Here is a 72,089-nt window from a genome sequence, read left to right as displayed (position 1 = left end):
GCATGACTAGTTTTGTGATCTCGAAAGAATGATGACAGCGATTTGCCAAAGTGGATTCACATATCTAAGGGCTCTCGGACAAGTTTTCACGATGAAGACGAATTTTAGAAATTTTCTTGAACTTTGAATTTGTGAGTATAATGTTCTGAAGCATACATTAATGACTGCTAATGTTTGATTTTCAGGATTGACCTTCAAAGCAAATCAAACTTAAGTCTTCACAAGGAAGTAGTGAAGCAAATGAAGATTGTTCGAGTCTTATACTCTCTGAACAAATAGAGAGCAGACACGATTGTTGAAGATTGTTCAAGTCTCATACTCTCTTAAGCAATAGGGAGCAGACATGAATATTGAAAATTGTTCGAGTCTAATACTCTCTGAAGAAATAGGGAGCAGACACGAATGTTGAAAATTATTCGAGTCTTATACTCTCTGAAGGAATAGGGAGCAGACACATTTGTTGAAGATTGAGTCCTATACTTTCTGAAGGAATAGGGAGAGGACACATTTGTTGAAGGTTGTTTAAGTCATATACTATCTGAAGAAATAGGGAGCAGACACGTTTGATTGAAGATTGAGTCCTATACTCTCTGAAGGAATAGGGAGCGGACACATTTGTTGAAGATTTAGTCCTATACTCTCTGAAGGAATAGAGAACAGACTTGTTTTATGAAGATTGTTTGAGTTTTATACTCCCTGAAGCAAAAAAGAGCAAACCCAATGGTCGAAGATTATTCAAAGAAGAGGGAGCAAATCCCTCATCAAGTTTTAAAGCACGAAGATGGAACTGGTCAAAAACTCATTGTCTTTTTCGTCTTTGTCCTATTCTTGTTAACACAAGAATGCGCAAAGAGGGGCAGCTGTAGACACCCGTTTTTGACCGGGCTTAAAAATATTATAAATATTAATTATATTGTTATTATTATTATTATTATTATTATTATTATTATTAATATTTATTATTTTACATTTGCAGACCCAATTTACAAACTCAAATTACAAGACCCGAATCCAGAATCGACCCGCTAGCCACCAGAGATGCATGTGTGCTTCATTTCTGCTCTTATCCATGCGTATGAGCTACCGCCAATCATGCCATATTCATCTCACGTGGAACCTGTAATCATCCCCTGAACGTTCAAGCAGCCACCAAGTCAATTCCAACTAATCCCAACTAAACCCATCAAAACTTCACCAAACACAAAGAAAATCAACAAAAGGACAAGGGGCTTTCGGTGGAATGAAATGAATAAAAATGAACAATCGGAAGAACAAAAGGGGGGGCAACAACCGAAGGCCATCAAAAAAAATACAGGGAGTTAGCAAAACCACAATCAGAAATCAACTCGAGAAAAAAGAGGAACGATTGGGGAATTCATTGTAAAACAGGGGGGTCTTCTTCCTCTAAAACAAAGACAGTGTAATCCCATTATTGAAAATCAGAAAAATAAGAGAACTACATATCTTTGTTTCAAGGTATCCTTCGTCAATTTCTTGTGTTTTCCATTTTTTTTTGTGCTATTAGTATTTAAATTAAAATTTGAGAGAGATGGTTAATTACCTGGGTTGTGCGAACGTGTATGGGTCTTGTTGAGTCCCTTTAATCGTCTTTCTGGTTCCCTTATTGAAGAAGAGAAATTAAAGTTTAAACATATGAGAAGTAGAGAATGAAAAGATAGGGGAGAGGTAAACATGATAGAACGGTTGAGGGAGATGGTATAATGAGGGTTAGGTTTAGTCTAAAGTAAGTTTATATTAAGTTTTTAGGATTAATTGCTTTAAGGTCACTACACATTTGCCATATATTTTCATTCTAGTCCTAGAATCGAGTCTTTTCTATTTTTTAATTTGGTATTTATATTTCATACGAGTTTGATTTTAGTCCTGAATGCTAGTGTATGTGTTTTCTTTAGTTTGCACATTTAGTTTTCAAGTTTTTGCAGATTATATTTTAGTCCTCAATTAATTTTTTTTAATTTAGTTTTCAATTGTTGCATGCATTTAATTTTTGTCACTAAATTAAAGTTTCCAATTTTATAATTTGATCTTCACATTTGTCATCGTTTCCTTTTTAGTCATTAGTTTATGTTTTTTTTTGTGGTTGTTGGTTTACGTATTTAGCATGTAATTTTGGTTAATTGGTGTTTTGTCCTTTAAATCTAATTTATTGTATTTTAATTTGGTCTTTGTATTTCATGTTTATTTAATTTTAGTCATAAATGTTGATTACTTTATTTTTGTCATTTATACACTAGAGCTCCAAGTTATTGTATGTTATGTTTTGGTCCTGTAGATATTAGGTTTATTCTGGTTTTAATCCATAATGATAATAGTAATTTATTTCAGTTGTTGGTATTCAATATGGTAATATTTTCATGTACACTTTAATTCTTATTATGTTTGTATTTACAGTAGTGAAGTTTGGTTTAATATAATTTAATCCCTATTTTAACAAGAATGGTTATTTTCTGAAGTTTGTATTTTTAACTTGTTATTTATTTATTTATTTATTTTTTTTTTGCATTTTAGTCGTATTGGTTTACATATTAATATAGATATGTTGGGTATAATATGTGGAAATATAATATGCGTGTAATTGTTTGTATTAAAATAATATTGCATGATATTTAATTATATTATTGGTTTAATTAATTTTTACACGACATCATTTTTGTATAATTTGCATAATAGCCTCATGAGCATAACTCGACGTATTTACATAATTTAATTAAGGGTAATATCCTTTTAATTTAAAATTGTTTTAAGTGGGTTGTCTTAACTGATTAGATATCCGCTCTTTGACGATTTTAAATTAAAAGTATATCCCATTATTGACACTTTCAAAAATTAATTCATCATTTTAAAATTCGGGAATGGAAGAAAAAGAAATATTCGACTATTTAAATTTATCGAGAAATGATAGTTAGAACTTATCTAAGATCTCGTCTCGAGATTTGTAAATAATCGAATATTCTTTATCTTTCTAAAGGTTGGGTAATTTTAACTTGACCAATTTTGGAGCTTTTGAATATAATAAAGTTCGTATGTTGTTTTGTCGGGGATCATAAACCAAATTAAGCTCGAATTTATAAAGTTCATTGCAAAGACGTTAATTAATCGACTAGGTACCGATTTAGGGCGTTGTGGGGGTGCTAATCCTTCCCTACACATAACCGACTCCCGAACTCGGATTTTGGTAACGCATACCTCAATTTGTTGTTTTAATTAAAATTAATTTTTATTTAAAATGACAAAGCATTTTTGGGTGCCCAATCACACCCTAATCAAAGATTGGTGGCGACTCTTCAAACCCGTATTTTTATCGTGAATGAATTTTCAAATTTTCGAAACGAGAGGTTTTCTAAAATCACATTGTTTTAAATTAAAATTCAATCATAAAGAGAATAATTAAAAATGACGTGGTTTTCTAAATCTCCCCCACGTTTTAAAAATTGTTTCGACAAATGTGAAGGATATGTAGAATTTTAAGGTTAGGTTGGGAGATATTCCAACTGTTTGAGAGTATTCAGATATGTTTCTAGAAGAGTTACTTGGATTACCTCCAAATTAAGGTATAAAATATGAAATAGAGATGTTACCAGGTACTGCGTTTATTTCTATAGCATCGTATTGAATGGCTCAGATTGCACTCAGAAAATTAAAGGTGTAGTTATTAGAATTGTTAAGAACATGTACTTACATAACCAATCGTGTCATCTGGGATATACTAGTTTTAATTGTGAAAAACAAATATGAGTCTATGCAATTATGAATGGATTATTATCAGTTAAAATAAGGTAAATAATAAGTATATTTTTTTAGGATTAATGATTTTTTGATCAGTTAAAAGGTGTAATGATGTTTTCCAAGATTTAATCTCCGATATGGATATTATCAGCTAAAGATTTATAAAAAAGATCATCCTAAGAAAGCTTTTAAGACTCAATATGAATGCTATAAGTTTATGGTAAAACCGTTTGGTTTAATGAATGTTCCTGCGACATTTATGGTTTCGATAAACTGAGTATTTTACTTATATTAGGACTAATTGATGGTAGTGCTCATCGATGATAATATGGTCTATTTTAAGACTAAAGAAGAATACGATGCACATTTTTGTATGATTCTCCCAACTCTTCGAGAGAAAGAATTGTATGTTAAGTTGATAAAATCTGAGTTATGGTTGTCTAAAATTACATTTCTTAGCCATGTGGTTTTAGTTGAGGGGATAAGAATAGACTTTAGGAAAGTACAAACCATAATCGAATGATAAACTCTAAAGAGTGATTATGAGATTCGAAGTTCTTGGGGCTTGTTGGTTATTATTAAAGGTTCTTTAAAAAAAATTCGACGATTGTCTCCCCTCTGATCAAGCTATAGAGAAAAGATGTGTTATTCAATTAGATTGATAGGTGACACTAGAAAATTTCAAGATATTAAAGAGAATACTGATAGAAGCTCAGTTTAATACAATCTGGAAAAGACTATGTGATCTATAATGATGTGTTTCATAATGATTTGGGTTGTGTTTATGCAAAATGACAAGTTATGGCTTATGCTTTATAGAAATTAAGAATCAGGGAAGAAATTATATGACTCACGATCTTGAGTTAGCATGAGTTGTGTTCATTTCATAGATATACAGTCAATAAGTGATGTTATATTTATATTGATCTCAAAAGACAAAAGTATGTGTTAACTTGAAGGAGTGAAAATAAAGGAAATGGATTGAATTCCTTAAAGAATGATAATGTGTTTACCGTTTACCACCAAGAAAGGCTAATGTGGTCAATGATACGATAAAGTTGAAAGAAATTTATGTTCTGAGAGTTTGAATATGTGATTTTCTTTAAAGAAATATGGTGCTTTGATTGCAGAATTAAAGTTAAAGTCCATGTTGTTAGATTGAGTAAAGGATATTAAAAAAATGGAAAGTGCTTGTCAAATATAGATCAAGTAGGAAAAAAATAAAACCAAAGACCAATCTAATGGATGCTTATATTATTGAGGAAAGAGTCGATATTAGTGGCTGATATGAAAAGAATTAGCATAGCGTATGTTTCTAAATGTCTGTCATGTCAACAAGTTAAAATAGAACATCAAGTGCCTTCTGAATTGTTGTAACCGATTTCCATTATTTCGTGGGAATTGGAACGAATTACAATGGACTTTGTAATAGGTAAATATTATTTAAGATAATTTCAATATAGTTGTCAATCGACAGAAGTCTTATTCAAACTTATAAAGAAAAGAGATCCTTTATCAAGTTGATGGTAAGTGTTTCTTAATATATCGATTAAATCCTTCTCATGTTATCGCACTGAAGGATATTAAGATTCATTCAAAATTTAACTTTTGAAAAACGACATTACTTATTAAAGTACGTTAGAGAAATCAAAGGTTGAGGAAACTGTTTGAAAAAGAGTATAAGATAAAAAAAAGATCTTCATCTTTTTACATCCATTACATATTGAAAATTCAAGGACAATTTTTTCTTAAAGGGGATACTTGTAATATCCCTATTTTGGTTAGTGACCAAAACGTAAACTCTAAAAGTTTAATAGCTAAAGTAGAAAGTTGGAAAAGTTTAGGGACCAAAAGGATATTTTTTAAAAGCTGGGTATTTTGATCCCGTAAATGAATAATTCAACCCCAATAATGAAGTTTTCATGGGAATCAGAATTTTGATCCGAAATTTGTGTTAAAAGTTACAAAGCAGTAAGGCTCGAAAGAAAATCAGATAATCGGATCGAACATTTGAAAAATGATAGATAATGGGTTAGAAATATTATTTCCAAAATTTAGAACAGTGAAATTTAATTTGGATCGGTGGAATTGAAGTTGATTTTACATTTTTAGCTAAAATTGGAAAATTTAGTGATTAAATTACAGTTTTTGAAAATTTGCAAAGGAAAAGGTGGAAAGTGGGTTTTTATTTGTTCATATTTGATTTTTTTAATATTAAAAGGGATGATAATGAAATGGAAAGTTGAAATTATCATGTTTCATTAAGGGTAAAATGTTAATTTGACATTAAATGAATTTTAAATTCATTTATATTAGATTAAGCCAAGTGTATTATGTTTTAATTCAAGAAAAATCAGAAATTTTCAGTTTCTTTCAGTCCCAAAACGTGCACCACCATAGCTACAAGGTAATAATTTTATTTTATTTTTATTTTTTTATTTTTAAGCTTATTCGATTGATTTTTGGATTAAGCTATTAGATAGAAAATTAATCCCTTTGAAATTCTATATCATTTGGTATAAATATTACATGGAGATCGTGCTTATTATATGATGAGTTTGGAAATTAGGGTTTATCTAGGATTTGTTGATTTTGAGGATTTGATGAAAGATTTTTATGTTTTTGATGTTGGAGATTAATTCTAAAGCTTCTATGATGATTAAAACTACTTGAAATTGGGTGAAATTTCATTTGGCCATGACCTAGAGTTTTGAGAAAATTGTGATTTGGTTAAATTATGTTAGGGATTTGATTGTAGAAGCCTTTAAATGTTATTTAGAGGTGGAATCCATGCTTGAATCAAGTGAATATCAAGAACCCTAACCACTATGATATTCAACCCTAAGGAATTAATTGGTATTTTTTTTTGAAAAATTTCCCTAGGCTTAGAATTGATGTTTGAAAGGTTCTACAAGCTTTATAAAGTTATTTGGGCCATTTTTAAATTTTATGAAAGTTGGGAGACATATTCAATAATTATGAAAACTTATGGGGTTTATGTGCAAATGCTAGAAAGATGATGTATTATGTTGGAATTGAAAGTTAGAATATTGAATTTGATGTTAAAATGTGAAATTTGACTATTTTGGAAAGTTGACAAAGTTTGAGAACTAAATGGCAAATATTAAGAAAGTGACTTAAGTGGTAATAGTGAGTTGTTGAGGTATTAAGCTGAAAAATAGATGCTGAAAAATTAATCAAGTTGATTGAAACTTGAATTGAAGCTAAAAGGAAAATGACTATTTTGAATAAAATGGAAAGTTGATATGAATTCTAAAATAATTCATAAATGGTAGTTAAAATGGAAAGTTGAAGAATGTTATGTGAAGTTTGGGTGAATTTGGATAAAAAGAGATTTATTGGTCAATTTAAAGTATTAAAGTCAACATTGATGATGTGATGTGAGTTATGGATGTTACACCCGTTTTCGTATGGGGTTTTAATCAGTCAATTTCAAAATTCTAATTTTTTTTCTTGTCTTAATTTGAATTTTTAGTTAATTTTCTTTATCTACTATTATTATACATATTAAATAAATTAGGTTAATTTGTACACGTATTGATTAGGTGTATAAGTTCATTACTATTATTAATTATGGGTTTTAGTTGTAATTAATATATATTTATTACTAGTATAATTATATTTAACTATATATATATATAAGATAAGGTTATTAGTTGCAGAATTAATTATTGTAGTTTAATTATATTTAAATAAAATGCATATTAAAACATTAAAGTAAATAAATAATAATTTTCATATCATTTTTGTTAAATGACAGGCCCAAAAGCAATATATTCAGCCAGTTACAAGAAAAACAAAGATCAATTACAATACAAAGCAACAAGACCCAGCAATAGAGATGTGTGGAAGCCCAACCAAAACCCGTATACCAGATCCAGCGGACCCTTCTAGCGCCGCCAAAACATAAATCGTTAGACCAAGCCTTCATCCAACGATCTAGATTATGATGTATTTTAGGATGTGTTTGGTTTACAAAATATAAGATATCAAGTGAGCATAAAAGATTACCAGAGAATATGATTACTGGGAATATTGTATTTTGTGTTTGGTTGGTTTAGCAGGAATGTAAGATTACCATGTTTGGTTAAATGAATAAAATATTATTAGAATGCATATTTGATCAAATTTTCCTTATTATATATTTATTTTTTAACAAGTTGAATTCTACTATAATATTACTATAAGATATTTATATATTTTCTTTAAAAAATTTAAATTCATAAAATTTATATATATTTTTTTTACAAAATTGAAAATATAAAAAGGTTTAATGGAAGGGTAAAATTTTATTTTAACCTCTGAACTTCATAAAAAATTTTAATTATATATTTTTTTTGTAAATCTAAAATAGTTTAAGGATAAATTTGTAATTTAACATTCGTAGAATTTTTATTATTCAATGACATAAGAAGGATATTTTTGGGAAAAAAATTAAGGGCATTTTAGTCCAAAACGTCGGTAATCCAACAATACCTAAGGGAAGGGAGGTAATGACATTCCCGGTAATATATCCCAAAAAAATTAACTGTTGGTAATCTTACATTACCGGGAATGAGATTACCAACCAACCAAACGGGGAAACGTGAATTTCATTCCCATGGAAATCCCATATTCCCCGAACTAAACAGTCCCTTAGGGTTTCGTAACCCTAAGAATGGTTGTGGGCAGCCCAACATAGACCATTGGAGTTCCTGTGAGATCTATGGATCAGATCTAACAATACAAATCTAGGGTTTGGGAAACCCTCACTGTCGTCGTTGTAATCGAAGCTCAACTGTCGATTAGATCTTGCCTCTGATGCACACACAATCCTTTGAGCTTCCCACGTGCCGTTTGTGTCATCTCAAGCAGCCAAACGTAGTAGATGTGGTCCCCCCATCGAAGCCACACGCTCACCATCTGATCCTCTCGCCTCTATTGCTACTACGATAGCCCAGGAACCACTGGACCCTTCCACGAATGTTTGTGTGTCCCTTATAATGTCCCCCTCTGTCACAACAGTAAGAGGAATAAGAGAGAATCAGCGAGGAACGAGGAAAATAAGAGGGTTTTGTTCTCCGGATATCATGTGCAAGCAAAAAAAAATCTGGTTAATTTTCATTTTTTTGGTAATTTTGTAACCGTGTTCTATAAAAACCCATACGAAACAATTGTAAAAGTACGATTGGTAATGGGTTTGAAATGATAAATTTTAGTTTTTAGGGTTTTTTTATAATTTTAGTAAAAATTTGGGTTTTTTATAAATAAATTAAGTTTTTAAAAAAATATTTTTATTATTAAAAATTATAAAATTAAAAATAATATAACGGTAGGTACCTAAAAATATAATTGAAAAAATATTAGACACCTATTTTTAATAAAAAAAATTCTTTAGACACCAAAACATTATTTAGGCATAATTTGTATATTAAGTCATTCTAAAAAGTAAAGTTGATAATAATCTAGGATCTTCTTCTCAGTTCAAAAGAAAAGTTTAGTGACTTCTGAGTTATGATAATAGTCTAGGGTTTCTCCCCCCTTAAAAAGAAAAGTTTAGTGGTATACTGATAATAGTTTAGGGTCTTCTTCTCACTTAAACAACAAAAAAATTAGTGGGTGCTGATAATATTTCAGGACGATGCTACGCACTTTTCAAAACCACTTTAAAATAATTTAAATTTCCTAATATTTTCTCTCACGAAAATATAGGTTTTCATTTAATTTAATTTCTTTTGAAAAATTTAGATTAGATGTTCAATATTAGTGAATGATTAAAAGTAAAATTTTAGTCAATAATCTTTAGAGTAGATGGTGAAAGATAAATTATCAATAAAAAACATATAAATTATTTATCTCTCTTTAAAAATTAACTCCCACTAATAAATAGCATCAATGATGAAGTCGTTAATAAATTAGAAGAGATGAAATTGTTATGAGGTTAGAAGAGATGTTACTCTCAAAATTTTCAGTCTAACAATGTTTTAAATATTTTTTTATTTAAATATTAATTAAATATAAAATATATTTTTAATTTGTAGATTTAGATAGTTATTAAATTTTTATTATTTTAACATAAAATAATTTTTATATTTAGTCTTAACTCCACCATTGGATGATATTTTATAATTTATTGTTATTTTTAAAAATTTTCAACAATTTTCAATGGATGCTTTACTGTAAACACCAAAGCTGGGTTTGGTTTTTGGACTAGTGCGAGTGGAAATGGTGAATTTTGGGAATAAATTAAATAAGGGTGGTGGATGCAAGTGAGAGTGAATGATACATATTACCGGATATTGGGAAATGTCAAATACTACCATCTTCTCCGTTGTTTGTGTCTTTGGATATAGAAATTTGATTTTAACCTATTTTCATTTCAACCTATTTTCATTTCAACCTCCATCGCATTTACACAACATTCAAGTGTATTTCATTTCACTTTTTTAAATTTGTATATGATAAGATTTAAATAAAAATAGTATAAATTAAGATATTTCAGTAATTAAGGGATTGTTGTTATCCCTTTATGTTTCGATTTTAAGCATCGCGTATGTATGAATATTAATTATTAAATAGTGAAGAGTCTTTAAACATATATTACCTTATATTCACCTTATATTTATAAAAAAATAATTATCTAATTAGAATCTTATATCTGTATGGTTTATGGACCAGACCATAATACATGAGTTGTTTAAGTTGAGTTTGATTTTATTTTTTTTATTTGTATTTAAGAATTATATTTTTTTTATTTATTATTCTTTGTAAATTAAAGGTTTAATTATAAAATATGTGTATGAACTATAACATTTTTTATGAATAGGAGCTCGAATTGTTTTTGAAGTATCCAGATGCTTAATGTTACAAATATTACTACTTTAGGTGTTCGGACCATAAACGCCGTTAATTTTCTCTGTTAAGTGATACATTTCAAGCTCTGGTAATTTTTACCTTTTTTTATTTAAAATTTAAAACTTAAAAATATATATTTTTTAAAAAACCCAAAACTTTTGAAAATCTTAAAGAAATACCCAAACTTTGAAAACCTTTATTCACATCCCTACACTCACGCCAACCACCCCTGTTTGTCACCTTTATCATCGATGAACCTCCACCCGATAGAATCATCACTGATGACACAATCAATCGATGACACAACTACCCTAAGTCACCCTAATCAACAATTTAACCCAATGATTTAAATCGTGAAATTGAAGCACTTGACAACTCCGACGGCAACCGCGATGACATGTTCAAGGACAACTAACAATAGAGACGACAAGGACGACATCAATGATGGAAATCGTGTTCAAAAATGGAGGTTAGGGTTAGAGATTTGAGATTATTATTTTTGTAATTTTAGATAATAAAAAATAGGACTCTCTTTATAAATATAATACTACTGTTAAAAAATTTGTTTTAAAAAATTTTAAAATTATCAAAATGCGACACACGTTTTACTTAACGATATTTTTTAACGGCCGTTATGTCTTAGGGACCTAGAACGACAACGTTTATAACGTTAAACACTTAAATGATTCAAAAAAAATAGTTTAGACAGCAATTCGTGAAAATAATATAATTTGTACATTTATTTTATAATAAATCCAAAATTAAAAAAATATTTTTGATAAATATAAATGCAAATTTGTAAATTAACTAACATTATTTTTTAATTTCTTACTTTAGATTCAAACTGATATTACAAGTCTAATATTAAAAATTCGTTTCTTAAAGCATGATCAATTTATTAAATTAACAAGCATTATTTAGTTTTACCGTGGGGATTAAAATATTTTTTAATTTTTTATAAAGACAATATTTTAATTGAAGGGGATCTGATAATTTATGTATTTATTTAAAAAATATTTTTATATTAATTATTAATTAAAAATATAATTGGCGGGAGTCAATGAACCCCACACTATCAAAGTTTTGGGAAATTTGTATATATACCAAAAATATTTTTGATATTTTAATTAGACACTTATTAATGAAAGATGTCACACATCCCACATTTATTGGATAATGTATTTTTAATAGAAAACTTAGAAAAGAGAACAAAATAAAATGCTATAAGCTTATTTTAAAATTTTAAGATAATTAAAGTCAATAAAAATATAGTTTAGTTACTTATTTTGTAATTAAACCTATTTTTCAGTGGAAGGACTAAAATATAATTAGATATATAACACAGAGACTGATATGTCATTTTGACCTATTTTATACCTTCCGTCCCAACAGCCGGCTCAAAAGAAAACGAGACATACCTTTGGTTCATTTCCACCGCCCTAAACTGGAAATAGAAAACCACAAAAATAAAAGGAAAAAAAAACACAATTCAACTAAACAAACCCTAACTAGTCCGAATCAAAACTTAAGAAGAGGGAGAGATAATTGCAATTGTGAATAGCGAGATGGAATCACTGAGCTGAATCGATCGGGAGATGATCTGAGTTAGACTTATAGTTTTATAAATGGGCGCAACGGGTTCAAAACTCGAGAAAGCATTGGGCGATCAGTTCCCTGAAGGCGAGCGATATTTTGGCCTTGAGAACTTCGGCAACACTTGCTATTGCAACAGCGTTTTGCAGGTTTTTATTTGATACTCTTCTTCTTTCAGTAGCAATTCAATTTTGAATCTAATTCCATTTGTCACGTTTTGTCCTTTAAAAAAAATATATATTGAATTTGATAGTTTTATGTTAATTATAATATTCCGATTAGATTGATTTTGAATTTTTAGCTTCGAACAATTTCTTTTTAATAATAGTTGTTTATACAAATCTATTCTGGTACATGTTTATTATTTTCTTGTTTGAAAATATTCACGGTTCGTATTTTTTGGATTCTAGTGGTTTTTACTAATAGTTCACTTGCTCCACTGATAGCAGTTGAAAGTAAGTAAATTTGGGAAAGTCCTGAAGGGAATTGATGGCAGTGAAATTTTCCGGTAATTGCATGCTGTGCTTCATTCTGGTGGTGTGGTTGTCACAATTTAGATTGACATTAGAAGGTTTATATTCAAGATATGCATACTGAGATGGTTTTTACCATGATAGATATCAACTAATATTAGGAAAGGAGGAAAATTTTGTCCGGGGTCCATTTTTGTTGGTGACAGCATAAATGATTTTCTAATTCATCAATACTAATAAGGTAACTTACAGTTCATGTTCAACCTTATATTTAGCATATTTTAAATTTCTTCTTTCTTTGTTTATCTAACGTTGGTAATTTTTATTAATTTGAGTTATGTGAAATATTTAAAATTTATTTGGTTGGAAGAGTTTTATGCATGGTATGATGACTGTTGCATTTGAAGTTTCATGTGGTAGATTGGTTGACTTAGATTGCACAACATCTGATTAGCTTGACTGTCATTTCTGAATGTATGCAACCGAATTGGTAAGTGCTATATATGCATTACTGGATTGTTCCGTACCCATGAGCTTTTCCTTTTATCCAATTACATGCTGTTACTCTATTTTTATTCCATGCTTTCTAACTACTTTTACAGAATAGCCTCTTAGACTCAATAATCGCGATAGTCTCATTTCATTGCTATTTTTTTCAGGCACTTTATTTCTGTGTCCCATTTCGTGAACAGCTGCTAGAATATTATGCAAGTCATAAAAATGGTGTTGATGCTGAAGAAAATCTGCTGACTTGCTTGGCAGATCTTTTTACACAGGTAATAACCCCGCCAGAAATGTAGTGATCTTGGGTTGTACTCTATCTTAATGAGCAACCCATATCTCTTTAGAGCAGATTACTTTTTCTGCCTAGTGATAATTTGTCTTCTAGTAAGCAAATGGTGTTACAATGTGCTTAAGTTGCAATGCCTTGTTTTGTTCTTGCCTTAATTTCCATGAATTATTCTCCCATTTGATTCATTTAATTTTTTTTATTTTATTATTAGACATCCTAGAAGCCCATGTGCAATTGGTTAGAAGTATGAAGCCCAGTATCTCATCTTAATGATTTGATGAAAAATGGACCTTATGTAAACTTTTAACAAGATGTGATCGGAAATAAATATAATTATTGTTTTTAAATGGCTTATTACTATGAACTCTTCATTACATTTGCTCAAGGACCCATCTTTGTACAAGAAGGAATGATATTCATGCATTTTAAAAATCTATTTTAACATTAGTCATTTTATTTTCTGCAAATCCTATCCTTTCTATCAGCTGCTTATGTTTTTTTCTGCTTCTTTTTTTAAACTCCTTTTAAATGGTTTGGTTTGATACTTCTGTATTGGAAGTATGGTCCTTTAGGAAATTGCTTAGATGCATACAAAATGTTTTGTTAAGGTTTTCTCTTTGGCCTTTAAGGGGAAGATGTGCAGTTCTGGAATGATGTATGGTTGGGTGATGTTCCCCTGAAATTGTTGTTTCCTAGACTTTATGTTCTATCAATTAATAAATCGGGTAAAGTGAAGGAGTTTAGGGTAAATAATGCTTCGGGTTGGGTGTGGGACATCCAAATGAGAAGGAATTTGGCTGATTGGGAAGTAGAACAGTGGATGCAGTTGATTTCTATGTTGAATAATACCTCTCCTTTTCCTACTGAAGATGATTGTTGGATTTGGTTAGGGAATGGTGAAGGAAATTTTATAGCTAAATCTTGTATAAACGCTTTTTATGAACAACGTGGTTCTGAGCAAAATCAAGTGAATTGGGATAAGAATATTTGGTCTGGTTTAGCTCCTCCAAGGGTGGAATTGTTTGTTTGGCAACTAGTGCAACATAGAGTACCGGTTAAAGAGGAGTTAGCAAAGAGAGGTGTTGCAGAGATTGTTGACCAACGTTGTGTTTTGTGTGGTAGGGAGGTGGAATCAGTTTCCCATCTGTTTCTGCATTGCAGGGTTGTGTGGGGTCTGTGGTCCTCCTTCTTGAAAATGTGGAATGTGTCATTGGTGACTCCAAAGTGTACCATGGAATTTCTAATTTTGTGGGATGATTTTATGACTAACTCTTTGATTTGGAAATTCATTCCTAGGGCAGTGATGTGGTCAGTATGGAAGTGTAGAAATGAGATTATCTTTCAGAAAGGAAAGCTGGATTTGGTCAGATTATCTTTCATTGTTAGATTTAGAGTGGCTTCCTGGTTTAGTGCTCGTTTCAAGGATGTGGGTATTCCTCTAGATTTTCTAGTAGGTGATTTGAAAATTGCTGATTCGATTGGTAGATCAGGAAAGGATTGCTCTCAACCTGCTTGCTGGGTTCCTCCACCGGAGGGGTTTCTAAAGTTAAATGTTGATGGAGCGATGGTTTCGGGTTGGGAAAAAGGAGGTATTGGTGGTCTGTTTCGAGATAGCAGAGGTCTATTACTTCAGTGGTTTTCTGAAGCAGTAGGGGGTGGTCCTCCTATCTTGGCAGAGCTGTTGGCTATCAAAAGAGGGATTTGTCTTATGGAGGAGTTGGATTTTGTCGCAAATCAGAGAGTTATCTTGGAATCAGACTCATCTAACGCTCTGAAGTGGATCCAGAATCCGGGTTTAAGCCCTCCTTTGCATCTATCCTTGGTGAAGGATATAGTTTCGCTTTTGATTGGAAAGGATATTATATTTAGGCATATTTCAAGGGCGGCAAACTGGGAAGCTGATAAACTTGCTAAAGATGGGATAGGGTGATTTTGGTTATTGTTGTGTTGTTTAACAGGAATTGTACCTCCCTGTTTGTTGGATGTTTTGTGTTAAGTTTTATGTTCTTCTGTTGGAAGTGTAGGAGTTTGTTCAATCTTGTAATCTGGTTCTTGTGAATAAAAGTTTTCTTGGCTCTCCTTTCCTCCTTCGTTGTTCCTTCATGTTACTCTCATAACATGGAGGGATTGAAGGAGGATTTTAATGAGGCCTCTTTCTATAAAAAAAAAAGGGTCCTAAGTTTTAGCTGTGGTAGGGAGGATGATTGTCTTCAGTCTAACAAAGGTTATTAATTGCTATGGTATATTTTCCCTCCACCTCTCACCCTCCTGTGGTTGTGTGACATATGTGGCTTATACTTGATTGCTAATGGGGCCAACTGCTAGTTGTTCTTTATGTTCAGATAAATTCACAGAAGAAGAAGACTGGTGTTATTGCTCCAAAGCGTTTTGTACAGAGATTGAAGAAACAAAATGAGCTTTTCCGCAGCTATATGCACCAGGTAGTAGGTGCTTTATATTTATTTGGCTGAAGATCTTCCTCTAAGTTGATGATCTCTTCTATGAAATTCAAGGTTTCCAATTGGTCTAATGTTGTAACTTTTTCCTGGCATGTCACAAAAAAGTTGGCTTTCTTTCTTTATCATCATTAATGAACGATGATTAATGCTGAAGAGAATAAATATTTGTCTCTGTTTTTCTCTCTTTTTGGTTTTTGGCAGGATGCTCACGAGTTCTTGAATTTTTTGCTAAATGAACTTGTTGACATACTGGAGAAAGAGGCCCAAGCTGGAAAAAAGGAGGCAGAAACTTTATCACCATCTGAAAAGAATGCAAATGGGCCAAAGAATCCTCAGGCAAATGGTGTTAAAAAAGAGCCTCTGGTTACCTGGGTTCACAAGAATTTTCAGGTAGTATTCCTACATTCTGATCAATTGCTTTGATTTTGCATTGTATTTGCTTTTACATTTGTTTCTCTCCTCTCTGAGTGTCTCTGTGTATGTGTGTGGGTTTCCTTGTTTTTGCATTCATGTATGTTAACTTTTAGGAAGAATTTCGTTATCTGATTGGGCATTTTGAGACAGGGAATACTTACCAATGAGACAAGATGCTTGCGATGTGAGACAGTGACGGCGAGAGACGAAGCTTTCTTGGATTTGAGCCTTGATATTGAACAAAATAGCTCAATAACTAGCTGTTTGAAAAATTTCAGTTCTACTGAGACATTGAATGCAGAAGACAAGTTTTTCTGTGACAAGTGCTGCAGGTACTTTTCCTTTATACACGTTTTCTTGTAGATATATCTTATTTTGAATGCCTATTCTCTTCTCACTTGGTTTTAGGATTCAGTTTGTAAAAGTAGTTTACAATGAGGATTGATAGTTCTCTTGATTACTATAATGTGTGAGATCTGCAGATAGGCAAGACAAGACCAAACATGTTAAATTGAGGGTGTTTTCCATGTCAATTTTGGTCATGGACTTAAATGAGATGTTCGAAAGAATAAACTCATAATCACGAGTTTTCCCTAATGATTCGAACATCAAACTTGCATGGTGCAATTAACTGTTTCATGTTCGTAAATAGTTAAGTTAAAGGATGCAGAGTTTAAAGTCTAATCTTTCAATGGTTCCAAAGGTGCATATCATAGTCATTTTATTGATGAATATGCATTTATAAATAATTATGGATATTTACTTGCAGTTTGCAAGAGGCCCAGAAGAGAATGAAGATAAAGAAGCCTCCTCTCATCCTGGTTATCCATTTGAAACGGTTCAAGTACATTGAGCAGCTTGGCGGTTACAAGAAACTCTCCTACCGCGTTGTGTTCCCGCTTGAGCTGAAACTGAGCAATACCGTTGAAGATGCAGATTCTGAGTATTCTCTATTTGCTGTAGTAGTTCACGTGGGAAGTGGACCCAACCATGGGCACTATGTTAGTCTGGTGAAAAGCCATAACCACTGGTTATTTTTCGATGACGAAAATGTGGAGATGATTGATGAGTCTGCAGTTCAGACATTCTTTGGGTCAGCCCAGGAGTACTCGAGCAATACAGATCACGGGTATATCTTATTTTATGAAAGCCTTGGTGCAAACAACAAGAGCTGATAAAAGAGGGTTTTGATTTTACTAATCCACTCGAACTTCAGTTTTCTTGAACTGCTGCTGCATAATAATTTTTTTGCCTCCTCTTCAATTTCCAATACCGTGGAAAGAGCTGCATATCAGTGAGATGAACGGGGTTATGGAAGAAAATGTATACTTGGGTTGTTTCCATGTACAGTGGATGGTGGGAGGTCGCTGTCCTTTTGTTTTGTTTTCCCCACAATAAGAGTGTATAAATTTTATGATGAGAACGTCAGAGTTCGTATTTGTCGTGGTCGAGAATGTTCTAACATTAACAATGCTTTTGGAATTACTTCCAACTTTGCAGTCAAATTGGCTTTTACCATATGGTTTAGGGTAAATATTTGGCTTATGGAGCAATAACTAAACAACCAAGTAGCAGTAGCAGGGACCAAACTATATGTCAAAATGTTGCACTGTTATCTCAAATCATTGACGAAGAATGGGCTAAGTTCAGACATTTACAGATGAGTTTTACCAATAAAGCATTCGAACAAGGTTTGTAAGAGAATTAAGACGGAGATCAGTTCATTCAAGGCGCTGTGTGCATGGAAGTGTCGTCATCTAATCAAGATGAACTGATTTGGGTAATTTACCCTTTTAAATATTATTGTATCATATAATCGATCAAAATCTCTTAAGAATCGATACTGTATTGGCGAATACCTATGAACAGTTTTAGTTTTGGAATTTTGTCTATCAAGATTAACTGATTTGGGTAATCAATCTTTATTCTTGGGACCCGTAGGTTGCCTTGCATCGAAAGATCCCAATAAATTTGATAACAATTGTACTTACTTCTTACAAGTGTTCGAGTATGGAGATTACCCAACATATCCATCAGTTTGTCGTGAAGCCGGCATTTATCACCTTGACGATGGAAGCATTACACGATGTCTCCCAACCACAAACTGGAAGCGTTTGCAGGAATTGGTTTTCACCCATATAAGTTACATCTAATACACATGGTTTAATATGCAATTTTTCATTAGGTTTAATGTTATTTTCTTGGTGAATTCTTTTGAGTGAGAGGTGACATAATTAAATTTTAAGTTTATTATTTTTTTCTAAATATTTATAATTGTAGAGATCTATTATGATTAGAAATCTATATATCGTTTATGACTTTATTGTGTTTTATTATGTAGATTTTAATATCTATTATAACTAAAGTTGTATGACATTTGCAGCTTATGTTCGTAAACGAGCTGAGTCAAGCTTGAGTATTGCTGAGCTTAACTCGACTTGAAAACTTTAAAATAGAGTTTAACTCGGCTCAAAAGCTTATGAGCCTAAAATTTTCAAGCTTGATTCGAACTCGAAACCATGAATTGAAGTTCGTAAAAGATCGAAAAAGCTTGAAAATTAACAAACTCAAACCTAAAAAAAGAACCTTAAATACATGAAAAAATATTGTAATTTTTTAAATTAACATATAAATGTTAATATTATTAATAATTTATTTTTTTTAAAATAAAATTTTAATATATTATATTTTCGAGTTGCTCATGAGTTTTTCGAGTTTTATGTTATTGCACTTTTCAATAAAAAAACAATTTTGTTAGTTACTTTGTTTGTTTACGTATAATTGATGAGTTAGTTGAGTTTCTTTATATATTTGGAGTCGAAGTATACATCAATCTAATGCATATTTCAAGAGATTAAACACGTTTTCATAATCAAGTGATGGCTTCTAAAAAAAAAAAAACCCCGAGGTTATTAAAATGAGGACCAAGCTTTTTAGGAAGGGGAAAGCCCCTCCTGATCCCAATAAACTTCCGCAAGGAAGCATTGGTATTAGTTTTGTTTGGCTCTTATATCTGATTTTGATGATCGTTATTATCATTTTGTTCGCACTAATAGTCAATAGGCTTCAGGCTTTCAAGTTTGCTTTTGTTTATTGGTTTTTTCCTCATAATTTTCTCACATCTTCTGCATTTTTGTTTTAGATGGATCATTGAGCTTCCTTGCAGTGATTGTCTTTTTACACAGAAATTCATCTATACTGAAATAATCTCATAAGTATAGTGATATATTGTATATCCAATGCAATAGTTTTGTTTCTGCTTCACCATTAATGTTGGAAACGTTGGTAGGATTCGATATATTTTATAACTCGCACTATTATTAATACGAACAAACTACGATACAACACTAGTTTTGGCTAGTTTACAAACACCATAAACAACAAATCTTTTCTAAACTTATCTTTTACTCTATTTTTTACTTCACACAAATTACATTATACTAAATCAAGGATCACATATTTATAGTGTACATAACCCACTATCTAGAATTCTCTAGCTTCTACCTTCCTTCCATGAATTTTCTAATCTTTGCCTTTTGTTTTATCCTCACAAGTTGTCGGTCATCTTGTTGCCAATCATTTTCCACTTGTCACATGTTGCCGAGATTTTAATTATAATTTGTTGACATTTAAAATCATGTTTGATTTTAAACAAACAATTCCCCTGAAACTTGATTTTTTATTCCGAACTTTTCATTGAGTCGATTGAATATATTTCTTCGTAAAAATGTTTGTTAATTGATATTCAGTTTTGCAATAGACTAATTTCACATTATTGTTCTTCACTTGCTCTCATATAAAGTGATACTTTGTATCAATGTGCTTGCTTCGGCTATGAGAGACAAGATTCTTTGCAAGAGAAATTGTAGACTTGTTGTCGACATAAATTGTAGTCGGTTCTTCTTGTGTCAAGTTTAACTCATTCAAAATATTCTTCAACCACATTGCTTGGCAAGTGCACGCTGTTGCGGCTATATATTCTGCTTCAAATGTCAAAAGAGCCATTGTTTTTTCTTCTTTGATGGCTATGAAAATATTGCAGAATCGATATGAAATAGATATCCGAAAGTACTTTTTTCGGTCATCTAAGTCTCTATAATCACTGTCTAAATAACCAACTTTAATTTTTTAGATGTGTGTAGAATAGACCATGATCAGTCGTACCTTTAACATATATTAAAATTCTCTTTGTTTCAATCTAATGATCTTGTTTCGGATTCTCCATGAATCTACTCACCAATCCCACATCATATGTTATGTCTAGTCATTTGATAGTTAGATACCTTAGACTTCCAACGATGCTTTTAAATAAAGTCGGACTGATTGACTCTCTTGTTGGATAACACTTAATTTCATGCATGGTTCTGCTAGAGTGGCTACCGACTTGCAATCTTCCATTCTAAATTTGCTTAAAATTTGTTCTGCTCACTTTTTTGTGAAATAAATATTACATATTGTATTTGTTTCACCTCGACTCAAATAAAGTATGACATTTCACCAATATCTTTCATTTCAAGTAGAACATATCTGGATTGTTTCATGTGAAAATCATGCCATCCAAGTATATTCACACGATCATGATATCATCGTTTTCATTTTTCTTCGTACATAAGGCATGTTCGTATAGACTCTTCATGAATCAATTTCTTTGAAAGTATTCATCTATCCTCTTGTTCCACGCTCTTGGAGCTTGCTTTAATCCATACAAAGCTTTCTTAATCGATAAATCTTATCTTCATGCCCTTTTTAATGTACCTAGGTTGTTTCTCGGTATAAACTTCTTCTTCTAGGTAGCCATTTTGAAATGCCGACTTCACATCCATTTGATAAATCTTCCATTTGTTTTGTATTGTTAATGTTGTGATAAGTCTAATAGTCTCGATCCTTGCTACTGGAGAAAATACTTCATCTTATTCTATTCATTTTCTTTGTTTATAGCCTTTGGCAACTAATCTTGCTTTATATTTCTCCACTTTTCCTTCCTTGTTGGTTTTGTCTTGTAAACCCACTTGACCCCAATTGGGTTGTAACCTTCTAATCGGGTTGTTAACTCCCACATATCATTTTTTTCTATCGATTCAATTTCTTCATCTATTGCATTTTTTCACTTGTCATCTTCAATTGCTTCTTCATATGTTATTGGATCATTATTTGCGAGTAAGCAGAAAAGTGAAACATTTTGTAATTCACAATTATTGTACCTTTATGGTATTCTTCTCTCCCTTGTAGATTTTTAAACTTCTGTGAGAGGTACTTCAATATTCTTTGTTCCACTATTACTACTATTGTTGCTACTTAATGATAATGATGTAATAGAATTTTGTTGATGACCTTGATCATCATCTTGTTCATCTTGATTAATAAGAACATCATCATCTTTATCTTCATAAAAAAATAGTCCTTCGACCTTCTTTTCTTCTTTACTCCATCAAACTCGACATCTCTTGAAATTATTACCATGTTCGTGAGAGGATTATATAGTCTGTAGACTTTGCTTCTTTCATTATAGTCAATGAAAATACACTTCTCTCCTTTGTCATCGATCTTCATTCTTATTTGCTCAGGGACGTGGGCGTAGGCAATGTAACCAAAAATCTTGAGGTGTCTAACTCCCGGTTTTTGACCACTTCATGCTTCATTTGGCGTCATATACTTTACACCTTTTTGTTGGGCATCGATTTAATTGGTAAATTGCACAATGAACAGCTTCAGCCCATAAATTTCTTGGTAGACACTTACCTTTTATCATGTTCCTCGCCATGTCAAGGATTGTGTGATTCTTTATTTCAACTAGTCCATTTTGTTGAGGATATATCTAATTGTCAACTGATGAACGATGTCATGCTCGTTGTAGAAGTCTTCAAATAAATATGATGTATACTCATCTTCTCTATCAGATCTGAGTATATTTAAATATTGGTTACTTTGCCTTTTCTGTTATTGCTTTAAATTCTTTCAATTTATTCTGTGTTTCTGATTTTTCTTTCAAGATATAAACCCAACTTTTTATACTAAAATCATTAATAAAAGTTAGGTAGTACCTGTTACCACCAAGTGATGGGATGTCAAAAGGACTGACTATGTTAGTGTGTATGTTATGGTCGGAGGAGAAGAAGAACGGCGAAGAGAAGAAGAACGGCGAGGAGAGAAGAGATTGGGAATGGACGAGAGAGGGGAGGAATTGGGGATGGTTGCTCGAGGATTAGGGATTGAAAATTGTAAATTGGGAATTAAATCAAAAGAGGGTCAGATGATTAAGTTACCTGACGAGATGGAGCAGGTTGAGTTGGAGTAGTCCAGAAGCACAATGGAGCGGCCCAGATCAGATGGCCCAGATCAGATGGCCCAATGCAGGCTGAGAAGAGAAATGATACAAATCAAGTCTGTTAGCAATCTGTTAGTATTAATGCCAGCTGGTAGAATTTAGATTCCCAGTACTATTTTTGTAACTAAATAAAAATCCCTGCTTGTAGTCATTTATGCTCAGAAAATGAATGAACTTTTCTTATCTCTGAATCCTCTCCTATTCTCTCATCTTTCTCTCGAATTCTTCTCTATTTCTCTTCAATCTATAACAAATTGGTAATCAGAGCTACGATTTTGGCAAGGGAAATTTTTTAAGGGCATGCCAAAGAAGAATCAATCTATGGCAGAAACTGATTTAGCTGGGATTCAGAAACAGATTGAGGACCTAGCTGCATTGGTGAAACAAGGCCAAAATGAGAAAAATCCACCTAAATGGTGGGAGACTCAGGAAAACAAGATTACTGCACTGGAGGCAAGGATGAACACGAATCATGGCTATGTGGAGGATATTTTAAAGATCTTAACGGGCAGAAATGGTGAACAAGAGCAATCTGCAGGTGATCAGGTATACACTCCTAATAGCTCTAAAAATGGAGCGAAAAATCCTGTTTTGGTGACTGTAGAGAAGGATAAATCACGATTCAACTATAAAACGAATGAACCTAGAATTTTGAAGGATAAGCCTGATGCTTGTTTAGCCCTTAGGAACAGTGATAGGCCTGAGAATCAAATGAGGGAAAACAGTAACACTAGACCTGTTATGTGGGGACTAGAAGCTGAAAAAAGGGTACAAGGGGCTCATTTAACAGTTCAGGAAGTATGTGGCACAGACCAAAAATAGAACTTCCTTTCTTTGAAGGAGTTAATCCTAGAGGGTGGATCCATAAATGTTTGAAGTATTTTTCTATTTGCAGTGTACCTATGGAACAAAGAGTGGAGGTAGCCACTATGTATTTAACTGGTAAAGCAGAAATATGGTTTGATGGGTATATAATGCAGAAACACCATGTCACTTGGCATGAATTTGAAGCTGATATTTATCACAGATTTAGTGATAGATCATTTTCTGATATTGTAGAGGAGTTTACTATGTTGATACAGAAGGGGTCTGTAGAGACTTATCAGGAGAAGTTTGAAGAGCTACAACCTTATATGCTTCTACATAATCCTACTTTGACTGAAGAATTTTTTGTGTCACTCTTTATTAGTGGACTCAGGGATGATATTAAGCATAGGGTCAAAGCTTTGGATCCTAGGAATTTGTTTGAAGCATGTAAGCAAGCTAAGCTCTATGAATTGTCTGTGGAGTTTGAGAACAGAAGGTTGAGGCCTTCTTTTAAATTCCCACCCAACCCAAACCCCATCACTGTTTCTAAATCAGTTTCATTGCTAGTAAATACAAAACCTACAGCAGTGCCAAACTCTAAGCAGAATCTTATTAAGTATAGAAGACAGAATAACCTCTATTTTAAATATGGAGAGAAATTCATTCCAGGTCATCAATGTAAAAACAGACAGCTAAATATGATTACTGAGGAAGTTGACACTTCCTCAGCAGAAATTTTTCCTACAGACTCAGATCAGTCTCCATAAGAAGAGGAAGAAACATTGGAAATATCTATGAATGCCATTACTAGCTCTATTGGTCATACTACACTGAGGATACAGGGAGCTATTCAGGGCAGACCATTGAATATTCTAATAGATAGTGGGAGTACACACAGATTTTTGACTCCTAAATGGGCTGATGCTGGTATCCAAATTACTACTCCTTACCCCTTGGCTATTACTGTGGCTAATGGTCAACAATTATTTATTTCAGCTAGATGCAACAAAGTGGAATGGCAAATGCAAGGCCATACATTTATACATGATTTTAGATTGCTCAAGTTGGGAGGCAGTGACATGGTTTTAGGAGTAGATTGGATGAAGTTATTCAGTCCAATATTAATGGACTTCAATAACATGACTTTAAGTTTTGACCATGGAGGGCAGCAAATTTGTATTCAGGGACAATAACCCTCAACTGAACTACAACAAATTTCAAGGGCTACATTACTTAAAATGAGTGCAGGGGATTCTGCTCTTATGGGACATATTGTCCTATTGACTATGACAGGGCATTCTTCTTCAATTCCTACTGAAATCCAACACCTACTGGATAAATACAGACCAGTTTTTGCTGAACCTGCTGGTCTACCTCCTCAGAGGTCTCATGACCATGCTATTCCACTTAAACCTAATGCCACACCTGTTAATCTAAGACCTTATAGATTTCCTTATAATCAGAAGGCTGAGGTTGAGAAACAGATAACTACTATGCTTACTTCTTCTATTATTCAACCTAGCAGGAGCCCCTTTGCCTCTCCTTGTCTTCTTATTAAAAATAAGGATGGCACTTGGAGATTTTGTGTGGACTATAGGCAACTCAACAGTCTGACTGTCAAGGACAAATTTTCTATTCCTATTGTGGAGGATTTATTAGATGAATTGCATGGGGCAATTTATTTCTCAAAGATTGATTTGAGATCAGGTTACTGGAAAATTCGAATTAACCCTGAAGATATTTACAAGACAACCTTTAGAACACATCAAGGCCATTATGAGTTTAAGGTAATGCCTTTTGGCCTTACTAATGCTTCTGCTACCTTTCAAGCTCTTATGAATGATTTATTTAATTCCTTCCTTAGGAAGTTTGTTTTAGTTTTCTTTGATGATATATTGGTGTATAGCAGCAGTATGAAAGACCATGTTGAACATTTACAGTCAGTTTTGGAAGTTTTGCAAAAGAATCAATTATTTGCAAAATTGTCCAAGTGTTTTTTGGGCAGACCAAGGTAGAATACCTTGGCCATATTATTTCTGCTGCAGGGGTGTCTACTGATCCTAGTAAAGTGGAAGCAATGCAAAATTGGCCTAAGCCTAAAACCCTTAAATCTCTCAGAGGGTTTCTAGGTCTGACAGGTTATTACAGAAGATTTATTAAGAATTATGGCATTATTAGCAGACCATTGACATTACTGCTGAAGAAAGATGGCTTTCAGTGGAATTCTGCTGCTCATACTGCTTTTGAAAATCTTAAGAAAGCTATGTGTTCTGCTCCAGTTTTAGCATTGCCTGATTTTTCTAAGACATTTTCTTTGGAGACAGATGCTAGTTCTGGGGGTATTGGGGCTGTTCTTTCACAGGAAGGTCGACCTATTGCTTATTTGAGTAAAGCTTTAAGCCCTAGAGATTTAACACTATCTATTTATGAAAGAGAATATCTTGCTATTCTCTTGGCGGTTTCTAAATGGAGACATTATTTGGAGAGCAGACTATTTGTTATTAAAACAGACCATTAGCCCTTAAAGTTTCTTTTCGAGTAGAAGTTGACTACTACTATTTAAAAGAAAGGGTTGACAAAGCTTTTGGGATTAGACTATACTATTCAGTATAGAAAAGGAAAATTAAATGTGGTTGCTGATGCTTTATCTAGAAGGTGGGAAGATCAAGCTCAATGTTTGACTATGGGTGTAACAGTCTTAGTTCCTACTTGGGTTCAAGAGGTTGAAGACAGTTATCAAAATGACTCCCTGGCTCAGAATTGGATTTCAATTTTAACTGTTGATTCAGCTGCTGACAGTAAATAGAAATTTTCTAAGGCTATTCTTAGATATGATGGGAGAGTTTATATTGGATCTAATGGAAGCCTTAGAGTGAAGATCATACAGACTTTTCATGACTCTCCCCAAGGGGGACATTCAGGTATACAAGCTACCTATTACAAGATAAGGTCAATTTTTTATTGGCCAAGTCTTAAGTCTATGGTTACTGTTTTTGTTAGATGCTGTCAGACTTGCCAACTAACTAAAGTGGAACATATTGCAAAGCCTGGATTACTACAGCCATTGCCTATTCCTAATCAGACCTGGGAAATCATCACTATGGATTTCATTGAAGGATTACCTACTTCACTTAAGAAGAACTGTATATTGGTCATTGTGGATAAATTTACCAAATATAATCATTTCCTATCACTATCTCATCTCTATTCTGCAGCAGAGGTAGCTAAACTCTACTTGGATAATGTGTATAAGTTGCATGGCCATCCTAAAGTGGCCATTTCTAACAGAGACAGAACCTTTACTAGTATATTTTGGAAGGAACTGAAACAGTTGGGTACTAAGACCCTTTTCAGTACTGCTTATCATCCTGAAATGGATGGACAAACAGAAAGGGTTAATCAATGTCTAGAACAATATCTTAGAGGGCTTTGTTTCCATCAGCCTAAGAAATGGGCTAAGTGGTTATCTCATGCAGAGTGGTGGTATAATACCACTTATCACACTGCCCTAAAAATTACACCTTTTCAGGCTTTATATGGTTACAAACCACCTATCATGGTTTGGACCACAGATACTGCAGTGCAATCAGTACAAGATATTATGACAAGTAGAGAGAATATCAGACAATTGGTCAAGCAACAGTTAGAATTAGCAAGCAACCGTATGAAGCAACAAACAGATAAACAAAGATCAGAAAGAGTTTTTCATGTGGGGGATATGGTTTACCTGAAGCTATAGCCATACAGACAGACTTCATTAGCCTTGCGAAAAAACCTAAAGTTAGCAGCTAAATATTTTGGGCCATATAAAGTCCTGGAAAAAATTGGTGAAGTGGCCTATCGATTACACTTACCAGATTCGTCAAGACTTCATCCAGTGTTCCATGTGAGCCTTCTGAAGAAATTTATTGGGGATTCCTCTACTGTTGCAACGGACCCTCCTGCAATAGATGACGAGGGACAGTTCAGAGTTCAACCTTTAAAGGTTTTGGCTAAGCGTATAGTGAATCGAAACAGTAAGCCAGTCACTCAACTTCTGGTTCGATGGGAGAATTTGGATGAATCAAATGACACATGGGAGGACTATACAGTTCTGAAAGGTCATTTTCCTGGATTTGATCCTTGGGGACAAGGATCTTCTGGTGGGGTGGGTATTGTTATGGTCGGAGGAGAAGAAGAACGGCGAAGAGAAGAAGAACGGCGAGGAGAGAAGAGATTGGGAATGGACGAGAGAGGGGAGGAATTGGGGATGGTTGCTCGAGGATTAGGGATTGAAAATTGTAAATTGGGAATTAAATCAAAAGAGGGTCAGATGATTAAGTTACCCGACGAGATGGAGCAGGCTGAGTTGGAGCAGTCCAGAAGCACAATGGAGCGGCCCAGATCAGATGGCCCAATGCAGGCTGAGAAGAGAAATGATACAAATCAAGTCTGTTAGCAATCTGTTAGTATTAATGCCAGCTGGCAGAATTTAGATTCCCAGTACTATTTTTGTAACTAAATAAAAATCCCTGCTTGTAGTCATTTATGCTCAGAAAATGAATGAATGAACTTTTCTTCTCTCTGAATCCTCTCCTATTCTCTCATCTTTCTCTCGAATTCTTCTCTATTTCTCTTCAATCTATAACAGTGTACTAACTCCAACTATCTTCGGGCTTACTAAGATTTGCCAACTTCGAAGCTTTATCTATGTTGCTTTCCTTTGATAGAAACCTCATATAATTGATTTGGAGTGTTGATCAATCCATTCCCATATTTGCCTTTGATAACAACTTCAAACTCGAAATTTCAAGATGTTCATTTCATAAATGTCATAACCGTAAATTATCTTTAATTGCCATCCTCATGCACTTTACTTCTCCTCACTCGATGTCAATCGTAAAGTGACGATTTTGAGTCATATCAACCTCGATAATTAATTTTCTATATTTATTTTTTATAGCAAGGGAGCGATTCTTCATCTCCCCTTCGTATCTTTTATCAAAAGTTGACTAATAGTGATGATGTTGATTTTTATGGATATAATCATTTAAATTAATTCTGAACAGAACGAAGACATTACCCATTTTACATACTGATTAAATTTTAGTTTACTGCAACAATCAAAGAGCAACTTTACTTTTAATTGATATAACTCTTATACAATAGGGTTTGTTGCAACATTCAAGGAGATCAGCTGTCCAATTTAATTGGTATAATAACAATTGTAACAATCAAGGACCAGTTTTTTTAAAGTAATTAATCTAATTTGAGATGAGGGAATCATATGGGGTTTTTTTTTTTAATAAACTAGCTTGGTCAACTCCACTGATGATATTTCAATTACACTAAAAATTGAAGAAACAAAAAAGAATAATATGTTCCTCTTGTAGGAGAAGTTGCTTGCGCAAAGGTCGAAATTAATTAGCTTATGGAGCAATAACTACACAACCAAGTAGCAGTAGCAGGGGCCAAAGTATATGTCAAAATCTATGCACTGTTATCTCAAATCATTGACGAAGAATGGGCTAAGTTCAGACATTTACAGATGAGTTATAGCAATAAAGCATTCGAACAAGGTTTGTAAGAGAATTAAGACAGAGATCAGTTCATTCAAGGCGCTGTGTGCATGAAAGTGTCGTCATCTAATAGTTTTTCGAGATCAATCAAGTCTTCATCCAAATCTGTTGCTTCTCCTGCAAAGTTTAGAATCTTATTGTACATGACCTGCCAGTTGGATGTAAAGAGAGAACGTCATCCTCGTCATCATCATAATATAAAATAAACTTGGTTTTCATGCATGCCTTTAACTTGATTTCTGTGAAAAATCTAAACCGACTCTGATACAATTGTAAGATTCCATGTACATAACATCCTTTGTTAGATACAACACTTCAATCTATGTTATTTGGACTTGGGTGTGAATATTGAACTCAGATATGTGTCTGACACAGACATGTTCTTTTTCTTCCCCCAAAAAATCTTCAAACATTTGGATGATCCTTAAGAGGATCATCTCCTATACTCGTACCAATGAGTAGGACTTGAGTACTTAAAGAAAAAACGAAAAGTTGGTTAACAAAGATTTCAATTACCTTCTCTTGGATCTCAGTTACAACGTTCTTCATTCTACTATATTGATCTCTGCCTGCAGGATTGTGAGCCATGGACTTAACTCTGGCAAGTGCTTTCTGTAACCTTTCTTCGGTTTGCTTCCTGCCCTTCTTCAGGAAATCATAGTCATCCTCCTTTGAGGATGCAGATGTGCTAGGCCCCTTGGTCAGTGCTTCGGATTTGAATCCACGTAAACCACTTCCTTTCCGTCTCCAACGTAAGATCACCTTCTCTACAATCCCTACCGACCAGACTATCTTCCGATAGTTTTTCCTTACCTGGTGGCCTCTTACATGAGCCTTTCATAGAAAATAAACAAAATTAAAAGCTAAGGTTCAAAAATTAAGATTGTAAAGGAATATGATGACAGAATATAGAGCAAGCATTATAAAAGCTGATAAATTAAAGCAGCAAAAAGCAATGAACCTGAATCTTGACAATTCTTTGGCGGATAATCAAAAACTCCTTTCTTCCCTTCCAACCACGAAACTTATTTTGAATGCGAATGGCAGCAGCAGTCACTCTCTCATCATGTTGTCCAGGCTTGTTTGACTTGACCGCTATAAGTGAAAGAGCACGCTCATCAGACATTCCAAATTTATCATCACCATACTCTTTTAACTGCCTGTTTTGGAAGGATTGCACCCTGAAGACTTGATGAATACGAGCAGCAGCTTGCGTCGCATTACGAACAGCATCTAATGAGTCCTTTAGTGATGGACCATCTGAAGCATCCTCGTAGCTGAACGGAGTTGTGTTTCGCTCCATAATTTTCTGTATGTCATCTGGTCTAGAATCTGTGGTATTGTTACAACCTTGCTTATCCATATTCAGGGATAGAAGGCGGGAACTTAAATCAAATTCCGCAAGATAACCAGAAATTCCTTTATGTCCATTGGCTGAAGCTAGGTCAGCAGGTGTTCTGCTTAAAGGATATTCAGGCGTCGGATCTGTTAATGCTCCAGGAGCTGCACCCAGTGAAATAAGGGAAACAACCGTCCGTTCTCTGATGTTAAAGACAATTCATGTCAGCAGAAGCCGGACAGACCAAAATAAGAACATCATCGATATAGTACATAAACAAACTTAAGCAATATATATCATTACTGAACCCAAGAAAAATTGGCCCAAGGACCATTAATTTTTTGGAAGCCTGCAGCTCTACAGCCTAGAGTTTTACTTGATGACTCTTTCCTTCAGATAATTCATACCAAGAGCCCTATGGCATAGAATACCCTTCCTTGCTTGCATAAAAGAGGCAGCTCAGGAAAATAGTCAAAATGTTGAAAAAGAGAAATGTATGAATGTTCAACTTTAATTTTCAAGTTGCTTACCTGCCAGAAGATGCAGCCCAATGAAGTGCAGTCCATCCATTCACATCCCGGAAGTTTACACTCACACCAGCAACTATAATGGGTTCTAAGGCCCAATCATAGCCAAGAGCAGCTGCAAAATGTATAACACCTTGGCCACCCTGGTCCAATATACTAGGGCCTTTTCCACCTTCTGCTATCTTCTGCAAGAGCCATACACGCAACTTTTCTTTCAATAGCTTCTGAAGTAGCTGCTCCTTTATTTTTTCTGGAAAAATATCTTCTTCTGAGTTAAGGGCCAACATGTGGTCCCATTCCTCAATGTCCTCCTTCAGCAATGAATTAATTTTACTGCTCAACAGGGTTATATCAGCTAAGCTATTCGAGTTAGAATTGAGAGAAATGGAGTCCAGGCACAATAATCTACCAAACCGCAAATCAAGAATTTCGGTGGCATTATTGATAGGGTGATCTGCAGTATCTATATCTTGATTATGACTGACTCGGTACTCAAATTCTCGGACTTCGCTACATGCTAATCTGTTGGAGCATGTGACATAGAAGGGAACCCTGCCAGCCTCATGTCTTGGAGTATGGCAACGAAGAACACCATCTGCTAAAACCTCTGCTGGAACTTCTACTTCCCCAAACATGCATGACCACTTACAATTTTTGGCCTCGTCTCTACACTTCAAGAACCTTCCAGTGATAAGAATCTGTATGAAATGAAGAGATTGGGGAAAAAGAAAACAAGTGCTTTTTAGATGCCACTACATACAGTGAGGAACTAATTTTCGAGTATTTCAGCCTCATCAGAAGAAATTGATATTTCATTGCTGACTTGACTTGCATAAAAAGAATTACAGCTTACCTTGATTTCAGAGCCTACATATGCCCAATTTGGTGAAAAATCAATAATACTGAAAAGCTGATCATGGGAGAGGGAAGGACCTAGCGTAAAGGTATCCAATTGCCCCTGAGAGGGAATAGAGGAAACATCAACCCCATTTTGGCCTTCCACCTCTTCCCAATAGGCTCCAGAATTTGAATGCGTATGTGATTCCTCTACATCTCCAAGTTCTTTACTCATCCAGCGGTTGAAACTATCAAGCTTCTTCAGACCTTCTGCTAAGGAACCATCAAGCAAATGTGGTTTTGTAGCAGAAGAGTAAATAGATTTCCCCTCCAGTGTCAGATAGCTCTCTGAATCTGGTTTAGGAACATATACATGATTTGCATTTAAGGGGTCTATCAGCTGGTTATTAGGTAGAGAATCAGCATGTGTAGGCTCTGAATGCAACTTCTGGTCCAATGGCCACTTCATTGAATGAGAAGAATTACCCTCAGAAGCCTGTTTAGAGGACAAATTAGGACTTAATTGGAAAAAGGAAAGGTAGAATATACACCTACGCACCTAACTTGATGCATTAAACTGCATCAAACCCAGCATAGATTTCCCCTCCTATTTAAACGAGGTTTGTATATCTTTTTCAATGTATCAAAAAATTCAGAGTATCATTTTGATTTCGGTTCCTAAATTTCTACATGGTTATCAGTCTAGGTTTTTTCGATTTTTTTTTCATCCTTGATTCAATGGCCTCTGAAATCAGTTCATGGGTTGGTCTATCTCAAATACCCATTAAAGATTTGGACCTAATTTGCCAACCACAGCTCACATGACCATAATGGCCATCATTAATGCCTTATCTTTAAATATTGCAATTCCACTCTTAGCATGTATAGCTAGAATTTTCAAACCCATCGTCAAAGTTTAATGAATCCATTACCTGCCAGTCTTCTTGAGCATGTGATTGATCCTCAAAGTCCTGCTTATTAAGAAAGCTGTTGTCAAATAGCTGCCCCATGATATCATTTTGTTTCAAGGTGAGTGGTGGCTGATATTGTGCAGAGCCAACCCCAGGATTACCCTTTTCCAACATATCCTCCCATAACGTGAAATCAAGGTTCTTCTGGGGCTCATATGTTATTCCAACATTATCATACTCTGTATCCTTGTCTGGTTGAGTAAGTTCAAAAGCAGTTGGAGGCGGTTTGCCATGATAATCTGTTGGCAGTAAAGGACAGTAGTAAGCAAAAATGGGAAGACAAATCAACAGTAAAGTAAACCAAATAATTGCCATACTTGAATGTGATACATGAACATATGGATCATAGAACCCGGTATCCGTCCTTCCCACAACAGGCTTATGTGAATCAAGAAAAGAATGAAACTGTGAACTTGCTTGATGATTGTAGGCTGCATTAGATATCATCTTGCTTGGTAAGAATAACACACAGACTAATGCATTCATTACCCACAAAACCAACATACATTCAAAACCACATTAAATTAGCTCTTAATCACTTATTAAAAATTGATCCATATTTAGCTAACAAACACACCTGATTCAGCATCTTCATATTCTGATGCCTGCACATGCACACTGTTCATGCTTGCTGTATCCATAGTTTGTGAAGGAATCTGACTATTACTGGGATTAAAATTGGAAGAATTAGAACTTTCACCCTCATAATTGGGAATTATTCCTTCAGGTTCTTGGGTATATGGAATAGTTCCTTCAATCTCTTTGATGCGATTAAAATTTGTCCTATTTCCCTGACAAAATTACAGAAAATAAAAACAGAAAAATTAGAAGATGGCTCTTCATTATAACTTTTTAAACAACTTATTAAAAACACTAGAGAAAGAGACAAGTACTAAATTCATTTAGGTTTAGACTTCGGATATGTATTTTAAAATATACAGTAACATATTGTGAAGACAGAAACCTTTGCGGTTTTAGAAGAGACTCAGGATCAATGTTTTACTATGTGTAGTTGTTAAGAAGGTAATGCGCAATAGAAAAAAAAGGTGAGAAAACATAGGAATTAGAAGAGTTTTGATCCCCTCTAACTGCCAGTCTGCTGCCTTAATGGCTGTATAAGATAATGCCTTTTCCTGATTCAGAACAAGATTGGGAAAGTAAAATAGAATGCCTAGTACTAGTTCAATGGGAGTAATTGTAAAACCTAATGTGAGTTGGTCAAAGGTAATGGCACCAAAAGACAGCAGAAAATGCGAAGCAAAAAAAAAATAATATTCAAGATAGAAATAGTCACAGATGGTGTAGAAATTAAGGGGAAAAATCAAAAACCTAGACTAATACCATGCAGAAATTAAGGATTCAGGAACACAGATCAAAGTGATACTCCGGATTTCTTGATTGATTAGAAGGGATATACAAACCTCATTTAAATAGGCTGAGTAGAAGTGTTTGAATACAACTATAAGTACTCCTAGAAAATGTTCTATCCTATTTAGAAAATAAAAGGATAAAGTTATAGTTAATCTAAACTACTAAATCAAATAAGATAGAGTTATAGTTAATCTAAACTATACTAAATCAAATAGGATAGAGTTCTAGTTAATCTAAACTACTGAATCAAATAATTTACTGCTATTTCACACGCCAATATTATACAGATGGAACAAGTAAATAAAGGGGAAGTGGGACATACATATAGCAACAAACAAGACAGAAAGTTAATATTAGCATGCATGTTCTCAAGCTCAAATACACACACGCCCATATATATAATTTTGCCCATGGCCATGTATAATATAAAATATTTGACCATCAACACGGTAGAAAACAAGATACTTGCCCTTAATTTAAGCCAAGAAAACTAAGTTCTAGGTTTGCTAAAGTCTTGCATGCTCAATAAAGAAATCAAGTGAAATGAACACAATTGAATGCATTAACTTGTCGTAGGGCATTTAGATTCCAGACTGTACCACTTCAAGAGGTACAAATGAAAACACAAGATGTCTACAAACAAAAAGCTGCCCCTTCAATTTATATCATCTTTTAAAAATTCCATTTTGGCTGGGTAATAATATTGATAATTCAGCAACCATACTATCATCTAAAGCTAAAAAAATATATGGCTTCAAATTAATAACTTTAATCAGTTAAAGAACCTTCAAACAAGTGAAGCAAAAAAAAAAAAGATACTACCTTCCCATAGTTCTTTCAAAGATGGATAAGCATATGCGGGAAGAGAAGAAAAAGAAAAAGGTGATAGAATGAGGTCTGACCTTTACATCTCGATAGTGGACAAGAACAATGTGCGAGAGTTCCCTACACATTTAGTGAATAATGTCAGCAACCAAGAGGGATTTGTTAAACTAGCATTGCAATAGAGAAACTAGTACAGTTTCAAGCAAATAGCACATGCATTTCAAACCAAGAAAACATGATCTACATTAGCAGAATTGATAAAAAAAAAATTAGAAACCTCAGCCAATATAACATGCTAAATATTCTATTATCATGATACAAAACCACCATGAAAATTAAAGTGATCTTAGGTTCAGTTTTTCCTTACATTAACTTATTGAAGGGGTAAATATGAGTTTATTTTTTCAGTAAGTTCCGTTTTCCTAATTTTAGAGATGAAAATCAAATTGATCAATAGAACTTCAAAATATCAGAATTAGTGAATGCAGGTAATATAGAAGCACCCTATAATGGAAAAGAAGAAGATAAAACCGGTTCAGCATAGGCATAAGCAAAAGAAAAAAATGTAATATTGTGTAAAGAACTCTTTCTGTATCAGCTTAAATCGCTTAAAATAAGGTAAATTCTAGGTTCAAAATCTAGTAATAGAAAGATTAAAGGACAGGAGTATGAATTCCAAGAACAATAAAAAAGTTGATTGTTTTGGACCCATAGTGTTGCCATCACCTATTATTTCATGTGCAGTGAAGTGTAAGAAACAACTAAAACTGAATATTTAATGAATTAAACAGAACATATAATCCGCACAAAATACTGTCAACACAACTACTGCCCCTTGGGACATAAATGTTTAAAGACCTACTCTTCAAGCATCCAATAACTGCGCCTTTGGAAGTTTTCGTCATCTTGTCCATGAGCATAGTAACAATGCAGAACATCAATGCTTCCAGCCTGAAAAGATTAACATTTTTCCAATTCTTTTTCAAAATACATTCATTCTTCCCAAAAAAGAATTCAAAAAGATATATAAAAGAAAGTTTTCCCAACACTGACTCTTACCTTGAGTCTCTCATGAGCTTCCTTCACCGTTTTCCCATCCTTTTTCTTCCTCCAGTTATGTCCGTCCTTTCTAAAGTATCTCAGTACCTTTCGGTCAAAAAGAAAAAGTGAACCACCTGAAAAAGAACACATTAAGTTTGGATAACTCAATTTGGGATGTTAGCAGTTTAAATGTCAAAACAACCTTTTCTAGCAGTTTAAATATCAAAACAGCCTTTTCAATTTGGGATGTTATCATATTTTAAAAGTCAAAACATCCGCTAATTGAATTTGGGATGTTTGTATATTTGGTTGAATAACAAAACCACCACTTACAAGAAGTAAACCTGTTATGCTCATGATTGGTGAGGGTGATGAATCTTACCCAAAATAAGTAATCTAAATTCTAAAAAAATGTATTAAGACAAACAATGCATTGTATGTGATTTTGTTATCAATAAAGAAAAGTTATCAATCAAATAATAGGCTAAGTTAATAACCCAAATTAATAAAGAATAGAAAATAAGATGACAAACTTGTAATGTAACATCCTCAAATTAGTGTACTGCAAACACAAAGAAAAGAAATGCATTCTGAGAAAATAAGAAATAAGAAATTAACATTCTTCATTCGAGTAAATTTAACTACAGAGTTTAAAACATAGATGGTTTTATATCTGAATTACAATCCAAATGTGGTTCTGTTACCTAAGAAATGGATCAAAGGAATTGAAGAACAACACATTCTCCATGAATTTTTGAGTAAAGAAAGCTGCAATCTCACAATTTAAAGCTATTAAGAAGATATTCATGGAAGCAAAAGATAATATTATACTAGAAGGCAGGAGAAATAGGACTTAAAAATCAAATGAGCGACTTTTGCATGTTATCAAGATAAGTATCAATCTACATCAACTAACAGCTTACAGCATAAACCATTACAATGCAATTGAAAGATCATACTTGATGGCAAATGTGCTGGTTCAGGAGCAATGCGAAATTGCTTATAATTTCTAAGAATTTCACATATTTCAGCTGGTCGTAGCCACCTTTGCTGCGCTTCCATGAGTATCTGCTCAATATCTGCACCCAACAAGATGAGCCATTCAAATCATTGCTAATATCAAGTAAAAAACACCAAATTTCTCTTATCCTCGCATTAACTTCATAATGAAAAAAGATTCTTCATACAATTTTTATACAAAATAAGTGAAAAAGGTTACATTTGTTTTTTAATTTTGACCCAAGATCCTTTCTTTTCAACAAAAATTAACACCCCATGAGCTTAACCATTTTTCTTCTGCATAAATGGAGCTATTTATTCCTTCAAACCAAACCTCACAAAATAAAAAAATAAATTAAAGCCCACCTCCTGAACTAAAATATTAGCAAAATGGAGCAACAGAACATCAAATGCAGTAAATTAAAATATGACAAAATATAGCAGGGAAAAAAGAGCAAGATTCAACTTCCGCTAAAACCCCAAAATGAAAGATAATAGAAGAGTCAATTCCACAAGTACCCAGTTGATTAGTAAGGCCATAGCGCCTAGTATCTGCCATAATCTTGATTTTCTTTTTGCTTTCTTTTTCTGTTCGCTCAAAAACCCTTCAATAAAAGCTCATTTCCATAAACCGAAGTTGGAGTAATTTTACGATCTGATAAAAACAAAAACAAAAAAACGCGGTTTTTCGATAAAAGAGAAAGTGGATGATCAAAGGTAACGCACCCTTTGCTATGTAAGTTTGTTTTTTTTAAAAGAATATATATATTCAAAGAGAAAGAGATAGGAAATCGCCGAGGAGATGGGTGGAAAGGGGATTATCGGCGAGGATTCAACGTGTTAGACTTTTTTCAGTCCACTTCTTGATGAGAACACGGGACTATCGGTGAGGAATCAACGCACCCTTACATAGCACTTATTTTATTATTATTTTAAATTTTAATCTCAATTTAAAAAACACTTTAAATATAAATTTTATTATTCAAATATATTATTTTTATTCTTTATAAAATAGATACCTCAAAAAAAAATATTTATAAAAATAACACTCTTTTGGGAAGACGTAAATGATCAAAATCGTAATTATAAATATGAAGACATAATACAAATATTGTATCAATGAAAAATTATTTTTAAGTCTTTAAATATGACATTTTAAGATATATTTATTGAGTTATTAAAAATAAAAAGTGTATACATTGAGTCTGATTAGGACTTTGATTCCTTTAAGATGAAATATTTTTTATTAAAGTTATTATAAAATAATATTTGTTGTAAATGCTCTCAATTAAAACTGCTAATGCTCGAACCGTAATATCTGAGAACAATAACGATTCTATTAACCACTGAGGTTGTCGCCGCCTTTCGGTTGGGACCGGAATTGGGCTTCGACTTAGAAAAATGGATTAGGAGTCACCACCGACCATTTTAAAATGAATTTAGGTGGGTCGGACACTATCTTACCTGATCTGCGTTGTACCAGAAACGTGTCGAGTTCGAGAGTCAGTTACGATCAAGAAAGGATTAGCACCCTTGAATCGCCCTTTCGGTACCAATTAATTTGTCGGTTGACTTTAATTGCGAAAATTTAAATTTAAAAATTCAATTCGAATTAATTACCTTCGACTGATTAAAAAAAATTCCCCCTAAAAAGCCACAAATATTGTTAGATTGTAAAATAAAAATAAATATGAAAATAGAATAAAAAATAATAATAATAGTAATAATAATATAATATTATATAATATAATGTTTCTTAGAAAACTTGGACCACGTTTAGAGTTCATTACCATAATCATAAATATATAGATAGATATACACACGCATAAAAAAAAGAGCAAATCGCGCCTTGTTTCACATATGCTAGCACTTCTTTGTACCTCACACTAGTACAGGAAATATAAGAGTTCTAACACCTTGAATGCATTACGCATATTCCATTAACAACACTAATCAGAAGATTAATTAGCAAAGGTATCAGTTTTACCTTGATGAATCCAATTTCCTTGGCATTGCTACGGAAGCACTGTCTGCAACATATGAGCTTATACTTTCTAATGATGACGTGGGGGTTGCCACACACACGACAGACGCGAGATCTAAGGCCGTAGGTTTTGGGTGAGAGTTCCAGACGTTAGAGTGACCCATGGTCGATTAGCTGCTCATCGATCAAAGTTCTGAAAGGCAAATGGAGGCTCGACAGTTGATTAAAAACCCTAAAGTTGGCGATGGTGTTTTTCATGGCGGGTATGAGGTAATTGGTTGTGTCTTTCGGGTCCACAAAGACTTCATTCCCGATATCTATGACTTCTATCTTTGTTTGAGGGTAGAACTTGATTATGTTGGATTGAACCCAGTTATCAGTGGCGGACTGGTCGTCGGTAATTGAGGTAAGGAGTTCATTTGGAAGAGCGACAACGACGGTGATCCCGGAGTTCACCAACGCTGTCAAAACGGTGGCGTCGGGCATGAAGGCACGAAGAACAAGCTTCCTCAACTTGGCATGGTATTATTCTCGGCTGAAGAAGATGGCTTGTTTGCCTAACATTCTCTCTTTGCTTGAGGGGAATATCGGCTTGAAGAGATGAAATTTGGTGAGCAGCAGGAGTTTGGCAGCCTCGGGACTGGACATCATTACACATGGACAACCTAGTATATGTGTCTTGAATATGGAGCCATACCTTTTTTTGCTTGGAAGCAAAGAATACATCTGGGTTTTTGGTAGTAGAACTGGAAAAGGAAAAAGGATCTGAGAGCAGAGGAAAAGAGCCCCGAGAGAGCGTGAGGCCAACGCCAATTAAATGTGGGAATGAAATTTCCATTTGATGCTGGAAAGTGGAAAGTGAAGACCATGGAAGGAAGAGAAAGAAGGCCCCCCGCCCAGTGTGCATTCTATCACTCTTTCCCTTTGAAAAAAATCATTTCTTCCCCCTATCTTTTTCGTTTTTGTGTTGGTTCCCCCCTTGAAGAGTGAGAGTGATGGGTTTTTAAAGGGGAAAAGTTGTGTGACAAGTGGTAAAGAAAAAGTAGTTTAGTGGGTTTAGTGGAGAGGAGTGGAATGGGTAGGTGGGGTAGTGGTTTGTTGAAAAATAATATTAATAGTATTAATAATATAATAATAATAATTAATAATAAATAATTATTGTAATATATATATATATATATATATATATATATTTAAGCCCGATCAAAAATGGGTGTCTACAACTGTCCCTCTTTGCACATTTTTGTGTTAACAAAAATAGGGCAAAGACGAAAAAAAGGCAATCAGTTTTTGTCTGGTCCTCTCAAATGTGATTGGGCTTCCTGGAATTGAGCCTTTGTTTTCTTCTTGGTTTAAAGATTTCGGTTTGAAAATTCTTCCAGAAAGTATTCTTCGCTGTCATCGAGCTAAATGAAATCGAACTCGTCAGTTTTTTGGTGGCAGATAGCCCTTCTCAATTTAAGGTATACTGCAAATGATGTGTCTTTGAGCTGAGCGTAGTCGAACTCGAAGGTTTGGTGTTTCAAGAGAAACATTTTCAAAGGTTTTTTTTTTCAAGAGAAACTGTCTCAAGAGAGACAAAACTTTGTTTGAAGGGAAACTGTCTCAAGAGAGACAAAATTTGTTTCAAGAAAAACTGTCTCAAGAGAGACAAAACTTAGTTCCAAAAGAAACTGTCTCAAGGGAGACGAAATTTGTTTCAAGGAAAACATATTCAAAGAATTTGTTTTAAGGGAAACTATCTCAAGAGAGACAAAACTTTGTTTTGAGTAAATTAGTCTCAAGCGAGACAACCCCTTGTTTCGAGAGAAACAATCTCAAAGGCGATCGATAATTTGCTTGTTCCTGAAGATGAATGTTGCTGGTGGGTACGATTCCCTTCGTCGTGAAATTAAGACCCCGAATGACCCCTTCATTGTGAAGTTAAGCCTTGAATTGGATATTCTTCATCGTGAAGTTGAAATCCAATATAAGTTGCGTTGTTCCGAGGCCAATATCCTTCGCTGTGAAGTTGAAATTGACCCTGAAACTAGAAAGTTTATTGACAGACACTCCTTCTTTGAGTTGGATATCCTTCATCGTGAAGTTGAAATCCAATCTAGAGATGGATGTTGCTTGTGTGCACGATTCCCTTCGTCGTGAAGTTGAAACCGCAGGTGGCCCTTTCGTCGTGAAGTTGAGCCTGGAATTGGATATCATTCGTCGTGAAGTTGAAATCCAAGTAAGTTGTATTGTTTCGAGTCCAATATCCTCCGGCGTGAATTTGAAATTGGTTTTGAAACTGGGAAGCCCTTTCGTCGTGAAGTTGAGCCTTAAATGGCACGATATCCTCCGTTGTGGAGTTCAAATCGTGGATGTGTGGGTACGATATCCTCCGTCGTGGAGTTGAAATCGTGGATGACCCCTTTATCGTAAAGTTGAACCTTGACTTGAATATTCTTCGTCGTGAAGTTGAAATCCAAGTATTGTATGTTGCTTTGAGTTGGATATCCTTCGTTGTGAAGTTGAAATCTAATATCAAGAAAGTTGGTTTTGAGTGGAGTTGAAATCATGTTTCAAACAAATTGTGTCGGTTTGAGTTCAATATATTTCGCTGTGAAGTTGAAATTGACTCTGAACAAGACTCGAAAAGTTGTTTTGTCGTCAGACAGTCGCCCCTTCGCTGTCAGGTTGAGCAACCACTATCAATTTTTGAATGTGTTTTTGAATTGAGTATCTTTCATCTTGAAGTTGAAATTTGACTCTAAAAGCTGTAAAAAATTATGTGTGCTAAAAATGATAAATCTGATGCTCTTAAGTTACCTAAGATGAATACAACATGAATGATTTATGTTATATCTCTTGGATTGGAGTCTCGTGCTTTGCCTGCCAATATGGTCCATGGAATCGATCGTGCCCCATTTGCTTCTTGAGCTTTGGCTTTACAAACCTTTCATATTTGAGACTATTCTGTTTGAAAATGTTTTCCTACTTTTTCTTGTTTTAGGAGGGAAAAAGATAAAAATTCTGTAAAATATTGTTCGCAATTGAATCAAATTATAAACGTGAGTTCAAAGAATATCAAAGGAATCAATAGCTCTTTTAATGCTTTCAGAGTTACAGCTCTTTGACAAATGTTCAAATGGATGAATTGGCTTTAGGTTGGCCTCATTTCTAAGGTTTCAATCACCTAAAATGTCATTTTTTTAAATATCGCAACATGTTTTTTGGTTTGGCATTTTAATTGGGTGCGGACAAAATGACGCAACTAGCATGATCAATTACTAGACCTTTTATTTCGGTCCTCTGAAATCTTCCATTTGTTCAAGTTTTGTAAGTTCCTTTAACTAAGGTAGTGCAAAAATATCGGTCTAAAAATGAAATTCTTGAGTGCTCGTGTGAATTTGACTATAACAGGTGTTCCTTAACTCCCTTAGTCCATCATTACCGAAAATTTCTTGCTTATATAAATTTGATTTAATTTACCATTGTCTGGCTAGCTGAATCCATAACGCCGGGGCATTTAACCAATTGCTTTAGAGGGACAACTTAACATTATAATCACTTTTATCAGGTTTAACTAAAGGGTTTATCTCATCACAAAGTCTTCGGCCTGACAAAAGCAGTGGAGAAAACACTGAATTGCCAAGTGTCCGAGCAATGTCATGGTTTGAATGCAATCTATTCATAAAGTCAGGGCTTTCGAGTTTCCTCTGTAACCAATTGCCTTAGTGGAATAGCTCAGCTTTATGGATTTAATTTCTTAAGATTGTCAAGAAGAACCTGTTATAGTCTAGGTGTTTGTTGAAAGTCAAAAATTTCATCTTTAGAGTTCAATTTTCAAGCAACTGACCTAAACTAGATTCACTTACTCGACTATTCTAGATGTGAAGATCATTATCCTCACTGAACATCTTAAATAAAAAGTATAATAATGTCATATGCAAAAGGATGCCCCATGTTGTCCGTACCTTATGAAAGGAAAAGGTTATATTGGTTAATTGCAAGAGCAGGGTACGGTGTTTGAGTGTATATTCTGTGTAAAGTCAAATTCCTTGTTTTAAATCATGTTACTTTATCAAATATTTGTAACTTTGAACCATTTATAGAGTTTTTTTAATTCATATGATATTCAAAGTGTAACATCCTCAATATCAAGTTAGTGACTAGATTGAAAAATTTTCGAAATTGGTGATTAAAGTAGGATAATTGAATAGTTTAATGATTTATTACAAATATATGATGAAGGTTATTTAGTAATTTTGGAATGAATTAAAGGGTAAAATAGTCAACTGACAGGTAAGATTTTTATTCTTCCATTATAAGAAAAGGGAACCACGTAGAAAAGAAGAGATTTCTCCAAAGTTCTCTTCTTCTCCTTTCTTCTTCTTCTTCACGTGGAAGCTAAGAACAAAGGTAAGTTTGATTTAGCTATTGAATTCTTGAATTTTTAAGTTGGATTTGAGTCTTTGGGGGTTATATAAGCTTAAGGAAAGCTTATATAAGTTTAAAACACCAAGAAGAGAGAATTAGAAAGAAATTTTTATTAAGAATTTATAAATGAACTTTTATGATAAAAAGGTTTTTGAAGTTCTAAGGATGAATTTGACTTGTCAATGGTCTAATTAAGAAGTTAGAAGCAATAGAATTGAATTTGGAACATGTTGAAAATTTAGTGTAATTCTTGAATTACATATGGAGAATAAGATTTTGATGTTAAAGAGGTGATTAATGAATATAAATGAGTTTGAATATGAGTATGTAAGTTAAGAATAAGAAATGGATGATATATCAAGTTATTAAGCTGAAAAGAGTGGATTTTCGGGCATAAAAATGAATTATGGGCTATGTGCATCGATGCATATTCAATGTGTACCGATGCATCAAGGGTATTTCCAGAAATTGTTCAAGCACCCATTAAAAATGGAAACATCGAATATAGTTAGTGCATCGATGCAAAAGGAGTGCATCGATGCACCCCCTTAAAATGAAAACATCGAAGGTGATTTATGTATCGATACATAGGTAGCGCATCGATGCACATGTTAAAGAATGCATCGATGCACTGTAGAATGTATCGATGCACTTCAAGGGGAAATTGAAAGACATTTATTTTGGTCTAAGAAATTATAGATTTGAGTATATCGACGGGATACTGATATGTATCAATGTATGATTATGTAGATATCGAACATGAACAAGTTCCCGAATGATTATCAAGTTAAGATTTGATTGAAAGAAAGGAAATCATAAAAGAGGTATTGACTAGTGAGGCCAAGTGAGTGCGCATTATTTTATATATGATGTTTAATGGGAAATAAGACTTGCGACAAGTCTATTTTTTATAGTATTGTGCATGAAGTATGAACATGAACATGTGTTTGTTATGAGTGTCTGAGTTATATGTTATGGTATGTGTGGACATGCTATTGTATATGTATTTCATGGTTGATGTGAATATATGCTATGTTATGATGATATAAACTATATGATATGATATAAGTTATTTTATACATATATGATATAAGTTATTAATCAGGACATATGAGATTATGAGAAGGAGAATATAAATGATGTGAATACAAGTATAGGAAATATGATATATATATAGGAAGATGAATTATATGAATACACATTTAGGTTATGAAATGATGGATTATATGAACATGTGAATATATATATATGATAAGACATAAAAATAAGATATAAGCAATGTGACAAGAAATGTGAAATAGCATGAAAAGTTGATATGAGCTACGTGATATGTGAAAGTGATCTACGTGATTATACATATATGTGATTCAACTTATGTGACATAATCTACGTGCTATGTGAAAGTGAACTACGTGTTTATGTGAAAATGTGAAATGACATAAATGATGACGCCCATGTTATGTGTCATGAGAGCTAGGGTATAATTGGTATGCCAAGAGTCGAGGGTTTACGCGGTCCTTCGGGACATATATGTATTCTTTGGAACATGTGTGAGGCCTTTTGAGACACATACTTGATCCTTGGCATATGTATATGATTCTTAAGGAATTTTCTACGTGGTCCTTAGGGACAACCTTATATGGCACTTTAGTGCATTTCTACGCGGCACTACGGTGTAATTCTACGTGGCACTTCGATGCATTTATACGAGCTGTGGTGACAGCATTAGTGCACAACCTCTATAGACTCGCATATCTATAGTTCTCACATGTGTACATGGGCTAATAAAGAAATAACAACAAACATATAATACATGTGACTTGTATGCTTTTGTGCCATGAATGATATTATATGATTTATATGATGATATGTGGATTGTATGATTAAATGATTCAAATGTTGGTTAAAAGGCTAGGTATAATAGGATATGCATTAAGTGATATAAACGATAATAATATTGATAACGAAATAAGGCTAATGATGGAAATGATGGGTGATGAGTATATGTGTGTATATATGTTCTTACATGTAATGATATATTGCATAGATGTTATAGGGATTTGTTACATGAATAAGGGTATGAGTGATAGCAGTAATTGTTCATGCATGATTACAAACTATACTTTATATTATAAGCTTATTTGCCTCACTAAGTCATAGACTTAGTGTGTGATTGTTTCACACGTAGGTTACAGAAGTAAGAAGAGTAAAGTGGAGCAAGACAGGTCAGTTATTTCTTACCGAAGATCAGATCAGAAAAGATGTTTTGAATTAGATGTATTATTTACATTGAAAATAGTTGGCATGTAATTAATATTTTGAATTGTATATGCTCTGATCGGTTTTGCAAAAACATTTAAGCTCTGAATAGTTCTGGAAATCTTTTGAATAAGTTACATGTATAAAAGTTTTAAACTACTCACTATTTTATACAAGTAAATGTTTTGAAAAGTCAATATGACACCTCAGACTCGAATCCGGGTCAGGTACGGGTGGGGGTGTTACATTTAAAGGTATCAGAGCTAAGGGTTAGCCGATTCTAGGCTTAAATCGAAGTTAAATGAGGTTTAAAAATGTATACATGCCAACTAAAAGTGAAAATTTCTGATCTGATAGTGTAAGGAGTATGTTGTCTTGCTAATAGAATACGATTTGTATGATATAGTAGGAATTGATTATAGAAATGCCAAAGTAAAATAAATCGATAGCTGACAAATATGATGGTGATAGCAATTCACCTGCCCTGGCCAGGCAGGATGAAGAGCGGAAACCTAAGAAAGTGTCTTATAAGATTAAAGGTTGATTTCATAAAGTTGAAATCATATTAGAATAGTGATAGAAGATCTTTATTGTTTTGAATCGGAAAAGTGATATGGATTAGTTTTTTTAGTATGTGGATAAGATAGAATATGGTGAACAAGTATCACCATAAGAACGTTAAAAAGATCAAATGACGTGGTGAGTACTTATAGAAGAGCTCAAGAATAAGTGCATCAGTGACAAGCGTATAAGATATATAAAGCCAGAGTTTATGAGTTTGAAATAAAGGAATAGTACCATGTAGAAGCAAGAATGTGGATAGAATAAGGGTTTGCATTTTAGATGGAAAGAGTTAGCGTTGGCTAACCAGATTATGTGAGGGAAAATGTATAGAAATTTAATATTTTGAGATGTTGTCAGGATAAAACAACCAAAGATAAGGTGGATCAGGATATAATTGTATATTTTGTTTATCATAATAATGTGACATAGTGAAGAAGGAGAGGATTTGTATGTTTGAGTAAAACTGAGGATTGATAAGAAGAGTTCAAGAATGAGTATATCGATGATCAGATTATAAGACAAAGGAAGTCAGAATGTTGAGTTTGAGCAACGAAAATTACAGGATGTATGAGAATAGAGGTGAAAATGATAAGCTAAATAAACTAATTTTGAGATAATTTCGATTGGAAATGATGTATATGATTGGTTGACTAGGGCTTGTGCCCTAGATTGAACAGATGTTATTGACTAGTTGTCTGAGTAAAGGTGATAGAGTTATAAGATTGGAGGAAAAGATAAAGTTGAGTTAATTGATTATGAAGTGAATCTGAATATAGTTGTGTATTTTAATCAGATAGCTATGGTGTTGAAAAGGAGATAAGTATTTGCATGGAACCTTAAGGAAGAAAAATACAAGTATAAGAAATGATAAAGAATGAAGTTTTATATAGGTAAATGGGTTATCAAAGTTATGAGGATGCAATGAAGATTGGTACATAGAGATGAGTATAGATGATAAGACAAGAGTATGTGAACATGAAAGGAAAGATATGATTTGAGTATAATGAATAAATAAAGGAATAATGGAATAAAGAAATGAAAGGGATGAGTTAAAGGATCAGATATGATAAAGGTTATATGGAAGTGTAGATGTCAATTTTGATATAGAAGTAAGAAAAGTGTGCAAGGTGATGTGAAAATATTCTTTAAAGTGTATGTTAATTATATTTAAAGAAGATCTAATGTTGTGTTCTCGGTCAAATGATGTTGGAAAACGAGTTGGTTATTGTTATAAGATAATTAAAGATGGATTTAAGAGGTTAAGTGATGAAAATGGATGTTATTGTCTACGTGATTAGTGACAATATATGAAATTTCAGAAATAGTCAAAGGAAATTGCATAATGGAAGGAGAGAAAAGACAGAAAGTGATTAAAGTTATTAGTTACTATTTATATGATAAGTGATAATAGATGAATATATAAGGGAAAAAGGTAGTTGAAGAACTAAAGGAATGGAAGATTAAGTAAAGGAGGTAACATTAGAACATTAGAAGATATGTTCTTATTAATATGTTCAGTGAAAATTCGAGGACGAATTTTCTTAAAAGGAGGGGAGATTTGTAACATCCTCAATATCGGGTTAGTGACTAGATTGAAAATTTTCAGAAATTGGTGATTAAAGTAGGATAATTGAATAGTTCAATGATTTATTGCAAATATATGATAAAGGTTATTTAGTAATTATGGAATGAATTAAAGGGTAAAATGGTCAATTGATAGGTAAGACTTTTATTCTTCCTTTATAAGAAACGGGAACCACATGGAAAGGGAGAGATTTCTCCAGAGTTCTCTTCTTATTCTTTCTTCTTCTTCTTCATGTGGAAGCCAAGAGCAAAGGTAAGTTTGATTTAGCTGTTGATTTCTTGAATTTTTAAGTTGGATTTGAGTATTTGGGGGTTATATAAGCTTAAGGAAAGCTTATATAAGTTTAAAACACCAAGAAGAGAGAATTAGAAAGGAATTTCTATTAAAAAATTATAAATGAACTTTTATGATAAAAAGGTTTTTGAAGTTCTAAGGATGAATTTGACTTGTCAAGGGTCTAATTAAGAAGTTATAAGCAATAGAATTGAATTTGGAACATGTTGAAAATTTAGTGTAATTCTTGAATTACATATAGAGAATAGGATTTTGATGTTAAAGAGGTGATTAATGAATAGAAATGAGTTTGAATATGAGTATGTAAGTTAAAAATAAGAAAGGGGATGATATATGAAGTTATTAAGCTGAAAATAGTGGATTTTCGGGCATAAAAATGAATTATGGGCTATGTGCATCGATGCACATTCAATGTGTACCTATGCATCAAGGGTATTTCCAGAAATTGTTCAGTGTGTATCGATGCACAGGAAGTGCATCGATGCACCCATTAAAAATGGAAACATCGAATGCAATTAGTGCATCGATGCATAAGAAGTGCATCGATGCACCCCCTTAAAATGAAAACATCAAAGGTGATTTGTGTATTGATGCATGGGTAGTGCATCGATGCACATGTTAAATAATGCATCGATGCACTGTAGAATGTATCGATGCACTTTAAGGGGAAATTGAAATAGACATTTCTTTTGGTCTAAGAAATGATAGATTAGAGTATATCAATGGGATACTGATATGTATCAATGTATGATTATGTAGATATCGAACATGAACAAGTTCCCAAACGATTATCAAGTTAAGATTTGATTGAAAGAAAGGAAATCATAAAAGCGGTATTGACTAGTGAGGCCAGGTGAGTGCACATTATTTTATATATGATGTTTAATGGGAAATAAGACTTGCGACAAGTCTATTTTTATAGTATTGTGCATGAAGTATGAACATGAACATGTGTTTGTTATGAGTGTCTGAGTTATATATTATGGTATGTGTGGACATGCTATTGTATATGTATTTCATGGTTGATGTGAATATATGTTATGTTATGATGATATAAACTATATGATATGATATAAGTTATTTTATACATATATGATATAAGTTATTAATCAGAACATATGAGATTATGAAAAGGATAATATAAATGATGTGAATACAAGTATAGGAAAGATGATATATATATATATATATATATATATATGTAGGAAGATGAATTATATGAATACACATTTAGGTGATGAAATAATGGATTATATGAACATGTGTATATATATATATATAGATGATAAGACATAAAAATAAGATATAAGAAATGTGAAATAGCATGAAAAGTTGATATGAGCTACGTGATATGTGAAAGTGATCTACGTGATTATACGTATATGTGATTCAACTTATGTGACATAATCTACATACTATGTGAAAGTGAACTACGTGTTTGTGTGAAAATGTGAAATGACATAAATGATAAAGCCCATGTTATGTGTCATGAGAGCTAGGGTATAGTTGGCATGCCAAGAGTCGAGGGTCTACGCGGTTTTTCGGGACATATATGTATTCTTTGGGACACATATGTATTCTTTGGAACATGTGTGAGGTCTTTTGAGACACATACTTGATCCTTGGCATATGTATATGATTCTTAAGGAATTTTCTACGTGGTTTTTAGGGACAACCTTATATGGCACTTCGGTGCATTTCTACGCGGCACTACGGTGCTATTCTACGTGGCACTTCAGTGCATTTATACGAGCTGTGGTGACAACATTAGTGCATAACCTCTATAGACTCACATATCTATAGTTCTCACATGTGTATATGGGCTAATAAGAAATAACAACAAACATATAGTACATGAGACTTGTATGTTTTTGTGCTATGAATGATATTATATGATTTATATGATGATATGTGGATTGTATGATTAAATGAGTCAAATGTTGGTTAAAAGGCTAGGTATAAGAGGATATGTATTAAGTGATATAAATGATAATAATATTAACGAAATAAGGCTAATGATGGAAATGATGGGTGATGATTATATGTGTGTGTATATGTTCCTACATGTAATGATATATTGCATAGATGTTATAGGGATTTGTTACATGAATAAGGGTATGAGTGATAGCAGTAATTGTTCATGCATGATTACAAGCTATACTTTATATTATATGCTTATTTGCCTCACTAAGTCATAGACTTAGCGTGTGATTATTTCACACGTAGGTTACAGAAGTGAGAAGAGTAAAGAGCAAAGTGGAGCAAGACAGGTAAGTTACTTCTTACCGAAGATCATATCAGAAAAGATGTTTTGAATTAGATGTATTTTGTACATTGAAAATAGTTGGCATGTAATTAATGTTTTGAATTGTATATGCTCTGATCAATTTTGCAAAAACATTTAAGCTCTGAATAGTTCTGGAAATCTTTTGAATAAGTTACATGTATAAAAGTTATAAATTACTCACTATTTTATACAAGTAAATGTTTTGAAAAGTCAATGTGACACCTTGGACTAGAATCCAGGTCAGGTACGGGTTGTGGTGTTACACAAAGAATTGCAAGTTTGCAAATGTGATTGATTTCTTAACATCTTTAAAGTAACATAAATTTATTTAAAAGTCCTTACAAAACTTGAGAAAAAATGAAAAAACAAATTCAAACAGAATGCCTTAAATGATGAAATGATTTTCCTCACTTGGATGCCCTCAAGTTGTTGAAGTCGATCCAGTTCTGGTTACGCATCTTCTGCATGATTCTCTTGAATGCGTAAGAGTTCTCAATTGTGTGCCATGGGACACCGTCGTGATATTCACAATGAGCATTCTCATCATACTACCTGGGGTATGGGGGCTTAATGGGTTTCACCGGGTATGGTCACACTACGTGGGTGTTACAAGTTGTTTGTAAAGTTCCTTGTAAGTCCTGGGAATAGAATCGAAATGTTCCCATTTTTTATGAGATATGTGAATGTAATAAAAAAGAGAAAAATAATGCGAAATATGCAGGAATGCATGATGCATGCAATGTTCTAGGAATTGATCAAAAAATATGTCTGTTATTATAAATAATCATCATTGGGAACAAAAGTGTTTTATCTTTTAAGAGACAAAAATATCCTGACAGCTTCTGACATGTTGACTAGTCTTCTGCCTTCGTCTGTCACCGATTGAATAACTTGTCGAACCGCTCTGGCTTCTCTGGATGAACCGTGCAAATGTTGAGTTGCTTTTTGTACTGGCCCAAGAAGTCTTGAATGATTGCATCTCTGGCATTTATCTTTTGTTGAACTTGTTCCTAACGAATACATCATTGGAGCCCTTAATTAATAGGAACTATGTGAAGTTCATTTGTCTCTTTCTTGAATTTGTCAGCAATGGTCTCCAATTTCAGCTATCGTTTTGCCATTGTTGTCTTTAAAGGGACTCTCAAGATCAGTAACCTTCATCTTGCCCCTGCAACCTCTTTCAGTCGGTTCTTCAAAGATAGACTTTCATTGTGCTTGATGTAGACTCGGTTCATTCTGAGTCCTTTATAATGCAACATAGTGATATACTCTTTAATTGTGGGCACCACGTCTTCTGGATTGAATGTGACAAATAGTCGCCTTGTAGACTGTCCTCTGCATTTTCATCTCTCGTATTACAACCCTTTGTCCATTAATACAGATTATTCATGTTTAACAAGCACGTTTTTGGTGGATTAACACCTCTTTTAAATGATGCGAATGATGAGAACAAAAAATAAAAAGAGTTCATGAGGTAAATCAAAACAATAATAAAAATGAAAAATCCTACCCCACATGCTTTAATTCCTACCCGGACATGATTTCTATCCCGCATGCTAATTTCAAACAAATCCTAGCCGCATATTTGTCTAGTTCGCAAACTTTGAACAGAAAATAAAGCATGAAACAAAACAACCTAGGGTTGGAAATGAGATTTTGGGGTGAGCTCTAATTCCTTGTACTCTCTTGGTTTAGGTTTTAAAAGGGTACCCGAGTTCTCCTTGCTAGTTCCCCCTTGGGCTTGCCAGAGCCTTAGTCCTAAACTCATTACAGGCTCGTGTGGACTAAGTTAAACTCGAGAGGAAACATTCCCTTATGCCCGCACGGTGAATAAATTCACACGAAGACATAAGTTTTATGAATCTCGAAGGCTACTTGCTAGGCCTGCACGGTGAATAAATTCACACGAAGGCGTCGCTTTCACCCTCACTTAAATAGGGTTCGAAGCTCGGGTATAGAGTATGAGATGAAAATTTTGAATATATCTAATATCATTGAAAAAAATGTCAGTACAACTATTTATTTAAAAATAATCAAAAATAAATAATTGAAATCGAATAAATAAATTAAAATTAAAATTTACCATTTTCGTAAAAAAAGACAACCGAAAATAGGCCAAACTGTCGCGACCGCCTTTCTGTTGGGCCCGGAATTGGGCTTCGACTTAGAAAAATGGATTAGGAGTCATCATTGACAATTTTAAAATGAATTTAGGTGGGTCAGACACCATCTTACCTTATCTGCGTTGTACCAGAAACGTGTCGGGTTCGGGAATCGGTTACGATCAAGGAAAGATTAACACCCTTAAACCGCCCTTTCAGTACCAATTAACTTGTCGGTTGTCTTTAATTGCGAAAGTTTAAATTTAAATTTAAAACTTCAATTCGAATTAATTACCTTCGACTGATTAAAAAAAATTCCCCCTAAAAGCCATAAATATTGTTAGATTGTAAAATAAAAATAAATATGAAAAGAGAATAAAAAATAATAATAATAGTAATAATATAATAATATAATAGAATATAATGTTTCTTAGAAAACTTGGACCACGTTTAGAGTTCATTAACATGATCATAAATATATAGATAAATATATACACACACATAAAAAAAACAAGAGCAAATCGCGCCTTGTTTCACACATGCTAGCACTTCTTTGTACCTCACACTAGTACAAGAAATATAAGAGTTCTAACACCTTGAATGCATTACGCATATTCCATTAACAACACTAATCAGAAGATTAATTAGAAAATGTATCGGTTTTACCTTTATGAATCCAATTTCCTTGGCATTGCTACGGAAGCACTGTCTACAACATATGAGCCCATACTTCCTAATGATGGTGTGGGGGTTGCTATACACACGACAAACATGAGATCTAGGGTTGTAGGGTTTGGGTGAGAGTTCTAGACATTAGAGTGACCCATGGTCGATTAGCTTCTCATCGATCAAAGCTCTAAAAGGCAAATGGAGGCTCGACAATTGATTGAAAACCTTAAAGTTGGCGGTGGTATTTTTCATGGCAGGTACGAGGTAATTGGTTATCTTTCGGGTCCACAAAGACTTCATTCCCGATATCTATGACTTCTATCTTTGTTTTAGGTTAGAACTTGATTATGTTGGATTGAACCCAGTTATCAGCGGCGGTCTGGTCGTCGGCAATTGAGGTAAGGAGTTCATTTGGAAGAGCGACAACGACGGTGATCCCGGAGTTCGCCAACGCGGTCAAAACGGTGGCGTCGGGAATGAAGGCACGAAGAACAAGCTTCTTAAAGTTGGCATGGTATTGTTCTCGGTTGAAGAAGGTGGCTTGTTTGCCTAACATTCTCTCTTTGCTTGAGGGGGATATCGGCTTGAAGAGATGAGATTTGGTGAGCAGCAGGAGTTTGATAGCCTCGGGACTGGACATCATTACACAAGGACAACCTAGTATATGTGTCTTGAATATGGAGCCATACATTTGTTGCTTGGAAGTAAAGAAGACATCTGGGTTTTTAGTAGTAGAACTGGAAAAGGAAAAAGGATCTGAGAGCATATGAAAAAAGCCCTGAGAGAGCGTGAGGCCAACGCCAATTAAATGTGGGAATGGAATTTCCATTTGATGCTGGAAAGTGGAGACCATGGAAGGAAGAGAAAGAAGGCCCCCCGCCCAGTGTGTATTCTATCACTCTTTCCCTTTGAAAAAAAATCATTTCCTCCCCCTGTCTTTTTCATTTTTTTGTCGATTCCCCCTTGAAGAGTGAGAGTGATGGGTTTTTAAAGGGGAAATGTTGTGTGACAAGTGGTAAAGCAAAAGTAGTTTAGTGGGTTTAGTGGAGAAGAGTGGAATGGGTAGGTGGGGTAGTGGTTTGTTGAAAAAAACCTGCAAAAATAATATTAATAGTATTAATAATATAATAATAATAATAATTAATAACAAATAATTATTATATATATATATATATATATATATATATATATATTAATCATGGTCAAAAACGGGTGTCTACAGAGGTAAATTGATTCGTGAGTTTTTTTAGACGAAGGTGAAGTCTTTTTAAAATTTATCAAACAATTTTTTATAAAATACCTCTTATCACCACACATGTAACAAGTCTTCGTTAGCTTTTAATTTTCACCCATATACTTTTGCTAACAATATTTTATAGTATCTAAAACTCGATTCGGAATATTCAGTAATTTTGTTTTCAAAAATAAAATTTAAATATATAACTAGAAAAACCTAAATGTCCAAAATATATAGACTTGTGAGATTTCTTAGCCCCAAAACACCCTTGGTTCAACCCATAATTTAATGTTTCCTTTAAACATTTACTTCTAATATATTCTAAATGTGATATGCAAGCATACTTAATTCATCAAACATACGTGATCAATGATCAACACGACCTGGGTCGCACACCTGACTTTAGTGGGTGAGTTTCCCAACAGGGATTTTATGCATACACAAGGACTCGAACCTAAGTGTAACCCCCTAGACCCGGCCTATGCGTTTCGACTAAGTCTAGTGGATCACATTATGATTATTAAAGACATTTTTCGAAACCGTTATTCCATCAATATAAAATCACATTATAAATAACATGAAATTATAAACAAATTATACTATCAAAATCCAACTCGTAAATATAGTACCAATAAATAATAATTTAATTTAAAACTTGTCTTCAAATTCAATATCACAATAAACCGAGCAGTATTAGCAAAAGAGTTATCATTATAAAATCCGATATTTTAAAATAAGGTCCATGTCACCAAAATAAAGTCAACTTGCCAGATAAAAACATTACAATTTGATTTACTTCAAGAGATATGTTGATCCTCCAAGTGCTCGAACCAAGGTATCTAACCAACAGTATCTGAAAGGGGAAAACATTTTCAAAAGGTGAGCTAGGCTCAGTGTGTCCCAATATTTCCATAAAATCACAATAGGTACAAATCATAGTCCAGTAATCTCCCAAATTCGTAAAAGAGTTTAACTTTTTGAAAATCATAGTTTAAACCCTTTTCTGGTACACCATCAGTAGTTCCCAAAAGTATTTTCCATATAGCTTACTTTATGAACATAGCAAAAAAAGAAAGCCGACTTAAGGATAGGCTATGAAGCTTGTATCCTTAAGCCCAATTCAATAAGTCTATATAGCTTACCCTAAGCACACAGCAAAGGAAAGCCGACCTAATGAAACATCTTGGGGCCCTCAAGAGTCACATTAAGCCCAGTTAGCTTGATCAGAGCTATTCCATCGTATTTCAATTCCAAAATTCAATTGCACCGTGACATAAATTCCATAAATCCAAAAACATGGTAATCATATACCATTTCAAAACAAAAATTAGATAGCAGCCATATTCCATAAATTGTCACATTAAATTGGTGCATCCATAAAACAATAGCCAATGAATTTGGTGTACCACATATTAAAACCAATAAAACAGTTCAATAATAAGTAGGGAACACACCTCGACAATAGATTCAAATAGCAAATTTACTGATTGCTGGTTTCACCACGCTCTGCTACAATTTTCGAACGGGTGAATACTGGCACACGTGGTTTAACTGATCTAGAAGAGCTGGGTCGAGCTGTCGAACGATCCGGAGAGTCTCTTGTACCTTCAAACAATAATAATCTATCAGTCCCAAATCCTATTTAATTGTTCAAAGCTAGTCTTCTTAAGTATATAAGCATTTTTCGAGTTTGACTATCAATTTGGGGTATTTCGAGTCTGAATTTGGCCAAACGGATTGCGGAAACGGAATCAGGACGTCGAAAAATATAAAGTATGACTTTTCGAAAATTCAGATTCTTGGTCAAAGTCAAAATCAACCACTTTGACCGTCGATTTGGAGACCTTCGGGTTTGAATTTGGCGAAACGGACTGCGGAAATGGATTTGGCACGTCGAAAACTATCAGGATAGGTATACTCAGAAAAGATTTACGGTTGTTTAAGGGTCGGTCAAAGCCATTTTAAGTTTTAGTTAAAGAAAGTCAACGGTCAACGGTCACGGTCAACGGTCACGGTCAATGGTCGGGTCGGGTCAACAGTCGGGTCGGGTCAACCCGGTTCAGACCGGTCAAATCAGTTCAGACCGGTCAAACCGGTTCGAACCGGTCAAACCGGTTCAAAACTGGTCAAACCGGTTTTCCAGCAGCTCACTCTCCCTGCGGCGGCGCGTGCGGCGCGTGAACAGTGCCACGGTGTCGGAAAATTCCCGGAAAAATTTCTAAAAATTATTTTGAGCGATTCCGAGATACTTACAACGATCGGTTCAAATTTTTGAACGGCGGAGAGCTCGTATTTCAACTCGGCCGAATCTTTGACTGCTCCACCTCCTCACGCGTCGCCGTCGACGGCGAACAAGGTTGACACCGGCAGACTCGAAACGACACAAGGAACACGATGGTGCAGGAGGTGTCGTAAACGGAACAACGATCGGCGGTGAATTTAAGTTTTTCCCGGCGATAGAGCTAAAAAAACGACGATGCTTTGACTGAAAATTCCCGACTTTTGGCAGCGTTTCACTTCAATTAATTTGAAGGGTTTGTTCCTCGCTTGATGATGAACACAACGGTGGTTTCAATTTTACGATTGGACGTCGAACGGCGTCAGAATCGGGCTTGGAACTAAGGGTACGAGAGAAGGAAAATTGAGCAAATTCTCAATTGTGTTTTCTGATTTACAATCAGAAACCACGCTTAAATTATAAGCCTGCTGACACTCCTTGGAGGAATTCAGGGCTTGGTCCCTGAATTTCCTTCAACTTATAAAATGGCCTATAACTTTTCATAAATTTTAGTTCAGTCATTAAATTTCACCAATTTTCACAATTAACGTCCAATTTCAATTAAATATTATTTTGTAAATATTCGGGTTGTTACAATTCTCCCCCTCTACAAGAAATTTCGTCCTCGAAATTTACCTTATGAGAATAGTTGAGGAAACTGAGCCTCCATTGACTCCAATGTCTCCCAAGTAGCTTCTGAGGGGCCTCGATTACTCCACTGAACTTTGACCATTGGAATTCGCCTATTCCGAAGAACTCTTTCATCTCTTTCTAAAATCTGAATGGGCTCCTCCTCATATGACAAATCCGGTCTCAGCTCTACTTCTTCAACCTGAATAATCTGACCTGGATCTGGACGGTATCGCCTTAACATAGACACATGAAAAACATCATGAATACGACTGAGGTGGGAAGGCAACTCAAGCTGATAAGCAACAGGTCCAACTTTCTTCAGAATACGATACGGCCCAATAAATCGTGGACTCAATTTACCCTTACGCCCGAATCTCAATACTTTCTTCCACGGTGAAACTTTTAAGAAGACCTGATCACCAACCTCAAATCGTATATCTTTCCTTCTCTGATCTGCATAAGACTTCTGCCTATCAAATGCCTCTTTCAAACGGTCACGTATCAATCTGACTGTGTCCTCCGTCTCTCGCACTAACTCAGGTCCCAACGTTTTCCTATCACGCAACTCAGTCCAACAGATCGGAGTGCGACATTTACGCCCATAGAGTGCTTCATAGGGTGCCATACGAATGCTGGTCTGATAACTGTTATTGTAAGCAAATTCAGCCAAAGGCAAAAATTTCTCCCAGCTACCATGAAAATCGATTACGCAACCCCGCAACATATCCTCAAGTATCTGAATCACTCTCTCAGATTGACCATCAGTTTGTGGGTGAAAGGATGTGCTATAATCCAATCTTGTTCCCAAAGCCGTATGTAGCGCCTTCCAAAATCTCGAAGTAAATCTCGGATCTCGATCAGAAATAATAGACAATGGTACACCATGCAATCTGACAATCTCTGAAATATACAATCTTGCCAGCTTGTCCAAAGTATAATTTACTCGCACAGGAATAAAGTGAGCTGACTTTGTAAGTCTGTCAATAATCACCCAAACTGAATCTTTTTTTCGAAGGAGTCATAGGCAAGCTAGTAACAAAATCCATAGTAATACGCTCCCATTTCCATTCAGGAATCTTAATATGATGTAACAAACCTGATGGATGTTGATGTTCTGCCTTAACTTGTTGACAAGTCAAACACCTCGCTACAAAATTTGAGATGTCCTTCTTCATGCCGATCCAATGATACCTCTCTCTCAAATTCCGATACATCTTATCTCCACCGGGGTGCATAGCATATGGACTACTATGAGCCTCAGTAAGGATAGTCTGTCTCAACTCAGCATCATCAGGCACACGATACCGACCTTTGAAGCATAGAACTTCATCCCGGTCAAGGGCGTAATCTGAGCTTGTCCCCTGCTCTACTTTCTCAAAGATGGGAAGCAAGGAGCTATCAAAGGGCTGCTTAGCCTTGATCTCATCAACCAAGGTCGGCTTAACTTGCAATTCTGCTAACAAAGTGCCATCATCATATAAATTCATCCTGGCCATTAAAGATCTCAACTCCGATACCGTCTTTCGACTCAAAGCATCCGCTACAATGTTAGCTTTACCAGGGTGATAATCAATCACACAATCATAATCCTTCAGAAGCTCTAGCCAGCGCCGTTGTCTCAAATTAAGCTCCTTCTGGGTCAGGAGATACTTTAAGCTCTTATGATCCGTGAAAATATAACACTTCTCTCCATAAAGATAGTGTCTTCAAATCTTCAAGGCAAAAATCACTGCTGCTAACTCCAAATCGTGAGTAGGATAATTACACTCATGAGGTCGCAGCTGACGGGATGCATAAGCCACCACTTTACCTTCCTGCATTAAAACATAGCCAAGTCCTGAGTGTGAAGCATCACTATACACTGAAAAATCCTTCCCGGACTCTAGTTGAATCAACACCGGTGCTTGAGTCAAAACCGCCTTTAATTTCTCAAAGCTCTCCTGTTGTGCCTCGCCCCAGTCAAACGACACATTCTTCCTTAACAACTTTGTCAAAGGAGAAGCAATGATCGAGAAGCCCTCAACAAAACGTCGATAATAACCAGCCAAGCCCAAGAAACTGCGGATCTCAGATACGTTCTTAGGTCATTTCTAATTTATAATAGCCTCTATCTTGCTGGGATCGACCTGAACACCTCGCGCAGAAATAATATGCCCCAGAAACGACACTTCTTGAAGCCAAAATTCACACTTGCTTAGTTTGGCATATAGACGATGCTCTCTCAAAATCCGCAGAACGATCTTCAAATGCTCGTTATGCTCTGCCTCAGTACGAGAATAGATCAGAATATCGTCAATGAAGACCACCACAAATTGATCCAAATATGGTCGGAACACACGATTCATCAAATCCATGAAAGCTGCAGGAGCGTTCGTCAAACCAAAAGGCATCACTAAGAATTCATAATGACCATATCTAGTGCGAATAACCGTTTTTGCAATATCTGATCCTTTAACTTTCAATTGATAATACCCCGAACGAAGATCAATCTTAGAGAATACAGTAGCTCTCGCAATTGATCAAATAAATCATCAATCCTGGGTAGTGGGTATTTATTCTTGACCGTCATCTTGTTCAATTTCCGATAGTCAATACATAATCTTAGCGACCCATCATTCTTTTTCACGAACAGAACTGGAGCTCCCCATGGTGAAGTACTATGTCGGATAAATCATCGATCGAATAATTCTTGCAATTGGACTTTCAACTCTTTAAGTTCCCTTGGAGCCATACGATAAGGTGCCATAGAAATAGGTGACGATCCCGAATAAGTCTCAATCTCGAACTCTACCTCTCTATCAGGAGGTAACCCAGGCAACTCCTCCGGAAAAACATCAGGAAACTCGCTAACTGTACGAATCTCCTTGATCATGGACAATGCACCCTTGGTGTTCAAAATACAAGCAATGAAGGTCTCATATCCCTTCCGGATCATACGATCAATTTCCATCGCTGAAACTATATTGGAGAGATAACCACGCCGTTCACCAATTAACACAACAGTCCGACCATCTGAAGTCTTCAGAGTAGCCCGCTTGTATTCGCAATCCAGCTTTACCTTGTGTTTATCCAACCAATCCATTCCAAGAATTAGATCGAACTCCTCTAAAGGAAGCTCCATAAGATCAGCGAGAAAAATTTCTCCCTGAACCTCGAGAGGACAACGCCGGAATACTTTATTCACTAATACCGCTTGTCCTACTGGACTTGTAACTGTAACAGTATTTTCAGTGTTCTCGATCGGAATCTGAAGGTTTCGAGATACTGAGCTCGATACATAGGAGTGAGTGGAACCATTGTCCAATAATGCAAAGTATGGGGTAGAATAAATAGTAAATGTACCTGCAATAACCTCAGGCTCATCTCTGTCATCACGACGTCTAGTTGCATAAACCAAAGCTGGCTGTCTAGCCTCAGAAGCTGTTGGCCCTCTATTTTGCTAAGGTCGGGCTCTACTGTCTGTCCTGGACGCTGATCCTCGAGTCTTTCCTTGACTACGATCTCTAATTGGGGTCTGTACTGTAGTCTGCGAACGCACAGGAGTTTGGGTAGTGGTATGCTCAAACGAAACTAACTGAGGACAATCCCTCCGATAATGACCACTAGATCCACACTGATAGCAAAGACCCATCTTCTTACGACACTCTCCTGAGTGCTGTTTACCACAATACTCACAAAGGGGCCCATTATAATACGACGAGGAACCGCCTCGACTGACAGCTAAAGGTGAGGATGTTGCAGGCCTGAAACGTGTATTGCTTCTCTGAGGGGCTGAAGTACGAGTCCTCTTTCCGGACTGTGCTGATGACTCCATCGGGCCTGAAAATTTCTTAGATCGATCTTGATCAACACGCTCTCTACCAGAAGCTAAAACCTCCACCTCTTCCGCATCTTTGGCTCTGCCCACCAGCACATCAAATATCTCATCCTGATGGGTTACAACTTGCCTACGCAGCTCGTATCTGAGTCCAAGGGAAAATTTACGACATCGATCTCTCTCCGTAGGTACCATACTGAATCCATACTTCAGCAATTTCAGGAACTCGATCTCATATTCAGAAACAGTCATGTCTCCCTGAACCAGGTCTTGAAACTGTTGTCGTCTCTGAGCTAAGTAGCGCTCTCCCAGAAAACGACTCCGAAAGCGATCCTTAAAGAAATTCCAGGTCAAACGATCGGTAGGAACACTACTGGTCACTGACTCCCACCAAGTGTAGGCATTACCATCTAACATTGTTACAACACCCAGATATCTCTTATTTGAGTCCAAACCCAACTGATCCATGCGTCTCTCTGTATCCTGGAACCAATCCTCAGCTTCAGTAGGAGCTCCACCAATCTGTCCCCAAAAGTTCTAACTCCATTGGCAATCAACGTCTGTGAAATAGGAACCTCAGATACAACACCAGTAGCTCTAACTGCTCCCTGTATTAACTGCAGAAACTGTCTACTAAAATTCTCATCCAATGCAACTCCAGTAGACTCTGACTCAATATCGGTCGCTCCTATGATCGGTGTAGTCATGCCAATACCATCGGTAGGTGGCATATTCGTTGGTGTCATAGGAGCATGATCACCTATTGGAGGTGGGGGATCTACTAGTATCTCATCAATCGGATCTGCAAATCTAGCTACTCGACCTCGTCCACGACTAGTTCGACGACCACGTCTAGCACTCATTTTGGTAGATCTCGAGATTACTACAGAAGATAAACTTAAGGTTAGATAAGCACTTGGAGTCTCGAACATAGTTAAAATCTTAATAACTTTGTGACATGGCCTTAGTAACTCGTTTTGTAAAATATTTCAAAACTGTATTTTCAATGTGGACTCATACACAGTCCGAGGGTTAAAAACCAAAAGCTCTGATACCAATAAATGTAACCCCCTAGACCCGGCCTATGCGTTTCGACTAAGTCTAGTGGATCACATTATGATTATTAAAGATATTTTTCGAAACCGTTATTCCATCAATATAAAATCACATTATAAATAACATGAAATTATAAACAAATTATACTATCAAAATCCAACTCGTAAATATAGTACCAATAAATAATAATTTAATTTAAAACTTGTCTTCAAATTCAATATCACAATAAACCGAGCAGTATTAGCAAAAGAGTTATCATTATAAAATCCGATATTTTAAAATAAGGTCCATGTCACCAAAATAAAGTCAACTTGCCAGATAAAAACATTACAATTTGATTTACTTCAAGAGATATGTTGATCCTCCAAGTGCTCGAACCAAGGTATCTAACCAACAGTATCTGAAAGGGGAAAACATTTTCAAAAGGTGAGCTAGGCTCAGTGTGTCCCAACATTTCCATAAAATCACAATAGGTACAAATCATAGTCCAGTAATCTCGCAAATTCGTAAAAGAGTTTAACTTTTTGAAAATCATAGTTTAAACCCTTTTCTGGTACACCATCAGTAGTTCCCAAAAGTATTTTCCATATAGCTTACTTTATGCACATAGCAAAAAAAGAAAGCCGACTTAAGGATAGGCTATGAAGCTTGTATCCTTAAGCCCAATTCAATAAGTCCATATAGCTTACCCTAAGCACACAGCAAAGGAAAGCCGACCTAATGAAACATCTTGGGGCCCTCAAGAGTCACATTAAGCCCAGTTAGCTTGATCAGAGCTATTCCATCGTATTTCAATTCCAAAATTCAATTGCACCGTGACATAAATTCCATAAATCCAAAAACATGGTAATCATATACCATTTCAAAACAAAAATTAGATAGCAGCCATATTCCATAAATTGTCACATTAAATTGGTGCATCCATAAAACAATAGCCAATGAATTCGGTGTACCACATATTAAAACCAATAAAACAGTTCAATAATAAGTAGGGAACACACCTCGACAATAGGTTCAAATAGCAAATTTACTGATTGCTGGTTTCACCACGCTCTGCTACAATTTTCGAACGGGTGAATACTGGCACACGTGGTTTAACTGATCTAGAAGAGCTGGGTCGAGCTGTTGAACGATCCGGAGAGTCTCTTGTACCTTCAAACAATAATAATCTATCAGTCCCAAATCCTATTTAATTGTTCAAAGCTAGTCTTCTTAAGTATATAAGCATTTTTCGAGTTTGACTATCAATTTAGGGTATTTCGAGTCTGAATTTGGCCAAACAGATTGCGGAAACGGAATCAGGACGTCGAAAAATATAAAGTATGACTTTTCGGAAATTCAGATTCTTGGTCAAAGTCAAAATCAACCACTTTGACCGTCGATTTGGAGACCTTTGGGTTTGAATTTGGCGAAACGGACTGCGGAAATGGATTTGGCACGTCGAAAACTATCAGGATAGGTATACTCGGAAAAGATTTACGGTCGTTTAAGGGTCGGTCAAAGCCATTTTAAGTTTTAGTCAAAGAAAGTCGACGGTCAACTGTCACGGTCAACGGTCACGGTCAACGGTCGGGTCGGGTCAACGGTCGGGTCGGGTCAACGGTCGGGTCGGGTCAACAGTCGGGTCGGGTCAACCCGGTTCAGACCGGTCAAACCGGTTTAGACCGGTCAAACCGGTTCGAACCGGTCAAACCGGTTCAAAACTGGTCAAACCGGTTTTCCAGCAGCTCACTCTCCCTGCGGCGGCGCGTGCGGCGCGTGAACAGTGCCACGGTGTCGAAAAATTCCCGGAAAAATTTCTAAAAATTATTTTGAGCGATTCCGAGATACTTACAATGATCGGTTCAAATTTTTGAACGGCGGAGAGCTCGTATTTCAACTCGGCCAAATCTTTGACTACTCCACCTCCTCACGCGCCGCCGTCGACGGCGAACAAGGTTGACACCGGCGGACTCGAAACGACACAAGGAACACGATGGTGCAGGAGGTGTCATAAACGGAACAACGATCGGCGGTGAATTTAAGTTTTTCCCGGCGATAGAGCTAAAAAAAACGACGATGCTTTGACTGAAAATTCCCGACGTTTGGCAGCGTTTCACTTCAATTAATTTGAAGGGTTTGTTCCTCGCTTGATGATGAACACAACGGTGGTTTCAATTTTACGATTGGACGTCGAACGGCGTCGGAATCGGGCTTGGAAGTAAGGGTACGAGAGAAGGAAAATTGAGCAAATTCTCAATTGTGTTTTCTGATTTACAGTCAGAAACCACGCTTAAATTATAAGCCTGCCGACACTCCTTGGAGGAATTCAGGGCTTGGTCCCTGAATTTCCTTCAACTTATAAAATGGCCTATAACTTTTCATAAATTTTAGTTCAGTCATTAAATTTCACCAATTTTCACAATTAACGTCCAATTTCAATTAAATATTATTTTGTAAATATTCGGGTTGTTACACTAAGACATTGTTTAAGCGATATCAAACAACTTACCACTTAAACCAACCTCCATTGGTTAACATGTAAATTTCTAAATATGATCCTTATACAACGATAAGGTATCAAAATGATTCTAAACATATTAATTAAATGACTTCTAAACTTATATTCATCAATCGCCACTCTTTCTTTCATTAATTTCTTCTCAACTTATCAATGAGTATATTATACTATATCATATTATCATTGTAATGCCTCAAATTCTGGGTTAGTAGTTTGGGTCAACCTGAAACCCATAAGTCAAGCCCATTAGATTTCCTAGACCAGTTTATAAGGGTACTGGGCTTAAGTTTGGCCCAAGAGTATAATAGAAGTGATGATTTTAAATTAGGATTAAAAGAGAGGGACCAAAATAATAATTTAACCATAATTGGTTTTAAATGATAAAAACCCCTTATTTTTTCTAGAATTCACGTGAACCATCTCTCCCAAAATATCTTCATCTTCTTCTTTTTTTCCTCTCTTCTTCCTTTCCTCTCCAAGAGTAAGCCAAAGGTAGAAGCTTCTTGAATCCCAATCCTAGTTTGAAGTAATCAAGGTAAGAATCTTAATCCACATCCATTAAGTTTCATTTAAAGCCCCAAATCTTAGGTTTTGGGTTAAGATTTCAAAAATAGGTTTTTGGGAGTTGAAAGAAATCAAGTGTTTTAAGTTGTTTTGGGTATATTTGAGTTATATGAGTTGTATTTAAGCTTAATATAGCCCCTAGTTGAATAATAATCCATTTTCTTGCTTTATTTTAGTTAAAAATGGGAAAGCGAGTTTAAAGGCTAAAGGTAAAAAAGTTGGTTTCTAGCTGAATTGAGAGAAGTTTTAGCAATCAAGGAGGCCAGGTAACACACTCAAACCTCATTCGCATCCTTAGTGGATCAATTAGAAATGCAAGATAGCTTATGGATGAGATTGAGCATGTTGAGTAGATGTTCTTGGTAAGATGAATGTTTTAGAGTAATGAGATGTTATAAAGCCTTACTTATGACCTTTATATTTCATATAAGACTTAATAATAAACGGGAAACCTCAAGATATGACCTTATCATACTATTTTGTGAGTCCTTAGAATACATTCAAGTTAAAAAGTTAAGTTATGAAGCATGTAGGGTCTATTCATTCATGTAACTTATTTTGGCCATTATGAAATGTTGGAATAGTTTTAGTAGGGTTTTGAAGTGTTTAAACGGGTAAAAATTTAAAGTTGTAAAAGAGGTTTCGAAACCCCCTACGGTTGGTTTCAAAACCTTTTATCCAAAATGTAATTTCAGGTAAAGGTTTTAAAACCTCTACAGTAGGTTTCGAAACCTCTACCTAGACCTCTACAGTAGGTTTCTAAACCTCTATAGTAGCTTTTAAAACCCTACTAGATTTTGGCCAAATAGGCCTAGAAAGGTACACAGATGGTCGTAGACTTATAGTATGCTTCTAATTGGGATAATTTCTAATAAAATGATAAGTGAGAATGAAAGAACACAAATTATAAATAGAAACGAGATAAATCAGGGCATGTTTAAGGGTGAGTATCGATATTGTTCATGTTTCATGCATAAATCAAAAAGAAGTTGTTGAGGTATTGAGGTTTTCCAAAAAACTTATAATTTCTCCCAAATAAGAATACAAGTGAGAACGATATTAATGCTTAATTCAAACATAGAAACGAGTTAAAGTATGGACAAATAAGACTAGCGTTGATTGATGCTCGGGAAACGATTAGGACACCAGAGTTCCTTTATAAAGCTAGCGGAGTCGAAAGTATAGATTCAGTCCGGATATATCCTAAGAGAGTGCGCGAGGCACTTTAAGCTGACTAATTTGGGCGCAAGGTCTGACACTCAAGAAGTGGGCTAGTCGAGAGTATGGTGTCTGATGCAGAGATTCTGGGGACCATATCCTCGGTAGACTAGAGGGGTGTATGAGCTCTGAGATGCAGAACCCTCAGCTGCACCTTGATGTCTACCATAGAGGAGAGAGTGAGTATACAAGTATACTCACTAAAACAGAGCAGAACAAAGCAGTAGACTTGATAGAAAAATAGTAGACTTGATAGAAAAGTAGTAGACTTGATAGAAAAGCAGTAGACTAGATATCATGAGCCTTTTAGTGATACACTTTTAGTATGTTTTAGTTGTTAGTGTGGCACTGAGATAGATAGCTTAGCATTTGAATTTTTATGTTGGCATGTTAATAGATTGAGCAGTTGAAGAACCTTAAAGGGACAGAGGTCCAGATCCAATGCAGAAAAGAGTACGTCATCAAGTTTTAAAGTGCATGTATATTCATAAAATTAGTTGTAATTTATTGAGTTGTAAAGTCAGTTAAGAGTCGGTTTGTATTATTATTATTTTTAAATGTAAAAAATGTTTATTTTGAGAGATTTCCAGTACAAAGTTTATTTTATATTTTTATGGATGTTTTTCTTATGAAATGAATTTTAAAGTAGTCGTTTTAAAGCATGAGAAAGTGGGGGGGGGGAATGGTCAGCCACTTTGATGGTTTCGTGTAGCACTCTAAATCGATCGATTGTATATCGTACTGGTCTAGTATATTATAATCATGATTTATATATTTACACTAATAATATAATATTATCATACATAAATACATCACAAAGTTAACAATCATGCATTAAATGTAATAAACATAAATTTACATCATAACTGTAACACCCCAACCCGTATCTGACCCGGATCCGAGTTCGATGTGTCACATTGACTTTTCAAAACGTTTATTTGACAAAATCTAATAATAAAAAAATCAGTTTAATATTTCAAATAAACCAAATAACTTCCATTATAGAAATACATATGGTTTTACAAACTTATCAGAGCGTATTCAATACAAATCTTTTATCTTACATGCCAACTACATTTTAATAACAAAATACATATAATTCCAACTTTTTTTATATGATCTTTAGGAATGAGAAGCTGACCTGACATGCTAATCTTCGATCCCTTTTTTCGTTTCTCGAAACCTACGTGTGAAACACTCACACGTTATGTCGATGACTTAGTGAGGCATTAATAAACTTAAATATAAGATCTAAATTCTAATTTCTACTATACACACTTCATATAATCCTACTAATTTATCCAACTCATTATGCATCCAAAACATAAATACATACATGTACATATCATACCAACTCATATATTCTTTTTAGGTAATAGTTACACACATGCACACATATCATCATTTACATTCATGACCTTATTATATATATATTATTATCGTTATTCCCTTTTATCTTATCATCCTATTCTTATCTTTAACACACATACACATCATATAATATCATATCACCAATAACCATATAACATCACATAGAATTTTCTCATATTATATCTTTAATGGCCCATGTACATATGTGAGAACTATAGATACATGAGTCTATAGAGGTTGTGTACTAATGTTGTCACCACAGCTCGTATAAATGCATCGAAGTGCCACGTAGGATTGTACTGAAGTACCGCGTAGAAATGCACTGTAATGCCATATAAAATGTCCCTAAAGACCACGTAGAAATTTTGTAAGAATCATATACATATTCTAAGGACCAAGTATGTATCTCAAAAGACCTCATAGATGTTCCAAAGGATACATATATGTCCCGAAGGACCGCGTAGACCCTCGACTCTTGGCATGCCAACTATACCTCTAGTTCTCATGACACATAACATGGACATTAGTATTTATGTTATCACACATTCACACATTCACATATTCATATCACATATACACATAATCTTATAGTTCTTTCACATAGCTTATTGTCACATTTTCATAAGATCACACATAGTCACGTAGTTCATTTTCATATCATTCATATATACATATACTCATATAGTCAATATCATTTCTCCTGTAATCACATAGACCACATCTCATAACAGACATCATGTACATATAATAACTTATTCATATCATATAAATTATGGTTTGTACTTTTATACTCACATAGATCAATATCATAGAACTTGGTTCACTATTTCATGTTATCATACCAGTATATAATCTTATATAAATCCTATAGGTAAAATTATTTATTTTTATCTCATTTTCCTTTTGTACTAGCTTACATGGTTTATTATACTAACATGTACAATAACATATAACCCTTATCACTTATCTCACATTATTTAAATACGAGTTTATTATATCCATTTAATTTAGTTCCACATAACTCTCATAACATTCTCATAGGGTTTTATAGTTCTTCGTTTTATACCTCCTATATCATAGTTTCCTTTTAAGTATATCACTCTTTCATATAATGCTTATCCTATAAGTTCGTATCATCGTTATGTTCATATTCCCTAATTTATATACCATTTTCATAGAGTCTCTTAATTTATTATCTTCTGATTTATATTTTGTTCTCTTAAATATTCTCATAGTCACATATCTCCATGATTTTTTACTTATATGCAGTTTACATGTCATTCTTATGTATAACAATAAACCTTGGCTTGATTATTCTATCAATAACATATACCTACATAGCTTGTTTCTTACAAGCGTATATTTACATATCTTATTTTATGATCTTCCATTATCACATAATAATATTTTACATAAATCATGTATCGTATACAAAGCATATCAACATATAGCACATATACTCATATCAAACTATGCTAATGTTCATGATTTCATGCATATTACTCTAGGAAATAGACTTATCGCAAGTCCAATTTCCAGTAAACATTAAATATCATTAATATGCACTCACCTGGCCTCATTAGTCAATATCGATCTCTTATCTTTCCCTCCATCGATCTTACTTGCTAAATGTTCCGAAACTTGTTTAGGCTTAGCATTTACATAAATATAATTTTCAAGACAATTATCAGATGCCTAAACCTCATAATTCGATACTAATAACTTAAGCTAATTAATGAACCAAAATTTACTTTTTCCTTTAGGGGGTATCGATACACTATTGGTGTATCGGTACACAAATTAGTTTCAAAATTTCCATGCATCGATGCCTACCAATGTGTATCGATGCACGGGTATCGATACACCCCTAAATGTATCGATGCACTATGTAACGGTTCTTCAAAATTTGGCCTTAGTGTATCGGTACCTATTCATAGTGTACCGATACACCCTGCTCAGAACAATCAGTTTTCACCCGAAAATTACCAATACTTCACTTAATTCCATCATATATAACTCCTTTCATTCCCTTAAACTTAACAACAACCATTTTAACTTACTTCTATCATTCTAACAACTTATAATCTCCCAAATCTCATTTAAATTATTAAAGCTAAGAATCTTACCACATTTTTCATGTTATCCAAACTTAATTCTAACTCTTATAACTTCTTATTCCCATATATGACAAGTCAAATTCAACATCCAAATTTATTTAAACCTTCTTATTCAAATTTTCTCTTGAAAACTCTATTTACTTAATTCCTCATAACTTGTTCATCTTTGATTTTCAAACCATTTAAAACTTCCCTTAAGCTTTCTTATCATTCTAAGAATCAAAACCAACTTAAATTTTAACTAACAATCCACAAATAAGAACTCTCACCTTTGTTCTTGGCTTCCACGCATGAAGAAGAGAGGAGAAGAAGAAAACTCTGGAAACTTTCTCACATTTTTCACGTTTTATAATACTAAAAAAGGGAAGATAAAAAATCTTTCCCATGAAAAGACCATTTTGCCCCTTTAATTCATCAATCTTTGCTATTTAATCTAATATTAAAATTCTTTACTTAAATCCTTGAACTTTTAACTTATTTCAAAATCGAGCACAAAATTCTCAAAATTTACATTTTAGTCACTAGCTCTGATTTTGGGATGCTAGAATAAAAATCGCTAAGATCTTAAACACATACCTTATAAATTTAACATGTTAATCATGTGTTGGATTTAGAGCTAGAATCACAAATTACACATTTCACTCATAATATTTACATAAATTGAAATCATAAATATATATATAAAACACAAATATGAATTCGATGTTAATTACACTTTTCTATTATAAATTTAGGATAATTTTTGGATGGATTTTTAAATTAATTTTAATTTTTTCTATCCTTAGAGGTTTCAATAATCTCTTGTTATTCTAAAACATGAGACAGGGACGTATTAACGTGCTAAAATCAAAGCTTATAATAAAACATACATAAACCCTAATTTTATTTTGGGTTTCAAATTCTTTTTTTATTAACTCGAGGTGAGTATAATATAATATTTGTTCTAAAGATTTTGACAATGAACACGCTCAAACACTTATGTCTACAAGATTTTGACCAAAAACATGCTCAAACACTTTTGTTTATAGACGTTGGTACTCAAACCTAAGACATCTAAAAATAACAATAACCAATTTAACCACTTAAATAGCTTATTTCGTGTTTAGTTTTGAATTTCTATAACATCAAATTTTGACACATAGCCATCATTTTTCATCAAATACGACATGTATTAGGATTTTGGAATTATTGTCATACAATTTCTCTTCTTTTACTTTATGATTTAGTTTTTAAACTTTTTTTAATTTTCAATTTAATTCAAATCATATCATAATTTAATCTAACAAATTTAAATGATTTAACATTTTTCTAATATTTCGAATAAATATTCTAATCTTTAAAAAGATTTTTTTCTTCTAACGTGAAAAATATCAATTTAAAATTTTCGAAATATTACTATATAGGGTAAAGTACACGAATGGTTTGTCAACTACATAACATTGCTTTGTTGAGTATCTTGATTATTAAAAGTTACAAAATAGTCTTAAAACAACATAACTTTGTTTTGTTGAGTCCATCAACTTTTAAAAGTTACAAAATGGTCACCCGACTATTTATATGTTTCAAACTCATCGTTTTCCGTTAAAAAATCAGTGGTCGTCTAAGCTAGACGTTAACTTGTTGACTAGGACATGATAAAATCTTGTCCCAAAATCATTTGAGCTATATTTTATGGATCGACTCACCGTTTACATTATGTCATTGAGCTAGTGCTGGAAGCATTAAGGCATCGAACCAGTGCTTGAAAGTAACTAGGATATCAGTAAATATCATTAAAATATAATTTTATTATATCTCAATCAGTAGGTTAATGGTTAGCTCAGATGACCGTCAATTTTTTAATGAAAAAGGACGAGTTTGAAACATATTAATTGTCGTGTGACCATTTGTTACTTTTAATAGACAGGGGACTCAACAAACCAACACCTTATAGTCGAGGAAACATTTTATAATTTTTGAGAGTTCGAGGACTCAACAAAGCAACACCCTATGATTGGGACCATTTATGTATTTTAACCTATTATATATTAGATTATATCACAATTAGATAGCAAGTAATTCACCTAATTGAAAGAAAAACTTAAATAATTGGTGGGGAAAATATGATAACGAAAGAAACTAAGAGAAAATACTGCATGCACAATTTTTTAAAATAGTAAAAAGGAGAATAGATTAATAATTAATTAATTAATTAATTCAAATTTTAA

General features: G+C 34.3%; 2 protein-coding genes and 2 pseudogenes across 5 annotated transcripts; 1 reads left to right on the top strand and 3 right to left on the bottom strand.

Annotated features, from left to right (window-relative positions):
* The first annotated feature begins 12,035 nt into the window (after window positions 1-12,035).
* On the top strand, window positions 12,036-17,829 carry LOC120173356 (ubiquitin carboxyl-terminal hydrolase 3-like). The gene is made up of 6 exons (XM_039180553.1): window positions 12,036-12,344; window positions 13,328-13,444; window positions 15,804-15,902; window positions 16,122-16,310; window positions 16,485-16,666; window positions 17,104-17,829. The coding sequence occupies exons 1-6, from the start codon at window positions 12,228-12,230 to the stop codon at window positions 17,507-17,509; spliced, it is 1,110 nt and encodes a 369-aa protein (XP_039036484.1). The 5' UTR covers window positions 12,036-12,227; the 3' UTR covers window positions 17,510-17,829.
* An 11,019-nt stretch (window positions 17,830-28,848) lies between these two features.
* On the bottom strand, window positions 28,849-37,808 carry LOC120173354 (calmodulin-binding transcription activator 3-like). Of its 4 annotated transcripts, none has more exons than XM_039180549.1 (13): window positions 37,454-37,808; window positions 36,895-37,014; window positions 35,954-36,069; window positions 35,757-35,845; window positions 34,972-35,014; window positions 33,276-33,489; window positions 33,016-33,171; window positions 32,660-32,937; window positions 31,744-32,223; window positions 30,894-31,588; window positions 29,986-30,565; window positions 29,541-29,858; window positions 28,849-29,172 (listed from the first exon to the last, which is right to left on the bottom strand). In XM_039180549.1, the coding sequence occupies exons 1-13, from the start codon at window positions 37,491-37,493 to the stop codon at window positions 29,059-29,061; spliced, it is 3,243 nt and encodes a 1,080-aa protein (XP_039036480.1). In that variant the 5' UTR covers window positions 37,494-37,808; the 3' UTR covers window positions 28,849-29,058. The 4 variants fall into 4 exon arrangements, with proteins under 4 accessions (XP_039036480.1, XP_039036482.1, XP_039036481.1 ...); XM_039180551.1 differs by having other exon boundaries at window positions 28,849-29,141; XM_039180550.1 differs by having other exon boundaries at window positions 33,016-33,129.
* A 1,013-nt stretch (window positions 37,809-38,821) lies between these two features.
* On the bottom strand, window positions 38,822-39,156 carry LOC120173380 (annotated as a pseudogene).
* Window positions 39,157-53,010: 13,854 nt separating this feature from the next.
* On the bottom strand, window positions 53,011-53,249 carry LOC120173337 (annotated as a pseudogene).
* Between the last annotated feature and the right edge of the window lie 18,840 nt (window positions 53,250-72,089).

Source organism: Hibiscus syriacus, unplaced genomic scaffold, assembly GCF_006381635.1.
Source record: "Hibiscus syriacus cultivar Baekdansim isolate YM2019G1 unplaced genomic scaffold, ASM638163v2 tig00111947_pilon, whole genome shotgun sequence".
NCBI classification, from domain to species: domain Eukaryota; kingdom Viridiplantae; phylum Streptophyta; class Magnoliopsida; order Malvales; family Malvaceae; genus Hibiscus; species Hibiscus syriacus.
Note: the sequence above shows the minus strand (reverse complement) of the source record. Positions and strands in the feature narration are given on the sequence as shown.

Bases quoted from the DNA above. Each gene is read 5' to 3' on its own strand.
- LOC120173356 (XM_039180553.1), top strand. From the start codon at position 12,228: ATGGGCGCAACGGGTTCAAAACTCGAGAAAGCATTGGGCGATCAGTTC. The intron at 15,903-16,121 runs GTAGTAGGTGCT...GGTTTTTGGCAG, and splicing joins TCCGCAGCTATATGCACCAG to GATGCTCACGAGTTCTTGAA. The intron at 16,311-16,484 runs GTAGTATTCCTA...ATTTTGAGACAG, and splicing joins GGGTTCACAAGAATTTTCAG to GGAATACTTACCAATGAGAC.
- LOC120173354 (XM_039180549.1), bottom strand. From the start codon at position 37,493: ATGGCAGATACTAGGCGCTATGGCCTTACTAATCAACTGG. The intron at 36,070-36,894 runs GTATGATCTTTC...GTTCTTTTTCAG, and splicing joins ACCAGCACATTTGCCATCAA to GTGGTTCACTTTTTCTTTTT. The intron at 35,015-35,756 runs GTAGGTCTTTAA...CTAAATGTGTAG, and splicing joins AGTTATTGGATGCTTGAAGA to GGAACTCTCGCACATTGTTC.